The 72089-nt window shown below is 32.5% G+C and overlaps 1 protein-coding gene and 1 pseudogene across 1 annotated transcript; both read left to right on the top strand.

Moving 5' to 3' along the window:
* The first annotated feature begins 1388 nt into the window (after positions 1 to 1388).
* Positions 1389 to 2800, top strand: LOC129891788 (transcription factor MYB15-like). Its single transcript, XM_055967272.1, has 3 exons — positions 1389 to 1583; positions 1684 to 1813; positions 2152 to 2800. Exons 1-3 carry the CDS (start codon positions 1451 to 1453, stop codon positions 2639 to 2641), a joined length of 753 nt encoding a protein of 250 aa, XP_055823247.1. The 5' UTR covers positions 1389 to 1450; the 3' UTR covers positions 2642 to 2800.
* Positions 2801 to 59648: 56848 nt separating this feature from the next.
* Positions 59649 to 62253, top strand: LOC129891789 (transcription factor MYB14-like; annotated as a pseudogene).
* The last annotated feature ends 9836 nt before the right edge of the window (positions 62254 to 72089 follow it).

Raw genomic sequence — 72089 nt, 5'->3', positions numbered from 1 at the left:
ACATATCATGTAAAAAATTAAAATTAAAAAACTATCAAAGAATTTTTTTTTTTTTTTTAAATATACTGAAAAGAAAAATAAAATAAATAAATTGAAATGATTGAAGTATTAAATTGATACTATTTAATTAATGATGGAGTAATTTAGTAAATTTGTTTTTTTTTACTTGTTATAAGAGGAGAGTGATTTTTTTTTTAATAAAAAATACATTAAAACAAAAAACACAGTACATGTACGTATGGAGTGCTGTAGTGACGGTACAATTGGGATAACCAGTCAATTGATTGTTTTTTGTTTTTTTCCTTTTCTATTTACTTTTGGTTTGGTATTCTTTTCCGTATAATTTCACTTACACCACAAGTTTTTATGATTGGTCCATTTGATACGAACTCGAACGCGTAGAAAGGTGTTGTTCATTAATGCAGCCTAAAACGAGAAAAATAATAATATTTCCTTCCTTTTTTAGGTGACTATCATTTGACTTAACACAATTTTTAAGAAAAAAATTTAAAAAATTTATGATCTAAAATACTTTCTCCTTTTTATAATAAGTGAACTGTTGAGGCAATGTATACCTATTAAGAAGAAAAAAGTTAGGATATAAATTGAACATCACTTTTCACTTTTATCTTTTTAGTTATTCTCAAACTATTCTTGAAAATATAAATAATACAAAGTAAAATCGAAAATATGAACAATTAAATCTCTTAAAATTATCTCCTAAAATATGTAAATGAGGGGCAAAAATAGAAGAAATTTCCAACAACTCTCTTGAACTTTAAACAATTCACTTATTTTGAACTATAAAAAAAAAGCCCAATAATTCATTTATTTTGAAATGGGGTGTAATCCTTAGATATTTATTTGATTATAAATTATTTTCTTAAGGGTAAAATTGAAATTTTAAAGTTATCATAAAATGATATTCTTTTTTAAAAAAAGCATGCCACATAAAATAGGACAAAAAGCAGTTTCAGAAATTTTGATGAGATTCAAGCGAGACTTTCTTAATTCATGAGTAATATTTTTTGCATATTTTTTTTTTAAAATTATGAATTGTTGGACTTATGTTATTTTATGTGATTTTCAAATATGTAAATTTTATATTCAAATTCACAATCAAAATTAACTCTTTGACTTCCAAAATCCAAACCTTCTTTTGATTAGGAGTACGTTCGTAAAAAACATTCATTCTTAAAGATTAATATTTTAAGAAGTGTACTCAACTAAGAAAACCAATTTTTTTTTTCAAAGAGCGACTAGAAAAGGTGTAATTAGCCGAAAAAATAAAAATAAATGTTGACGAAGGCCCCATATTCCAACGTGTTTTACGTTTTGCTCCCTCTTTATAAATAGCCTCAAATATGATATATTTATCAGGTGGGAAGAGATCTAGTTTCTCCACTTTGTTATATAAATTACTCTTTCTACTTTGTTATATAATACAGAGATGGTGAGAACACCTTGCCACGATGAAAATGGTCGTAAGAAAGGTACTTGGACACCTGAAGAAGACAGGAAATTAGCAGAATATATTACTAAATATGGATCATGGAACTGGAGACAGCTTCCCAAATATGCTGGTGAGAATTTATGTTAATATACCTAATTAAGTTTTATAATACTCTTGGTATCATACTATTGTACAGTCGTTTTAACTATTGGTGTTGGTGAATTAATTAGGTCTAGCAAGGTGTGGAAAGAGCTGCAGGCTTCGATGGATGAATTACTTAAGGCCAAATGTTAAAAGAGGAAACTACACAAAAGAAGAAGACGAAATCATCTTGAACCTCCATTCTCAACTTGGAAATAAGTACGTTTCTTCTTCTTCCACATGTCCAAATTTACTAGCTAACACTTGATGTCAATGCTAGCAGAGCGAATTCATGATTTAAACTTAATGAATTCAATTTTTAAAATTTTCAGTTTTGAACTTTGGGTTCAGATCTACGTATTTAATACTAGGATTAAAAGTTTTTTATTGCAAAAAAGTTACATCCTTTTTTGCAGTAGAGAGAGTTAAATCAGACCTCCTCATCTATTAAATATACTTTCACGCACAATTCAGTTACTTTAATATGATTAAATTTTTTATTAATTGTCATTTTACCAAAGATAGCTAGTTTCATACTAATTTTGAATGGTTTACAGGTGGTCTGCAATTGCTGTTCACTTGCCAGGAAGATCAGACAATGAGATAAAGAATCATTGGCATACTTCACTTAAGAAGCGCGCTAATTATTCTACAAACTCAAGTGACAAATCAAGCAACAAATGCAACAATAAGATGAATAGAAGAAACAGTAATGTGGAAAATAAAAATGCAAGTGCTAGTATGAGTACTTTACATGAAAATATAGTACTTGAAAGTTCAGAATGGTCACCAAAAGAGTCATCAAGTGAAGAAGAACTCTCCTCTTATCAACTGGAATATAATGTTTTTCAAGAAGAATTAGCTTTGGAAGAAATTACAAGTGAAAGATTTTGGACAGAACCATTTGTAGTTGAAAGTTACAATAGTACTACTAGAATTGATTTTCTAGCTCCATCAGTTGATTATTATGGACTAGTGTGTCCACCTTCACCTTTTATAGGTCATGAATTTCTTTCATCCTTTGATCTAGATGATTATAATTTGTAAAAAAATAATAATGTTGATTTATCTCAAAGGAGATGATGACATAGAATGTAATGTGAGGCAATGCACACATATTAAGAAAAATATTTGTGAGGCAATGCACACATATTAAGAAAAATATTTGAGGACATAATTTGAACCATACTTTCCTCTATTGCCTTTTGTAAAATCATAAATATAACTTTACAAGTAGTGTGATTTATCTCCTAGAAAATATAAAACTTCAATAAATGAAATGACAAATATGAAAAAAGTTTTAAACATCTATCTCCAACTTTAAACAATTTAATTATTTTGAATAATGAAAAATCTTTCAAAAATTCAATTAATATGGAATAGAGGGAGTATATAACACCCTGTGTAAAATATTCCTTTATATATTCCACGCAAAACAACAAAAATGAATTTTATGAGTTTTTCTCATTTTCCAATGAGAACAAAAGTGCTTTCTAATTTCGCTGTCTATTTATCTTACAGCATCTTTCACCAAGTTTTTGGCAAGCTAAAAATAGCAAGAAAGAAAAAAGAAAGTAATATTGAATAGTAACGTAAGTTATTTTTTATAGATTAAATAATAGTTGTTCTCCGTAAGTATTTATGAAATCTTGACGAAGCTCAAATTATCTCTAATATTAACAAATTTTGTTTTCAGTAATCGAATTATATACACAATTTTATATTTTATTTTTTCTGAATTCTTTCTTTATTTGAATTAGATAAAGCCAAATATTTTTATTTAAAAAGTCATTATTTAATGGTCTTCAATTATTAATTTTTCAAAATAATAACAAATCGAACTAGTTCATTTAGCACTGTTCTAATTTTTTTCATGCATGTAATTTGGGCTCAATCATATATATATATATATATATATATATATATATATATATATATATATATATATATATATATATATATAATTGAAACACATTAAAAAATTAATTAAAATTTTAGGCGCATGCATCTGAATGCATAATCAAAAACAAATAAAGCAAATTCTTATGACTGTAATAATTACTTCACAAACGTGTGAGTAATTGCTGAGAAGGTCAGTCAACTTATAGGTTTGTGTCAAATCTGTGATATGATTAAGGAAGAAGTTACAAGACAAGTAGTTAATATAATTACTTGTAAGAACACGCACATAAATTTTAGTAACGTATATATACAGATAAATTACAAGTTATGTTGAGATTATTTATTTGCTATTATTTTTATTGATTATTTATTTATTTTGTTAAAAATAATATGTATTGCATAATTTATAAGAAAAAATTATTTGTTTTCTAAAAATATCATCCACCTTATTTATTAGGAAAAGAACTTGATAAACCTTAAAGATATTTCATCATTTTTGGGGTTTTATCCCGAAATAACCAATCATGATATTATTATTCTTCCACTCTTTGACAGGGATAATTAGGTATTAATTACTAATCCTGATATAACTTTTCTCAAGATTAGTAATCAAACAAGGAACAAAATACACTACTAGAAATAAGAAATTAGTGATGGACATAATTTTATAGCTAAACAATAAAAATTCTATGTTTTGAGGTACGGATTATAAGAAAATTCAATTAACTAAAAATTATTTAGCGATGGATTAGCCGAAGATTATCCACAAATTTCATAACTAATTTCATATTTCCTAGTAATATACAAATACTAAGTTTATAACTAGAAATTATATATACTTGTTCGGCATTCAGAACATGAAAATGCCATGAATATTTTTTTTCAAAATCTAGCATTAACAATATTATGATGATATATGAGAGTAATAGAGAAAAACTCATAATTAGTATAAAGGGAAAAATATGTTTATAATATAGTTCAAAAAATAGTCGTCTAATTTCTGAACTCTGTTAACGTAAGTTAGTCTAACAATAATGTAGGTAACGTGATAAGATCCGTGTTATTAATATGTCAATTTCATTTTATAACGTAAGCTTATACAGAATGTCAAGCGTCACACTTGTGACGCACGCACATTGTCATTTTATCACAGCACCGGCCACTGAACCTTCTATGAACACAAAATGTGAAAACTTTAATTTGGTATTCTCATATTTGATTGAACACTAGTAAAAAACACTATACATTCTATTATTGTGTTTTCCATTGACTCAATCAACCCACAAAAATCTCATCACACTTTTTGGCTGTTACCAAATATATTCTAGTCCAATTAATTGTTTGTGGATATTGGCGGAGGTCTTAAATTAAAGATACATATAGTATCAAAATATTTATTAATTTTATAATTATAAACGTATTATGTGAAAAGTTAGAATTAAATAATAATTAAAAGCGAAAAAAAATTATTTTTCTTGAAGCGGACGAGAAAGGAATGTAAAGCAGAAAAATTGTAATGAATGGAGTAATTTATTGTATTTTATTTTTAATCTCGTACGTAGAAAATTAAAATCTAGTAAGAAAATTGATTTTTAAAAAATATATAATGAGCCATAAAATCAGTGGACATTTTCCTTCGAACAACAAATGAAAGATATATTTGAAGTCATTTGCTGCAGAGATCGAATTTCAAAAATAAATACTTATTGTTTAGTTTCAAGGATAAGTGGCGTTAGAAAAAAATAATCAGAAACGGAGATGAAATAAATCGGTTTTGATAGTGTAATTATTGTCTTTAATGTTTGAAAATATAGGAGATCATGGAAATCGTAGAAGCTTGAGACGTCTATATAACATTGTACTTAAGGATATTTCACATACTACATGTGTATTTTTCAGAATTCAATAAACTTTTCTAATAAAGTATTAGAAGCACATAAACTAATAAAAAAATTAAATTAATTGAAAACTAACAAAATAAAATGAAGAAGAGCAAGATATTTGCTCTCTAGTCTTTTCCTCACTGTTCTTCCGCGCTTCTATCATTAGCACTTTTCCGGAGGGGGAGCCTGAGAAACGGCTGCCACATCCAAGGAAGGAAATAGGCGCGCAAATTATCCAATAATGACATGGAAAGATAGTAACAATAAATAATAATACCGAGCTCTATGAATCTGGTAGACAAGTTTATATAAAAAAGTGGAGATAATATCTCATCTTGTCTAAAAGAACTTAAAACAGGTAGTAAAAGGTCATAGAGATTAGAGACTATTGAAAGACAATTTGCCAATTAAGGAAAAATTTACTCTACCAAATTTAATTTTAAACGTTGTCTATCAGATTATTCTTTTTTTTAAAATCAAAATGATAGCACATGAATGCTGCCTTATTAAGGGTAAAAAATATGTAATTATTTGTTTTAACCAAATTAGAAAAATTCGAAAATATAATTCTTATTCTTTTTGAGATATTAATTAATAATGTAATATTTTACCAATATTTAAAAAAAAATAAAGTCCTTCAGTACATCGTTGTAAGAATTGCGACATAATTCTTCCAACATTTTACGAAGCTGATGAAATTTGATTTTCAGCAATCGAATTTCCTATGAAAATAAACTTTTGTGATTCTTAGAAAGAAGTAGAAGATAGAAATATGATTTTACCAAGAAAAATATCACTCAACTTATAAATATGCTTCAGCTTTGAGCATTAATTCATATAATATAGCAAAAGATCTCACGGTTTTATTATCATTTTACATGAATCTATCTTAGTAAATATTATATAGTATGTATACTGATAATATAAAAGATTATAATTTGATTAAAAATAATAGGTTATCGTATAAACTTGTGATGAAATTTATCTATTACTTGTTTAGTGTATGTGTTTTGCACGTATGTATCATGTATAAAATATATAGTGTTGCAATAAAAGTTACAATATATGTAACATTATATTTATTTAGATGAAAAAAATATGTGTTCATATTTCATTAAGGGACTTCGTGATTTTAATATGTATGTATTATACGTGTTGTGTACGTGCGTTGGATGAAAACTGAAAGTCATATATCAAAAGGCTAACAACACGATAATTTTAGAACTACATCAATATCACAATATCTATATTTGTTTTCATATAAGGAATTATTATACTTCAACAACAGAGGCGAAAACTTACTCTTTCAAGTCAAAGTCGCCTTGAGAGGGCTTGAGTTTACGTGGCATCTTCTGTCAACTGGTCAATTTAATCATGTGGAGGCCGCAATGGAAAAAATCAAGACCGTTCTGCAAAATTTTCCACAGCAAAGTCAGCATCTTAGCCCGAAGTATTTTCGAATATAGGGAGTTGGGGCAGATTGAAGGGGAGGGGCACACCAACTTGAAGTCTGATTTGAAAATCTCTCTCTATCTGCTAGCGATGAAGGGAAAAGAATCCCAATGTATGGTCCTAATTTAAACACGCCAGTAAAAATATGTCTAATAATATTTGCATCTAAACAGGTAACCACAAAATTAATCTAATCTGATATCCAGTCAGCCACGAACCAATACCAATAGCCATACTACCCTCGAAAAGTTTGTCAAGTTGGTTGATCAATTCCTACGATCTCATGTCAAAACTTACATCTTGAACAATTCATCCCTACATATGATGATCGAAAATTGATTTCTCATATCAATAGATCGATTGAATTGATGGTTAAACTTAATGTCAAAGTGCTGAAAATTTATGATTCTATTCTAATTCACTGTAACGATCCATTAGGTCGTTTTGAGTACGAGAACTTTTTATTTCATAAAAAACACATTCCGTAATTGTTTAATAGGTATTTTGCATTATTCGATAACTACGGTTATTTAGTTGAGGGGTAAATTTAGATAATTAATTTAATTGATGGTCTAAATAAATAATTTATTTAATATCCTATACCTTTTATTTTATATTTATTAAAATAAATTAATAGATTTTATTACTTTTAGTACATAACTATTTTATAAAAGAAAAGAAAGGAGAGAAGACGAGAACTTGCCTGCAAACGGTGACGAAAACGGCTTCAGGTAAACAAATTTCAACCGAGCTTTATTCCTTCTATATTCATATATTGATGGTTGCATTGATGGGTAGTTTTAATATTATAGTATTGAGTGGGGAAAAATGTAAGAGAATTTTTAAGAGGGCTACAAAATTGAATTTTTTTCCTCTTTTTCTTTTCTATTTTCTGGAAATTAATGACAATCATTGGCTAATGATGCAGTGTTTGAAAATTGATGAATTGAGCATTAGTCATTATGTTATATTTTGTATATGTATGGAACAAATTGTAGAGAGATTAGTGTCATGCATATAGTTCGCAGTAAGTTATTTACTGGACATGTTCTTGATTTTAGTTATAGAAATTTCTGCGGTATTGCATTAAAAATTCAAGGTTTTGACATATTAAAATAGGTAATTAAATATTGGGTGTATTGTATTATACAAATATCATTAGAGTTATGTTAATTGAATATTGTATACTTGATAGATTGGAAACGTTCCAAGGCGTTGAAGAAAAGAAAAGCATTGGTAAATTAGCTTGTTTGGCTCGATTCTTCAGTTAAGATAGGTTATGGTTTATTCTATGTCATAGATAGACCCTTAATAGCGATTGATAGTCATTGAGTAATGTGTGAAACTTATTATGCATTTAATTGTTGTGGTTTGGATGGTGTACATGTTGTTGTGATTTGTCTGTAATTCCAAGACTGTGAAATCCATAATCTTGAACTTGTTCTATCAAAAGTGATGCCTTGAATAAAGAAGGTTGATAAAATATTGTTAATGAAATGGAATGTGAGAATAAAGAATGATAAATTAATTATATTTGGATCGGGTTTCAGGAGCCGACATAGTATATTTGGATCGAGTGTCACATTCTGACAAGGTATATTTGAATCGGGTGTCACATTCCGACATGATATATTTGGATCGGATGTCACATTCCAGCACGATAATATTAAAAAAAATAAATTAAAATGACTTAATGTTACCAAATCTCCAATAACTCATTTTCCAAAAGAGCATGATGTGGAGGCCTCAGTCCTTATATGTGATCTTGATATTGTTGATTGATTATGTAATTGTTCATTGGTTGCCACCTGTTAAGTGTTATGGTTTATTTCCCGCTATTACTTTATGCATGTTAATTTCTATTTTGAGTCAGCCGATAATACCTACTCAGTACATGTTGTCCCGTACTGACCCCTACTTGTATTTTTCTTTGTTTTATTTTTTGAAGTGCAACTAGTATTCCATCGACTTCGAATCGACCTTAGCTCTAGCCAATGTCCAGCACACCAGGTTCCAGGGTGAGTTATTCCTTCTAGCTCGTGTTGGATTCTCTCGGGCATGGCATGATGTTCTTAATTTTCGGACACATTAAGTTATTTATTTATTTTGGTGTTTGATATTTTCAGACATAGTATTTTAGAATTAGATGTCATTGAAGTGATGACTTTCAGGTTTTGGAAAATCGTATCCAATAGACTTTAGTGGTTTAATTACTTCTTACCCTCATAAATTGAGCTTCTGCGTTATTGTCATATTTTATAAGTTGAGGTTTGTATCGTTGGTTCTCCCACTTAGGAGGTGTCACGACCCAAAATGGGCCATGAGTGGCACCCACCCTTAACCTCCTAGGTGGGAGTACCAACAATGTGAACCCCAACTTATAAAGTATAACAATAACGCAGAAGCTCAAACTTATTAAGTAAGAAATAACAATCCACAAGAGTTTACTACATAACGTTCCCCAAAATCTAAAAGTCTTCACATCAAGGACGTATAATTCTAAAATACTAAGTCTAGAATGTCAAACACTAAAATAAAATAAGTGACATAGTTCGTGTCTGAACACTAAGGACATCATGCCATGACTAAGAAAATCCATCACGAGCTAGAAGGATATATCACCCTGAAATCTTATGAATTGGAGACTGACTAGAGCTGAGGTTGAGTCGAAGTCGGTGGAACACTCGCTGCACTCCACAAAATAAAACAAGAAAAGATACAAGTAGGAGTTAGTACAAGACAATATGTACTGAGTATGTATCATCAGCCACTCAAAATAGAAATCAATATGCATAAAGTAATAGCGGGAAATCAACAATAACACTTAACAGGTGACAACCAATGAACAATTACATAACAAGTCAACAATATTAAGATCACACATGAGGACTCAAGCCTCTACATCACACTCTTTTGAAAAATGAGTTTTTAAAGATTGGATAGTATTAAGTCATTTTAATTTATCAAGTATACAATATTTGTAAGCAAACGAGTCCGTAGACGCCCATATTATATATGTTTAACCTAGACTCAACTCTATAATTAATTTTTCAAAACTCAAGTCTAGGATTATGCCTCAGTTTCTCCAATATCATAAATTTGATGGTATTCATATAATCTAATACACATAATATTTAATTACCTATCTCAATATGTCAAAATTTAAATTATAATATAATAACCAAATAAAATAAAGTAAAATAAATAAACCAACCTACTGTTAAATGTGCATGCATCACACCTCACCCATCCTTACCATTACCTATTGCAACTGTTTATACTTTATCCTTAACTACAACATTGCTAATCATTATCTTCATACCCATTACACACTCTATTTATCACTCTCTCATAATATCACCATATTATTTCCACTCTGTACTAACAATTTCCTCATACCACAAATTACTATTTGCACTTTCTAGTGATAACCAATCACTACACATGCAAATATACTCACAACAGTACTAACATTTCATTTAACCAACAATCCTATTTTTGTATATAATATTAAACACATAAAATAATGGAATCAATTTGGACAGTTGCATCTATACAATAAACAAAATACTCAACTCAACATTAAACCTTGGCCATTACCTCGGCGGCTGCTCTCATCTGTTGTGTAGGTATTTTCTGTCTTTCTTTTCTTTTCTTATTAATTAGGTATTTAAAAGTTATAACCCTACTAATTTATTTTAATAAATATGAAATAAGTGGTACACGATATTTAATATATTAACACTTTAATCCATTAATTAAATAAGTTATCTAAATTCACCCCTCAATTAAAATAATCATAGTTATCGAAAGTCCAAAATACCCATTATAAATTTACGGGATGAGTCTTTTAATGAAATAAAAGATTCTAGTACTCAAAATGACCTAATGAGTCGTTACAGAAAGTTTAGTGTAGGTGTCACTAATGACCCATTTTGGATCGTGACATTCACCCTATTGTAGTTTACCTAATGTTGTGTATGCTGCTAAATATCTGACAATAGTAATACTAAGCAAGTGCATGTTTGAATTTGACATTACCATCACTAACATAAGATTTAGTTTCTTTACATATCTTTGTTTATATGATGCCCATATCTCCGAAGGCCAATTGCAAAGAGTTATGTAGATGTCCGCTCATCAAGAATTTAAGCCTAGACAATTGACAAAGTATATGAGAATTGCTTGTTTAGTTGATTTTAAAGTTTTAAATGGTAGACACTAATTCTCCTAATATTAAAAATAGACATCTTATTTTTTCCATATATGTAGTAGTCCTTTTTTATTATTGTGTAAGAAAAATTTAATTCTAAAAAATAAAGATATAAAGTGTCGGTCATTTTTCCTTTCCTTTTATGTTAAGACAATTTTGGTAAAGAATCAAAACTTAAATTATTAAAAAAGATTTGTCAATTTTTAAACAATAAATGAAGGTGGCTGAATTAAGAAAAGACTCCTAAAAATGTGTGAAAAGATGTCCCGAATTTTAGAGAAATAATTAAATATTTATTTTTAAATATTTAGAAAATAATTAAGATAAGAATTCTGCACTTACAAGGAAAGATTAAAATCATATTTTTTTGGACCTATTCTGGCTATATATTTTTTTAACCCTTTTTTGAGGCCTATTTTTTTAAAAAAAAAAAACTATTTTTGTGGATTTGTTTTGCCTATCTTTGAATGTTTTTAAAACTTTTTTTTTTGGTATTAAGAAAATCATCTCCATTTAGTTTTTATTTGTAACATCCCCTAAAAACGTTGTATACGATATTTCAATTTTTGCCTAAACATGATACAACCTCTGTATTTTGGTCATAACTTTTCATAGGAATATCCAAATTGAGTGAATCAAATTTCTGAGTAACCACAAGATCATTACCTACAACTTTGATGAAGACCATATGTTAAGATTCAGAGGTTAAGTAGGTCAAATAAATTAATATTTGTAAGGTAGGATGCTGTGACGGAAATGAGTGTTTATAGAAGCAAAATCATATCTCACTGTAGGTTTATCCAAATTGGTTGATTCTTGAACGACATGAAACTAGACTTTCATATCTACAATTCTTATGAAGACACCAAATCCTAATAAGGAATTTATCTTATTCAAATGTAGCTCCCCAAAAGAGTATTCTGTCAAAGATAACTCATTTCACCTACCATAGAAAGATCTAGATACATTTGACATCACTCATGACATAAATTGTCCTCCATTTAACATCATCCATGACATCAATATATTCCACTAAATTTTCAGATTTTTATTTATAATTATTTTATTTATTGTTAGGTCCTCTTTCCCACCTATAAATACCCACCTTATTTCCTCATTTTATTCATCAAGCTTTCTCAAGCAAATCTTCTCTCTATACACTTCTTTACACATTCTTAAATATAGTTTTAGTTCTTAGTAGTGAAGAAATACTATTCCGATAATTCATATATTCCGGGTAGTACACAAAACGTTCCGGCAAGGAGAGAAGCTAGGACTCAAGAGTGGTCATTAAGTCTTCCGGTACCAACTAAAGCTTCGGTTTCCAAGTATGTAAGGCTTCAATGAGAGTATTCCTTCCACTCTCATGTCTAAATTATTTTGATTATATGATAAATTATAGTTATTTTCTTTAAGCTTTACTCTAAGTTATGTTGGTGTTTATCCATGAGTTATTCCATTCATATAGTCCAAAAACTCTTTCAATTAAGTCTCTTGATTTCAAGTAATATTTTCTTATAGTAATTCTTATTTTTACTTAATAGTATGAATTATGGTTAAATTAATGATTATTGATCTATTTTGATGCAACATAATTTCATATATATGAATTGATGGTTTACAAGTAATTCTTTTATTTATCTATTTAAAGGTTCTTGAAATTCATGGTGGGTTGTTTAAAGCATGATTTTTAAATAATGGATTTCAAAGTATTTACATATATTTATTTACATACATATTTGCAAGTTGAAGTGATTTGATCCCACCTAGTTTTACTATATTTTTAATAAAGTTTGACTTGAAAGCTTTGACTCCAAATAAATGTTTATGAAAGCAATATCTATGATCAAAAAGGAAGTCTTATGAAATGAAAGAATGATGAAATGATATGAATGATGGATTCTTTATGCAATAAGGACAATTCTTGCATATTTGAATTATCAAATGTTTTAATGAGCTATTCTACCAAATATGATGTTTGAATTCTCAAGTTATATGCTATGAATATTTTGAAGTATTAAACTATTCCGTGGGATTGACTTAGCACCGAATGAGGCATTGAGGTGGGATTCGGTAAGGGAATCCTAGTAGCAACCCCTTGTCTCATTAACTATGTGCCAACATAGGAGCCCTTGTAGGCTTAGGCTAATAGATCCATAAATAGCCCTCAAAGTTAAAGTTAAAGAAACGAATGAAGTTGACGGAGTTCTACCCGGCAAGTAGTCTCCCCGGCCAACGTAGGGGGTTATGTTGGATTCCATGTAATAGCTCGCATGGTCTTAAATGTCGGTGATGGTTAATTTTCCCACAAAATGAATGTTTTAAAGGGTATCCATATGATTTATTATGCATGTATTACATTATGTTCCATATTACATAAATGTTATAATATTTTCTCAATGTTCATGCATCCTTACATACTTAGTACATTCAAAGTACTAACGCATACTCTTTTGCCTACATGATATCACCATGTAGGGATCGGTGCTCCTCATCGTTCTCCTCCACGTGGCTAGTTGATATTCCATTGAAGACTACTTTTGGTGAGTTCCCATGTTCCGGGAACAATACTCCTTTATCTTTCTAGCTTATGATATGTTAAGATATTTTATTATGTCATTTCTTCTATTATGATTGAGGGTGAGCTAGGAACTTATCATAGCCCCGTTAAATCTAATAGTTAGAGGTATTGTTGGACATATGTAAGTTGAAGATTTATTATTATAACTTCTGCTTGTCTATTTATCATCATTACCTATGAAAGGCTAAAAGAATGCTAAGAGGCTTGTTTGAGGTACTTTCGGGTTCCTCATTCGCCATGTCACGTCTAGGCCCTAGGCTTGGGTCGTGACAAACTTGGTATCAGAGCCCGAGGTTTTGAATGATCCTTGGAGTCCAACATACCGCATCGAATAGGGTCTTGTTCATGGTTGTGAAGCGCGCCACAATTATGAATAAGAGACTATGAGGCGTTTAGGAAAATTTTCATTTCTTTCAAATTCATGTCGTGCCTTAGAGCATCCTAAGCTTTCCTTTAACTAACGACCCATTTTGTGTTCTTTAGATAATGACTCGTGGAAGACCACCTCGAAGAGCCAGGGTTGACGATGAGGACCAAACTCCTCCAGTTCCCAATACCCAACATCATGAGGATGGGGTAACCCATGCTGAGTTTCGCAGTGTTATTACATTGTTAGCTCAAGTCGTAGCCAACCAAGGGAATCTATGTGTTCTTTTTCTCCAAATATAAAATCCAGCCTCTAGGATTCGGGATTTCCAAAGGATGAATCCGCCCGAGTTCGATGGTTCTAAACTAGATGAGGACCCTATGGAGTTCATTAATGAGGTGTACCAAATTGTGGCTATCATGGGTGTTCCACCAAATGAGAAGGCCGAGCTAGTGGCCTATCAACTCAAAGGTGTGGCTCGAGTGTGGTATGAACAATGGGTTGTTGAAAGGTATGAAGAAATAGGGCCGATAGGATGGGAAGAGTTTAAAGGTGCTTTCCTAGATCGCTTCTTCCTATTGGAGCTAAGAGAGGCCAAAATCCAAGAGTTCATCAACTTCCGTCAAGGGAGTATGAGTGTGAGGGAGTATGCTCTCAAATTCACTAAGTTGTCTAACTATGCTCCCTTCATGGTCTCTGACCCAAGAGCTAGAATGAGCAAGTTTATTTCCGGTGTCTCAAGCTTGGTGTCCAAGGAGTGCAAAACGGCCATGTTGATCAAGGAGATGGATATCTCTCGGTTAATGACTTACGCAGAACAAATTGAAGAAGAGAAGCTTAGAGAGAGATCAAAGGGGTTCAAAAAGGCTAGAGTGGATGGTGGAGGGTTTAACCCTTAAAGGTCCGATTATGGTAACAATGGCAAAGGCCAAGGTGGACAACGATTTATGGGGCAAGGTTCCACCAATACTCCTCCTCCAAGGTTCAACAAGGACAAGAGTGGTAAACCAATGATTCCAAGAGAGAATGTTGCTACTCAAACTTTCCCCACTTGCAAGAAGTGTGGAAGGACTCACAAAGGGGAATGCTTAGCCGGCTCCAATGCATGCTTTAAGTGTGGCAAGCTGGGCCACCATGATAAGGATTGTAGAGATGGTGGTGGTAGTAGGACTCAAGGACAAATTTCTCATGGTCAATAAGTCCAAGGAGGTGTCCAACGCACCAACCGCTTTTACGCCTTGCATGGGAGATAAGAGGTTGAGGATGCACCCAATGTCATTACCGGTATGTTAAAGGTCTTTTCTTTTGATTTGTATGCACTATTAGATCCGGATGCAAATTTATCTTTTGTTACTCCATTCCTTGCTAATAGATTTGATGTTTTACCTAAAATGTTATTAGAGCCCTATTTGGTGTCTACCCCCGTTGGTGAGTCAATTATTGCTAGAAAGGTCTATAGGGGTTGCCTTGTGTCTATCTTGCATAAAGTTATTCCTTGTGATCTCATTGAGCTTGACATGATAGATTTCGATGTCATTCTTGGGATGGATTGGTTACATGCATCTTATGCTTCCATAGATTGTAGGAATCGTCGAGTCAAATTCCAATTTCCAAATGAGCCTCTTATTGAATGGCAGGGTCATGATTCGGTGGTGAAGGGTCAGTTTATTTCTTATCTTAAGGCCCGCAAAATGATTTCTAAGGGATGTATTTACCACATTGTGAGGGTTAGGGATGTCAACTCCAAAAGTCCTTCTCTTGAGTCAGTTCCTATAGTCAATGAATTCCCCGATGTCTTTCCCGATGACCTTCCTGGTGTCCCTCCCGAAAGAGAAGTTGATTTTGGTATCGATCTCCTCCCTGATACCCAACCTATCTCTATTCCTCCTTACCGTATGGCCCCAACAGAATTAAAAGAGTTGAAGGAACAATTAAAGGACTTGTTAGAGTAGGGGTTCATAAGACCAAGTATTTCTCCATGGGGTGCTCCCATTCTATTTGTAAGAAAGAAGGATGGGTCACTTCGAATGTGCATAGACTACCGGCAATTAAATAAGATGACCATTAAGAACAAATACCCACTCCCTAGAATAGATGACTTGTTTGATCAATTGCAAGGGGCAAGTCACTTCTCCAAGATCGACCTTCGGTCCGGCTATCACCAACTATGGGTAAGGGAGTGTGACATTCCCAAAATAGCCTTCCGAACAAGGTATGGTCACTATGAGTTTGTGGTGATGAGTTTTGGGTTGACGAATGTACCGGCGGTGTTTATGGACTTGATGAATAGGGTGTTCAAACCTTACCTGGATACCTTTGTAGTAGTCTTCATTGATGATATTTTAATTTACTCTCGGGGTGAGGAAGAACATAAAAATCACTTGAGAGTTGTGCTTCAAATATTGAGGGATAAGCAATTATTTGCAAAATTTAGTAAGTGTGAATTTTGGTTAAAGGAGGTAGCATTTCTTGGTCACGTAGTGTCCGGTGATGGAATCAAGGTTGATCCTAAGAAAATAGAGGCAGTCAAAAATTGGCCTAGACCATTATCTCCTTCAGACATTAGGAGCTTCTTAGGTCTAGCCGGATACTATAGAAGGTTCGTCAAAGGCTTTTCTTTCATCTCATCTGAGGGAGTTGGTGAAAGATGTTCACCGATTGGATAGATTAGAGGAGAAGTTGTGTGGTACTAATGATGGGGGTATGGTTGTTAAAAATAGGTCTGAATCCTTTTTGGTGGTGGATATTAAATCCAAGCAAGATCTTGACCCAAAGTTTATCGAGTTAAAGAAGTTGGTAAAGGAAAAGAAGATAGAGGTCTTTTCCCAAGGGGGAGATGGGGTACTATACTATCAAGGTCGGATATGTGTTCCAAATGTTGATGGCTTAAGTAGTTTGATTATGATGGAGGCTCATAATTCTACATACTTCATTCATCCCGGTTCAACAAAAATGTACCGAGACTTAAAGGAGTTGTATTGGTGGGGTGGCATGAAGAAGGACATAGCAAGGTTTGTGTTCGAATGTACGAATTGCCAACAAGTGAAGGCCGAACATTAAAGGTCGGGTGTCCTAGCCCAAGATATTGAAATCCCAACTTGGAAGTGGGAAGATGTGAATATGGATTTTGTAGTGGGTTTGCCTCATACCCGGAAGCGTCATGACTCAATTTGGGTAATTGTTGATAGAATAACTAAGTCAGCTCACTTTCTACCGATTAAAACTTCCTATAGTGCCGAAGACTATGCCAAGTTGTATATTCGGGAATTGGTGAGGTTGTATGGTGTGCCATTATCCATTATTTCAGATCGTGGTACCCAATTCACTTCTCACTTTTGGAGATCATTTCAAAAAGGCCTCGGTACTAAGGTAAAGTTGAGCACAACATTCCATCCTCAAACGGATGGGCAAGATGAAAGGACGATTCAAACACTAAAGGATATGTTAAGGGCTTGTGTGTTGGAGTTTAAAAGGAATTGGAATGATCATCTACTTCTCATCGAGTTTGCCTATAATAATAGTTACCACTCAAGTATTGAGATGGCACCGTTTGAGGCTTTGTATGGGAGACGATGTAGATCACCAGTTGGTTGGTTCGAAGTAGGCGAGATGACCTTTTTGGGCCCCAATTTGGTACTTGATGCTTTAGAGAAGGTACAGATCATTAGAGAAAGGTTGAAAACGGCTCAAAGTCGTCAAAAGTCCTATTCTGACACTAGAAGAAAGGATCTTGAGTTTAATGTGGATGATTGGGTGTATCTGAAGGTTTCACCTATGAAAGGTGTGGTTCGATTTGGCAAGAAAGGGAAATTGAGCCCTAGATATGCAGGGCCTTATAGAATCGCGAGACGTGTTGGTATTGTTGCATATGAGTTGGAATTACCATTGGAAATGGCCACGGTTCATCCGGTGTTTCACGTGTCTATGTTGAAAAAATGTGTGGGTGATCCTAGTTCCATTGTACCTATGAGAGTACTGAATATTGAAGAAAACTTGACCTATGAAGAAGTTCCTGTAGAAATTTTGGACCGGCAAGTTAAGAGATTGAGGAACAAAGAAGTTGCATCTGTTAAAGTCCTTTGGAGGAATCAACAAATAGAAACTGTAACATGGGAAGCGGAAGCGGATATGATTAAGAGATACCCTCATCTTTTCCCCTCTACCAAACCTAAGGTATTAAGTTGCCCTTGCTCAATTACTTGAAATCTTTACATCTCAACTTTTCTTGTCATATGCTTGCAAAATTATGAAATATGTTTTAAACGGTATTTTAAATTACACTGTTGCATTAATGATAGGTTGTTTGTTAACACTCTATTCTACTCAATCTAAGTCTTTTCTCATTCGAGGATGAATGTTCCTAAGGGGAAGATAATGTAACATCCCCTAAAAACGTTATATACAATGTTTCAATTTTCATCTAAATATGATATAGCCTTTGTATTTTGGGCATAACTTTTCATAGCAATATCCAAATTGAGTGATTCAAATTTCTGGGTAACCACAAAATCATTACCTACAACTTTTATCAAAACCATATTTTACGATTCGGAGGTTAAGTAGGTCAAATAAATTAATTTTTGTAAGGTAGGATGCTGTGACGGAAATGAGTGTTTATAGAAGAAAAATCATATCTCACTGTAGGTTTATCCAAATTGGTTGATTCTTGAACGATATGAAACTAGACTTCCATATCTACAATTCTTATGAAGACACCAAATCCTAATAAGGAATTTAGATTATTCAAACGCAGCTCCCAAAAAGAGTATTCTGTCAAATATAACTCATTTCTCCTACCATAGAAAGATCTAGATACATTTGACATCACTCATGACATAAATTGTCCTCCATTTAATATCATCCATGACATCAATATATTCCACTAAATTTTCAGATTTTTTTTATAATTATTTTATTTATTGTTAGGTCTTCTTTTCCACCTATAAATACCCACCTTATTTCCTCATTTTATTCATCAAGCTTTCTCAAGCAAATCTTCTCTCTATACACTTCTTTACACATTTTCAAATATAGTTTTAGTTCTTAGTAGTGAAGAAATACTATTCCGGTGATTCATATACTCCGGGTAGTACACAAAACGTTCCGGCGAGGAGAGAAGCTAGGACTCAAAAGTGTTCATTAAGTCTTTTGGTACCAACTAAAGCTTCAGTTTCCAGGTATGTAAGGTTTCAATTAGAGTATTTCTTCCACTCTCATGTCTAAATTATTTTGATTATATGATAAATTATAGTTATTTCTTTAAGTTTTACTCTAAGTTATGTGGTGTTTATCCATGGGTTCTTCCACCCATGTAGTCCAAAAACTCTTTCAATTAAATATCTTAATTTCAAGTAATATTTTCGTATGTTAATTCTTAATATTACTTAATTGTATGAATCATGGTTAAACTAATGATTATTACTCTATTTTGATGCAACATAATTTTATATGTATGAATTGATGGTTTACAAGTAATTCTTTTATTTATCTATTCGTTGTTATTAGATTAGATTATATATATATATAGTAATAAGTGGATAGTTATTAATGACATATGTTGGATGATTTTGAAAGTTATAATTGGTTCCGCCAACATGTCAGTTTCATAATTTGGTTTTAAGTGTTCGCTAGAATTTTCATATTATATTGATATTATTGTTTATGTTTTTGATATATTGAGATATGTAATTAAATAATAAGTGTATTATATTATATAGATACCATTAAAGTTATGTTATTTGGAGGAATTGAGACTTAACCCTTGCTTAATATTTAGGAATATGAGACTTGAGATATTAGTTGGTATCAAAATTTAGGAATTGATTATAGATTTGGATGACTTATTAAGTCTAGTGTCACGGACTTAGACTTCGACTAAGACCTCCGTGCGACACTTGACAACTTACTCACAAATCTTTCACAATCTTGTAAGCTCAAGTAAGCCTTTAAAACTAGATCGCTAAGGGAACGCTAGATTATAAGAAGACAAGAGAGCTTTTATGAAGAAGGCTTTTGTATTGCTTTGGGAGAATGCTTGTTTGCTTGATGGTCTTCTACAAATGAATGCCCCCTCTATTTATACTACTCCTAAGGGGCCTAAGTGTAAATAAAATTTACTATATAAGTCCTTCTATATTTACAAAGAAGTCCCTACTCTAGAACTCTCCACACACTTTAGAGAATTCCAAGTCTTTCAAGACTTCTCTACAAGCTTCTACAAGAATCTAGAGTCTTCCACTAACCTCTCCAAGACTCTAGGTTTTTCTACCTTCTTCAAGAATTCTCTTGGACATTCTAGAGTCTTCTATTAACCTCTCCAAGACTCTAGATCTTTTTCCCATCTTCATGATCAAGTGGCGGGTCATGACACTCTCCCCCACCTGATATGGCGACGACCTCGGCGTACTGTTGCTACAAAAGCCTCCAGACTTAGTCTTGAAACTACCACAAGTCTTCATGCCATTCTTATGTGGCCTCTTCCAGAAATTGTCCCTTCTAGTGGACGAGGAAAATGACATTGGCATGTTGTCCCTATTCCTGCTTGGTTCAGTCAACACTGGCCTCCATTCTTTCTGGCACTTTAGAGGCAAGTATCTTGGCAACTTCTTCGGCATCACGCCCTTATTCATGCAAGGTGGCAATGCCTCTCTAGCACCATTGTCTTCACTCAAACTCGCAATGGTGTCTATAAACGTCGGTACTCCCTCCTCTAGGCCCTTCTCAAGCTGCATGGCTGAAAGTTGGGTTGGTCCTTCCATCTTCGGCACCTTGACTAGGGGCACCATACATGATCCCTCTTGCTCCATAACCACGAGTTGTTGGAGGTAGGGGTCGATCACCGTATGGCATCGCTGGAAGAACTCCTGCCCAAGGACGATATCAAAGATATCTAAGGGAGCGACGGTAAAGTTGGTCTTACCTCGCCACTTGCCCAATGTGATATCTACTCTTTGAGCGACTCCGTATACTGGACTGTAACTTAGCCCCAACTTCATAGCTGCTGACTTGGTCATTATATTGGCCTCTGCACCAGTGTCAACCATTGCACGAGCGGGTCATCCATTGATCATGATGTCTACATATTGTGCGCCGTACTCCTTCGGCTTTCTTGATTGCTTTGCGATAGCTCCACATAGTCCAATCAGGCCCAATTGTGTTGTGTTTGAACCTTGCTCTTGCCCTTGTGCATCTTTCCCCTTCCATTCCCGTAGGATGGCACCAAGGTTCTTCAATTCAGGATACCTTGCATAGCCATGCGGCCATCCGCATATGTAGCATCCATTCCACTTCGCATTCTGTGCCTTTCTGTCAGCATCGCCTTGTCGTCCATCCTTCTTACCATCAGACTTATAGTAGTCGTAGTTTTTGGGATGAGGTTGTTTCTCTTCATAATCTCCCCCACCTTGGTCATGACTACCTCTCGTCTCGTCTCCTCTTTCTCGGTCATGCTTGTCATGCCTGAAGTCTGTCAAATCTTCGACTTGTGTGATGGCTTCATCGATGGTGCTAACTTGGCGATGCTCCAACTCCATCTTGGCCCAACTCTGCAGCCCATCCATGAAGTGGAAGAGCATATCTTCATCTGTAAGGTTGGGGATTTGAAGCGTAAGGGTAGTGAACTCCTTCACATAGGCACGTATGCTACCCGTATGCTTCAGCTCCCGAAACTTGCGTTTGGCCTTGTAGATGACATTATTGGGGAAGAAGGCCTTCTTGAACTCATCCCGGAACTGCTCCCAGGTGTTGATGGTGCATAGACCCTTCCCGATCTCTAACTCCTTGCGCTTCCACCATAACATGGCCATCTCCGAGAGGTATAGTACGGTTGTGTTGATCCTCGTCTCATCGCTCTTCACTTTGTTACACTTGAAGTAATTCTCCAAGTGCTAAAGGAAGTTCTCCACCTCTTGTGCATCACGGGCACCTTTGAACATTGGTGGCTTGGGAGCCTCAATCTTGGCCTCCCGGTCCGTACTGGATGTCATGCATCTCCCAGCATCTATGTCTTGTTTGAGTGCTGCCATCTCGGCCTTCATGGTCTCTATCGTGCTTAGCGCGTCCATGAGCCGACACTCCAAGGAAGTGATCACCTCTTTCATCTCGTACTCGGCAGCCTTGTGCACCTCCAACTCTTTCCGGATGTTGTCGTTCTCCTCAAGGGTGAACTCCTCTAGAAACTTGAACTTGTCGTCGACCTTGTTCAAGCGCTTGCCTAATATCTCCACTGTTTGTCGGGCAGCATCCACCCTGGAAATCCACTCCATGCCGGGCGTGACGTCCACGGGCTCCTCGCCTCGCTCATCGTCACTCACCTCAGTGGCCGAGGGTGAGTAGGATGTTAGGGCCTCGCTTGGTGTAGGCTCAAGCGGCACCTCCTCATTTCTCTTAGAGTTTTTCTTTCCCTTGCGGTGCTTCCTTCCAACATCTTGCTTGACGTTGGTGGCAGTAGTGGCGTTGATGTCTCCCTCACTTGCCATATCCCTTAGTCGAACCTTGCTCTGATACCATGTTGTCACAGACTTAGACTTCGACTAAGACCTCCGTGCGACACTTGACAACTTACTCACGAATCTTTCACGATCTTGTAAGCTCAAGTAAGCCTTTAAAACTAGATCGCTAAAGGAACACTAGATTATAAGAAGACAAGAGAGCTTTTATGAAGAAGGCTTTTGTATTGCTTTGGGAGAATGCTTGTTTGCTTGATGGTCTTCTACAAATGAATGCCCCCTCTATTTATACTACTCCTAAGGGGCCTAAGTGTAAATAAAATTTACTATATAAGTCCTTTCATATTTACAAAGAAGTCCCTACTCTAGAACTCTCCACACACTCTAGAGAATTCCAAGTTTTTCAAGACTTCTCTACAAGCTTCTACAAGAATCTAGAGTCTTCCACTAACCTCTCCAAGACTCTAGGTTCTTCTACCTTCTTCAAGAATTCTCTTGGACATTCTAGAGTCTTCTATTAACCTCTCCAAGACTCTAGATCTTTTCCCCATCTTCATGATCAAGTGGCGGGTCATGACACTAGGCTAGATATATAGTAATATGGGTGTTTATAGACTCGTGTACTTATGAATATTATATATTTGATAGATTGGAAATATTTTGAGGCATCGAAGAAAGGAAAGACACTGGTGAATTAGCCTGCTTGACTTGGGTTCTTCAGTTGAGGTAGGTTATTATTTTATTCTATATCATAGATAGACTCTTGATAGTGATTTATAGCCATTGAGTAATGTGTGAAGTTTACTATGCATTTAATTGTTGTGGTTTGGATGGTTGATATGTGGTTGTGATTGGTTTGAAATTCCAAGACCGTGAAATCTATAATCTTGAAATTGCCCTATCAAAAATGGTGCGTTGAATAAAAAAGGCTTGATAAAATATTGCTAATAAAGTTGAATGTAATAATAAATAATGATAAATTAATTATATTTGGATCGGATGTTATGTTCCGACACGGTATATTTGGATTGGGTGTCACATTCTGACACAATATTATTGGATCGGGTGTCACATTCTGACACGGTATTATTGGATCGGGTGTCACATTCCGGCACGGTAATATTAAAGGAGAACAACTTAAAATGATTTAATGCTACCCAATCCCCAATAACTCATTTCCCAAAAGAGCGTGATGTGGAGGTTTGAGTCCTCATGTGTGATCCTGATATTGTTGACTTGTTATGTAATTGTTCACTGCGTTGTCACTTGATCTTGATCTTGTTGATTGTCACCTGTTAAGTGTTATGGTTGATTTTCCGCTATTACTTTATTCATATTGATTTCTATTTTGAGTCGGCCGATGATACCTACTCAGTACATGTTGTCCTGTACTGACCCCTACTTGTATTTTTCTTTGTTTTATTTTGTGGAGTGTAGCGAGTGTTCCATCGACTTCGACTCGACCTCAGATCTAGCCAGTGTCCAGCACATCAGGTTCCAGGGTGAGCTATTCATTCTAGCTCGTGTTGGATTTTCTCGGACATGGCACGATGTCCTTAGTTTTCGAACACATTATGTTATTTATTTATTTTGGTTTATGATATTTTCAGACTTAGTATTTTAGAATTAGATGTTCTTGAGTGATGACTTTCAGGTTTTGGGAAAACGCATTTAATTGAGCTTCCGCGTTATTGTCATATTTATTAATTGGGGTTTGTATCGTTGGTTCACACCTAGAAGGTTTAGTGTGGGTGTCACTCATGGCCCATTCTTGGATCGTGACATGAACCCTACAAATACCATCAACAATCGAAACTCATTACCATAAGATACCAATTAAAAATATGATTTTAACTTGAAATCAGTAGTCCTTCTAAAAATCAATTACAATGTGGAGTCCGTTAACAAACATAAAATTATAGAATACCAAAGTCAACTAACTATAAGCGCTTAGTTTTTCTTAATCAGAATATGAAATCTTCTCTTATTTGAACAAAAGTATTGTTTCAAATTCTCTACTATTTCAATTGTTGTCACAATAATTTTCTAAAATATCAAATCTCATACTATTTCACTTGGATACGAACACTTTAATCTATAAAAACATTTCATTAGCATATTGCATTCTCATGATTGCTTGAAACACTAAACGAACTCCCCCCCCCCCCCCCGTTTTTCATTGTACGATTACATATGCCTCACATATATGCAAATTACATATTAAAAATTTATACTTAATAATATAATATACAAATAATAATTTATTCTTTTTGCACACATTTATTAGTAATTAACGTGATGCACACGTGCAGAGCACGTACACTAAACTAGTACTATATTAAAAAGCACGAAGACCCTTAAAATGTTGATTGAGCTTTTTACTCTTCATTAAAAGATTTCAGAAAAAATCGCCTTTTCACTATTTTCCTTTAATTAATATACCATTGTTTTAATGATATTAAATATTGACTATAATAAATATAATAAAAAATTAAATAAAGATATTTTATCATGGTCAAATTCTTATATGAAGGATCATTTTACAACTAAAATAGACTTGATTCAAAAAAAATAATCTCAATTTTTTCTTTTTTCTTTTTGGATCTATGGTATTAGCTTTTTGGAAGATGATTTTTTTTTTTTATTATTATTATTAATAATAATAATTTATTATAAATAGTTGTGTTATATTATTATGCTTATATATAATTATAAATCCAAAAAGGAATAGATGACATTTAAAATATATTTAATATTGCAGTCGAGTTTGATGAGAATCAAAAAACATGGAGGAGAGTTTTTGAGAATCATATTTCACCTCTAAGAAATGGAGAATTATTAATACAAATTGATGCAGTGAGTATCAATTTTTAAGTTCATGTGGTGCTACTGACAGAAAGTAACAAAAGTCTGAGGCTTATTTTCCTCTCTCTTTTTCTGTGTAGGTGATTAATAGAATTTTAATTTAGTTTGTTTAAGTGTACTTAAAAAGAAGCATAACCAAATACGGTTAGTGATTGGTTATGGTTCAACTTTATTAATTCATGAATATGCATTACTAATTTATTCATGGTATTATTGTATTTTTTCATAAATCAATCAAATATCAATTATTATTTGCTATCTGTTATAGTGACGCACATGTATAACACTTGTACATTTAATTAATTTTTATCTTATTTATATTATATTAAAAGCATAAAAATTCTTAAAAATATTGATTAAACCTTTTCGTCCTTAGTTAAAAGGCTATGCAATAGACAAACGGCAATTTACTATTTTCACCAAATAATTATTTAATTATTAATGTAATATTGACTATAATATTAACTCAAGACTTTTAAACCTAAAAAATTAAAAAGTTCTAAAATATATGCAGACAAGTATTAGCCGAATTATTGTGGACTTCTAAAATATATAGGAAGGAGGTCAAGTTTCAACTTATTTCTTTCAATATTGCCTAAAGTTTTCAAAAGAAAAATTGTCACGTATTTTACATTTTTTAGGAAAAAAATAATTCCCTAAAATTCCCAAAAAGATAATCCACAACCGTCCTAAAATATGTAATTTTTTTTAAATACATGTTTTTTTAATCAAAAATCAGTTTTATCAAACTAGACTAGATGTGTCTATTAATTTTTAAATAGATTTTGTTTAGCTTTGAATCACTTTAAAATTAGAGTTTCTTTAACTAATTAATTGATGATATTTTGTTTAGCTTTGAATCACTTTAAAATTATGATTTCTTCAACTAATTAGTTAATGATAGTTGTCTCTCTTTTTAAGTTTAAATTATTCTTCCAAAACTACCATATGTAAGGAAAAAAGTTAGAGGTATAAAATTTTTTTTATCAATTGAAATCTTAATAGTATCTATGATTCAAAGAGATAAATTTTATTGTGATTTGAGATAATTTTTTTTTAAAAAAAAGATTTTAGTATATTTTTGAAGTTTCTAATAAATAAATTATCATGTCTTCTTGAAGGACAATTGCTAATTGAGATGTTTTTGTGAAATCTTGAGATATCTTATGAATGAAGAGACAAATTTACTTGTGATTTGATGCAAGTTTTCTAAAGTTTTAGTATGGTTTTTATGTTTACAATTTGATAGTATCTATGATTAAAGAGATTTTTTTTTGTGATTTGAGGTAAGTATTCTATAATTTTAGTATGTATGTTCTTGAAGTTTACATTAATTTATTATCATCTATTTTTACTACACAATTGCTAATTTCAGATTTTTTTTTGTGAAATAATGATAGCACCTATGATTAAAAAGATAAATTTCCTTCTAATTTGAGGTAAGTTTTCTAAGATTTTAATTTTTTTATGTTCAATTATTATTATTATAACTTTTATAGCTATTTTCATGTAGTCATCTTTCTTTATCGTAATCAATTATGTTATTGTTAATTTGTTATAAGTAATTATTTTTAAGCTTTGTACTTAATAATATAACTTACAAATAACAATTTAAGTTTTCTACATATATATTTATTACTCATGATCGATACACACGTGCGACGCGTTTACACTAAACTAGAACTATATTAAAAGCATGAAAACTTTTAAAATGTTGATTGAACTTTTTGTCCTTTATTAAAGAATTTACTTTAGACAAAATAGTATTTTCATCATTTTTCTTCAATTATTATATATTATTTTAACAATATTAAATACTAATTATAATAACATAATAAAATTAAATGAAAAAGATTTTCTTAGGAGAATCATTTTTCAACTAAAATAGATTTGATCCAAAAAAAGAATAGTCAAAAAAATTCCAAAATAATATTAAAAAAAAGTTTTAAAAACATCCCAAAAATAGGGTGAAAAAAGCATCTGAACAACCCACTGCTAAGAATTCTTATTGCCATATAAGTCATCTAGAATAATAATTTTACTTCTATGCACCTTCTGAATAATTTTTTCTATTAAATATATGTGCCATCCGAAACTAATTTTCTTTGCCTTTTCTTCTTTTAATTTGTCTTTTTAATGTTTTCTTAATTCTCTTCTAAATGCTTATTGTGTTTTTTTTAAAACGGTTTTTGTAGTGTTTCATCTTTCAATAGAATTCATTATGCAACTTTATGAATTATCTTTGATTTGAATTCAATATATTATAATCATAAATCTTGATTATGTTTTTTTTTTCAAAATTGTTGTAGTTTTCTTTTTCTCTTTAGCAGATTACACAGAGACGAAGAATTGAAGGCATTAATATAAATACCAAAGAGGACATAATTGGTAAGTTATAATTGCCATGAATAAATTTGGCCGAAGTTTAATTTTCCTTTATTTTTTTATTGTATTATTTTTTTAAATATATTAACGCATAAAGTTATAATTACAAAGATCTTCAAAAATTTGTTATGCCACGAAAATCAGAGTTCAATTGATAATATAAATATGAGTTGATTTTGATAGCAATTACTTTTCTCGCATCAATATTTTCGCTACATTAATGACAATTTTACAACCTTGATAATTAAAAAAATAGTTGTAGTAGTTGTCAATTGATCAAATAATAATATATATTTAATTAGAAAAGTTTTGTGTCGACGCTTTGCTATTTTGATCCCCCCCCCCCCCACACACACACACGTTGCATAGATTTTAATGTCTACTTTATATTAATATTTTTTTCTTATTATATACATTTTTTTTTATTAATTATTGTGATGCACACGGGCAAAACACGTACTCTAAATTAGTTAAAAGAAAATGGTGGACGATTTTATCTAAACAAAAGTCTTTTAATGAAAGACAAAAAATTCAAACAATATTATTAAGGACTTCATGCTTTTAATATAGTATAGAATTAGACTATATACTTATCAATTTCATTTTATAATGTAAGAATATGAACACTGTTAATCTATGGAAAAAGAAAACTCTTTGCATAAAACCTTCTTGTTACTTATTGTATTGTATTGTATTATATTATATTGTTAGTTTAAATATTATGTTGTATCATATCATTTAAATCCATCATTAAATAACGATAAAATGTTTTATTTTGTGTAATGATCGATTTGGTGTGATTATGTTGTTACCTTGATATTTTCTTCTTTTTTTGTCTTTACTTATTATTTAATAATCTTATAATTTTATTATTTATTCTACCTTTTTATAGAAGCACTCCCTTGTACTCTGTTTTTCTGATGTGTGACATTATGTAATGATGGAAATCATATATAATATAATCTATCCAAATGTTATAGTCAGTGACGGAGTTAGAATTTTCACTAAGGAGTTCACAATTTTAAAAAGTAGACACACAAACTAGCTTAAAGAATTTCGATATTTACTATATATACATAAAAAAATATTTTAATCATGTATAAATTAGATAACTTTCCACTGAATGAGATTCAAATGAACCCCTAAATACAAGGTGACATCGCCTCTAATTATATTCATTAAAACTTAACATCATAATATATATATATATATATATATATATATATTATGAAATAATACGTTGACAACCATCCAAAATGAAAGGTAAATGATCACTGATTAATTGATTTTGTGTGAGGTAAGTTATTTAATTTTCTTATACCACCGGCCATTGAATCTTCTACGAAGACGCTTTCCACTAAAGACAAAATGTGAACGATAGAAAAGACGCTTTCCACTTTAATTGTGTTTGCCATTGACTTCACACTTCAACTATGTGACAGGATGATATTGTTGTTCCATGAATCTTATCTTACCATTTTTGGCTTTATTCACGTAAAGGCTCTCAATCAAGAAATATTTTTTTTTATATTCAGAATTCAACTTTAATCACAGCACCATATTTTTTAATAGTCATCCTAGTCCAATTAGTAGTTTGTGGATATTATATTGGTGAACACATTCTATTTAAAGAAATGATTTTAGTATAATCATTTACGAATTAGAGCGTGCTTGGATTGAATTATTTTTAGTGTTTTAAAATTAAAATAATTTTTAAATATTTTTTTAATATTTGAATAATTAAAAAAATATTTATAAATATTTGATTTTAAGTTAAAAAAATAAAAATAAATTAATAATCAAAAGTCAATCCAAATACACTGTTTATCATAGTGATTTTGACTTTTATATATAATACCGAACTTTCTAGTACTATATTTGCAAGAGATTATATATTCAAGTCTCGAACATAATAATCTATCATCAAATAAGGACAAGAAAATGACGAGAAAAAGCTTTCGAATTTGGTTACTCCTTATTTTAAAGAATTCACGAGGAAGATCCATCATTGCCCTCGTCATCTTCTTCTTTGTTATTGTAAAACTCCCTTCATCTCAACCACAATAGATTTAATTAATTGTTTTTAAATTGAGAGGGACAAATAAGGCATCATCATATATATGAGGGGTAAGGGACTAAGGTTTTCTATGTTATGAAAGTGGACGTCCCTTTCTTCATTTGTTTTTCTTCCTTCTTTTATTCTTCCCTCCGCTTCAATTTGTCCCCTCCTTCAACTTGTTAACTTCATCATTTGCAATTGTTCAGAATAAATGGTATTCTCTAATCTGCTCCTTATTTTTTTTCTTACTCTTACTCTCTCCTTCTTATTTTGCTAAATTAGTTTATTTTATAACATGCACGTTATCAGCACGAGCCTCCATCACTTTGAGATATATATTTAAGAAGATAACAAAAAAGGGTAAGAATTTTTTTTTCTTAAAATGTCTAATATTTCTAAACTTGAATTTGTTGTTCTTGACATATCTCAAAAAGGCTACTCATCATGGGCATTAGATGTCGAAATACATCTAGAATCGATGGGTCTGGCAGACACCATCGAAAAGGACAATACGACATCTAGTCAAGACCGTGCCAGAACCATGATATTTGTCTGCCACCATCTTGACGAGGGGCTAAAATTACAATATCCCACATTAAAAGACCCCTTAAACTGTGAAAGAATCTTAAAAAAAGATATGACCACCTGAAGTTGGTCGTCCTTCCACAGGTACGTCATGATTGGCTAAATCTGAGATTTATGGATTTTAAAAATATAACTGAATATAATTTTGTCTTGTTTAGAATTATAGCTCAGTTAAATTTATGCGGAGAAGAAATCACTAAGCAAGATAAACTTGAAAAAAATTACTCCACATTTTCACCCGCGAATATACTCATGCAGCAGCAATATCGCAAAAAGGAGTTTAAAAAATATTCTGAATTACTTTCTCACCTTCTGATTACTGAATGTCACAACGAACTGCTAATGAAAAATCATGATAGTCGGTCCTTTGGTTTTTTGCCACTTTCTCAAGTGAATCAGACAAATTATAACCAATAAGAATGAGTTCATGGCCCTAGTCGTGATCGTGGTCGAAGAATAAATTATAATCATGATGCTCGACTGATATTCCTGAAGAAATCAATGAACCTGAGACTCAAGTGAATGAAGAAATTTTAATAAATTCTACTGGTGATGAGATAAATTTAGATCGATCAAAAATTACGGTGGATAATATTTTTGCATATAATGTTGCACTTAACTTCATACAAAATAGTGAAAATCTTGAGCCTAAATCCATCGAAGAATGTCGACGTAGATGTGATTGACCAGAATGACAAAATGCAATTCAATCAGAATTAGACTCACTTGCTAAACGTGAGGTTTTTGGACTTGTAGTCCAAACCCCTGAATTTGTAAAACCAATTGGCTATAAATGAATTTTTGTGTGAAAACGAAATGAGATAAAATGAAATTGTAAGATACAAGGCACGCCCTAAAATGAAATTGTAAGATACAAGGCACGCCCTTTTGCACAAGGATTCTCTCAAAGACCCAGAGTCAATTATGAAGAAATATATTCACCTGTTATGGATGGAATAACTTTTCGATATCTCATCAGTTTAGCTGTACATAAAAATCTTGAATTACATCTAATGGATACAGTTACAGCTTACCTTTATGCTTCACATGATAATGAAATTTACATGAAAAATCCAAAAGGATTAAAATTGCCTGAAGCATGTAATAAGTCTCAGGAGATGTACTCAATGAAATTGCAAAGATCATTATATGGTCTAAAACAATCAGACGTATGTGGTATAATCGCCTGAGTGAGTACTTAATAAATGTAGGCTATATAACTGATATCATTTGTCCATGTGTTTTTATTAAAAAAAATAGAATTAGAGTTTGATATACTCGTCATTTATATTGGTGACATAAATCTCATTGGAACTCCTAAAGAGGTCCAAAAGGTGATTTTCATCTAAAGAAAGAATTTGAGATGAAAGACCTTGGAAAGACAAAAAATTTGTCTAGGTATACAAATTGAATATTTAGCAGACGAAATTTTTGTCCACCAATCTGCCTACACTGAAAAAATCTTTAAATGATTTTACATGGACAAAGCACATTCATTAAGTACTCTAATGGTTGTTCAATCACTTGAAGTGGAAAAAGATCCATTTCAACCTCCAGGAGAGGATGAAGAACCTCTTGGTTCTAAAGTACCATATCTCAATGTTATTGGTGCACTTATGTACCTTGCTAACACAACCAAGCATGATCTAACATTTTCTGTTAATTTGCCAGCAAGGTATAGTTCATCCCCAATGTGAAGGCATTGGAACGGTATCAAACATATTTTGCGATACCTAAAAGGTACTATTGATATTGGTTTATTTTATACTAACAAAGATTATGTAGACCTTATTAGTTATGTAGATGTAACTTATTTATCAGACCCACATAAAGCTTGATCTCATACATGCTATCTATTTACACACGGAGGAACTGCTATATCATGGAGATATACAAAGCAGTCGATTGTTGCTACTTCTTCAAATCATGCTGAAATAATAACAATTCATGAAACAAGTAGAGAATGTGTGTGGTTGAGATCGATGATACAGTTCATTAAAGAAAGTTGCGGCTTGAAAAATGATGTTAAAGCACCCACAATTATATTCGAAGACAATGCTGCGTGCATAGCTCAATTGAAAGGTGACTTTATAAAAGGAGATAGAACGAAACATATTTCACCAAAATTATTCTTCATACACGATCTCCAGAAGAATGGTGATATTGATGTACAACAAGTTCGTTCTAGTGATAATCTTGCATATTTATTCACAAAGGTATTACCAACATCAACTTTTGAGAAGCTAAGATATAAGGTTGGAATGCGTCGTCTCCAAAATATCAAATGAAGCTTTCATCAGGGGGAGTAAAATACGCGCTGCACTCTTTTTTCCTTAACCAAGATTTTATCCCATTGGGTTTTTTATGTTAAGGTTTTTAATGAGGCAGCACTCAAGGCATATTAGCAGATGTGTGTACTCTTTTTACTTCACCGAGCTTTCTCCCACTGGTTTTTTCTAGTAAGATTTTAACGAGGCACAACATCTATGGAAGTTCAGAATAATTATATATATTTGTTCTTTCATTAGAATTTTTATTTTTTTTCGTGGACATCGAAGGGGGAGTGTTATGAAAGTGGATGTCCCTTTCTTTATTTGTTTTTCTTCCTTCTTTTACTTCTCTCTCCACTTCAATTTGTCCCCTTCTCTAACTTGTTAACTTCATCATTTGCAGTGGCTATAAATAGTCACCGCTCAGAATAAATGGTAGTCTCTCATCTGCTTTTTATTTTTTCTTACTCTCTCCTTCTTATTTTGCTAAGTTAGTTTATTTTATAACATTCTAAATGTTGTTACAAACTTTTTTTTGGTTCCAAAAGTTGTTATAAGCTTTTCAAAAATTTAATAGTTTTTCCTATTCTTATACAAATATCAAAATTATTCTTTTTTGTGGAACCGTTATTTGGATGAAACAATTTGAAAGAAATAGAACAAATGGGAGTAAATGTTTTGATTTTTCTTTATTTATGTCGCAATCTAACCCATCGGATCGTGCAGGCACCTACTCTAACACCTAGATAGGAGAAGCCTTAAAAAAATACATGTGGAAGCTTGACAAAAAGCCCAAAAGAGTAGTGAAAATACCGTAAATAAAATTTTAACTCCAAGTTTGATTACAAGAAAAATACTTTAACACTCCCAAGGATACTAGTCTAAACAGGTACAAGAACTTCTAAAGATATAGAGTATAAACAAAAATATGATACAGAGATTAACTCTCTCTTATATAGGTTCAGCGGAATTCACTCCAAGATCGAACCTAGCATCATAAACACAAGAATTTCTCTCCATTATCTTATCATAAACGAACACACACACCACAAGGATTTATTCATCATCCACATTAAACCAATAACCTCATGATAAATAGGAGTACAATTTAGAAAAAACTAAAGCATTGAGTTTCAATAAACTCAATCCAGTAGTTCAAACAATTATCGCAGGTAGAAATACAATCTAGCAACAACTAAAGTATTGAGTCCCCATAAACTTAATCCACTAGTCAAAATAATTATGATCACAAGTACAACAAACTCAAACCCCCAGTCTCAAGTCTTGACTTAATAAACACATGACATCGCCTTAAGGCATTTAACATAATTACAAGATTAACTCAAGCAATGCATAAACCAAAATTCAGCATCACATTATTTTAAACCAGTTATGAAACATGTTAATGAGATCTTTCATAATAACAAATTCCACTATTATGCAATAATATACCTTTTCTCACACGGTTCCCAACCAATCCAGACTGTCTCGAAATCAAAGTTTCTTTACAGTCATAATTCATTCATTTTCCTTACCATCTTTACCAACGATAAGCCCACGCACAATTAAGAGTTGAATTTCCTCAAATAATTTCAGCAAATCAAGCAAGTATACTTCACACACTATAGGTACTTCCGACAATATTATACACATAATCACATCATATCAGGAAAGTACACTTCACACCTTGGCAGTTATTTAGGTAATATTTTGTACATATCATAATTCAAGGCTACATCTCACAAACAAGTCAATTTATTTGATTAGTTCGCTTCATAAGTGACATTCAACTGATCATCTATGCACTTACATAGCCTGTAAGGCCAAATAACAATTGAAACCTTCTCGGTTCTAATTCTTCTTGCTTGTGTCCCTTCAGCTGCGATAATGGTATCAAGTTTACTTCGTTGATATATCAATTAGAACCTGGAGATACCAATTGGATTTAACCCATACCACAAGAGACAAACCGCATGAAAGGAGAGAAGAAATGAAATTACTTCCTAAAAAGCTTCATATCTTTCTAAAGATTAGATATGGACATCAACACACCAATCCATAGGAGTCTATTCCATAGTTGCTCTTGTACTGGGAGACCAGCAACCTAGGCACCGATACCAAATTGTCACGACCCAATCCACCGGGTCGTGCGGACATCTACTCTAACACCTAGATAGGAGAACTCTTACAAAAATACATGTAGACGTTTGATAAAAATCCAAAAAGAGTAGTGAAAATAGCGTAAATAAAATTTTGACTTCAAGTTTGATTACAAGAAAAATACTTTAAACCCCCAATGATACTAGTCAAAACAGGTAGAAGAGCTTCTAAAGATATAGAGTATAGACAAAAATATGACACAGCTTCCACCATAAGGAATGAAGAGTAGAAGCTATTAGAGACTTATCTTCGTCTTCACCTATGAAACATCACTGACCTTGCAACCAGACTATGCCAAGTGGGATAGCAAGAGTAGTATCAGTACAAATAATATGTACTAGTAAGCATCATCGGTCAACCCGATACCCACCACATAATATAAAGAAATCAACAAGAAGAAAATATTCTCTTAAGGAAAAACACCGCCAAATCTTTATGCACAACTCTTACCATTCTCGATAACCTCATTAAATTCATTCAAGCATAACTCTCATATCTTCTAGTTGGTCCGCTGCCAACTCTAGTACAAATCAAGGCCTAGCCCTTCTATCACATAGAGAAGTTTCCAACTATAGGCCAGTACTAACTCCATCAAACTTATATATTATATTTAGTTTCACACCATTACATGGACTTAGGATAATTAACATCTCACTTAGAAGAGAAAAAATATTTGGTGAACTAAGGCCCTTTCCATAACCATAATGGCCCGCCACAACAAGACCTATCTCACTCTGGCGGCCTCGCCACAATGAAATATCTCCCTCCAGGATGGCCTGCCCGGAGATAGAAACTCCGAATAATCTCCCAATCCCCTTTTTAACTCATGTGCCCACAGGACATCTACAATACCTGACTTTAAGTCATTAATCTCCCTTAACAGAGACATTGACTGCTTCCCACTTGTTTACCCACAACCTCATACCTCTATGAAGATACATCTACCACTCATAACATAATCCGAACAAGCATAAACATGAACACATTATCATTTTACCATTTCAAGAGCAATAAATAGTTTCACAAGGTAAATCTAGGTTACAACAGTCAATATGACAACGCTTGGACTTTTGGTCCTTTCATATCAATTATTAAACAAGATGGCATGCTAAAATATAATTGGGTCAGTTTCTTTATTATCATCCACATAGTCAAGATCAATTTACAAATGATAACTACACAATTGTTCTCTCATGGAACTCATACCCAAGCTATATATATATATCGGTACATGATAATCGATCCAATATATGTATCTAAATGTGACACCCGATCATATATATGTATCGAAATATGATACTCGATCCAATATACATTTCAGAATGTGACCCCCGATCCAATATATATGTCGAAATGTGACACCCAATCCAATATCACAATCACAACCACAATCACAGTCCACAATGAATAATTCACATACTTATACAATTAAGTAATAGGTTCATTGCTTGTAGTTGTTCACAATTAGTCATTTCATTATTTTCGTTCTATCTTTCCCTTAATCTACAATACTTCATCAAGCCTTCTTTATTTAAGACATCGTTTTTAGTAGAGCAAGTTCAAGAATAGTAATTTCACGGTCTTGAACTTGTAGACCGATCATAACCACATATTAATCACTCAACCACAACCATTAAAACTATGCTAGACATCACAATATTACTCGAATACTATTAGGAGTCTCTCTATAATATAGACTAAACCATAACCTACAACCACATGTAATCAAATAGGTTCATGACAAGAGATTATCAAATAAATTATTCACATTCATCCTTTATTTCATAATGCACATTACTCAGATATTTCACATAGAACTATTCATATGAACTCACATATGTAAATATATGTATATGTCTCCCATATTGATATGGACCCCCCTCGATTATCACAAGCCTTAGGATCTCACTCTAACCCGACAATTTTCTTCACCTTAATTTTGACAAATACCATCAATCATATCAACAAGCAGTACTACAGTTATCAACCAAGAATTAAACTATCATCACTAGTCACACGATAATCATACCCACATGGTACATTCCTACCCTAAACAACAAATACAATACATTCAGCCATTCAAACTCCGTGCCCAAAGGCCTTGGCATGAAATCTTCTGTCAACTACAATATAGAATGCGTGGGAACAGATTTACAACTAATCAATTAGAGAAACATATCCTACCTAAGGCCGAGCTACTATAAAGAGACATTATGGCTTTAATATTAGCTTCTAGACAACGAGATGGTGAATGTGGGCCTGAATTCCGCTGATTGGAACCTTTCTTGTGCTGAAATCTCCTTCTCCCTCCTTTCCTAAGCCTAGAGCAGCCTTCGAAGGGTTTCTGAATTCCGCTGATTGGAACCTTTCCTGTGCTGAAATCTCCTTCTCCCTCCTTTCCTAAGCCTAGAGCAGCCTTCGGAGGGTTTCTAGAGTAACCCTCGCCTCTTTTTGGCACTATAGGGACAAGAGGAGAAAATAAGAATTTGTGAAATTAAATTCTGCCCCGACCATCCTGGTCTGGCGGCTATGTCTGCTCTGACGGGATGGTGCGGGTCCAAAAGGAAAAATTTTACGATTTTCCATGTCTCTTAGTAATGACGGTTCGAATCGTTACAATTTACTGTAACGACCCATTAGGTCGTTTTGAGAACTAGAACTTTTTATTTCATAAAGGACTCACCCCGTAAATTTTTAATGGGTACTTTGGACTAATTGATAACTAAGGTTATTTAATTGAGGGGTAACTTTAGATAATTGATTTAATTGGTGGGCTAAAGTGATAATTTATTAAATACCCTATATCACTTTATTTATTAAACTAAGTTAGTAGGGTTAATATAATGCAAGTATTTTCTACAAATAAAGTGCGGCCAAACTGCACACCGAAGAGGAAAAAGAACCAAAGTCTCCAGGTAAGATTCTTTATGTTTGTGATATGTATAGAGTGATAACTATCATTATTATATAATTTGAATGGTGAAAGAAAAGGGGATAGAAGATTTTATTAGTATTATATTAACAATTGGAAAAAAAAGAGGAAATTTGTTCAATTTGCAGTAAAGACGATGGACTTTGGAGCAAGGAAAAATTTAGTTTAATGGTAGATTAATAATAAATTTTTATTAGGTAATGATTAGCATATTATAGAATAATGATTAGAAGGGTAGGATGGAGGGTTAATGGTCTACTCTCTCTCGAATTTAAGTTACTGCCTTTGTAACTTGAAATATAGATTTGAATACTTTTCTTCTTCTTATGCATACAGTATATAAAATAATAATAGTAATAATAAAGTGTTGGCAAAGGATTAGTAGGGTGGATTTGGATTGGAAAGGAATAAGAAAATAAAATTATTTCTTTGGAGTTCTTGGTTGCTGCTGCAACGTGAGTGTATTTCTTTGAAATTATTGATTGTTGCGGGGATAGAATAGTGACTAATTAGGAGCAACACTCATACAAAAATGATTGGCTTATCATTATAAATATTGTGTTAAAGTTTTGTTTGATTCTTATCGAGATTCTTGCAACCATTAACTATTAAATATATTATATTATACGAATATGATTAGGTGTTATTTGGATGAATTAAGACTTAATCGTAGGCTTGAGTTTTAGGAAATCGATTATAGAGATGGGTGAGTTGTGGGGTCTAGGTTAAACATATAAATAATATTGGTGTATACAGACTAGTTTACTTATAAATATTATATATTTGATAGATTGGAAACGGTCCGAGGCATTGAAGAAAGGAAGGACATTGGTGGATTAGCTTACTTTACTTCGGTTCTTCGATTGAGGTAGGTTATGGTTTTTATTCTGCATCATAGATAGACTCTTAATAGTGATTGATATTCATGGAGTAATATGTGTGAAGTTTACTACGCATTTAATTGTTGTGGTTTGGATGGTTGATATGTTATTGTGATTGGTCTAAAATCCCGAGGCCATGAAATCCATAATCTTGAACTTGCCTTATCAAAAATGGTGCCTTGAATAAAGAAGGCTTGATGAAATATTGTTAATGAAGGGGAATATAATCATAAGAAATGATAAATTAATTACATTTGGATCGGGTGTCACGTTCCGACACGGTATATTTGGATCGGGTGTCACGTTCTGACACGGTATATTTGGATCGGGTGTCACGTTCCGACACGATAATATTAAAGGGAAATAAATTAAAATTACTTAATGCTACCCAATCTCCAAAAACTCATATTTCAAAGAGTGTGGTGTGGAGGCTTGAGTCCTCATGTGTGATCCTGATATTGTTGACCGGTTATGTAATTGTTCGTTGGTTGCCACCTGTTAAGTGTTGTTGTTGATTTCCCATTATTATTTTATGTATATTGATTTCTATTTTGAGTCGACCGATGATACCTACTCAGTACATGTTGTCCTGTACTGACCCCTACTTGTATCTTTTCTTGTTTTATTTTGTGGAGTGCAGCGAGTGTTCCACAGACTTCGACTCGACCTCAGCTCTAGTCAGTCTCAAGATCATCGGATTTCAGGGTGAGCTATCCTTCTAGCTCATGATGGATTCTCTTAGTCATGACATGATGTCCTTAGTGTTCGGACATGAACTATGTCACTTATTTTATTTTAGTGTTTGACATTCTGGACTTAGTATTTTAGAATTATATGTCCTTGATGTGATGACTTTCAGATTTTGGAGGAAAATGTATTCATTTGAGTTTCCACGTTATTGTTATTAGTTGGGGTTTGTATCGTTGGTTCTCCCACCCAGGAGGTTAAGTGTGGGTGTCACTCATGGCCCATTTGGGATCGTGACATTTACCATCATGTTTTAGACATGAATCTCCGTTGATTTTTTTATTTTCGAGTCTCAATTCTTATTTCACTTGAAATATATTTTCGACTTATTAATCAATTTCTAAGTTCTCTCTTTCAAGTATCAAAATTACCTTCTTCCTTTTTTATGAAATTGTACTAAACGTGTGAACTTTCTTCCACGGTTAAAATTTGTTGGACGAACTACTCTGAAAGAAAATGAAGGAATGAGTCTTTTTTTCTTTCACCCAAAAAGAAATTAGACTAAAATAAAAATAATTTGCATATAACAGAATAATCATGTGAAAAGTACCGTATTAATATGGAAGACATTGGTTTCATTATGCGCAATATGTCAATGTATATAGTAGGTTAATATTATAAGCGACCCGTTTTAACTAGTTTGCATTTATAATCTATATCACTTTGACTTTGTAATTTGGACTTGTTCCTAATAAATATCTATACTATTTAAAATTTGTATCTATTTAACATATTTTGCTCATATGAAATGGTGCGACACACCATACAAAATTTGCGTGAAAAATCTTTTTTTTTTTTTTAAAAAAAACACCTTAATTATAACTACAAGTAAATTACCAATAATTCTTAACACCCTCCCACATTGAAATTGAAAAATGTAATTAATCCTCCACTATTCTTAATTTCAATTATAAGGAGGATTCCAAATCTAAGTCAACTCAGCCTATTTTGATTGTCTAATTAAATTCATTTAAAAATTAATTCATCAAAAATTTTATTGACAAAATATTTTTTTATTTGAGATTCTAAATATAGACATAATAAGAAAAAAAATATTAAATACTTAAACAAATTATAAGAAAAAAATAAAGAAATTAAAAATTTACTATGAGTTGAATGAGTTAGGTCATAAAATATTATTTAGCTCAATTTAACCTCGCCTATTCTAACTAAATAACTAAAATATTTACTTACACATCTCATTTTACTCTATCCAATTTCAGACCAATTCGCTCGTTTGATGCCCCAATTCTTACGTACCACCTTTACAGAATAAGAAGAATAAAGGTAATTAAGGGTGATTATTAACCCTAGCTAATTCTTGAATATCTAAATGTTATGTATTACTTACAAAAGAAATGTTGAAAGAAGAAAATCAAATTATATCTAGTGGTAGTGGAAAACGAATCATATGGAATTGATTTGCATTCTAAAGTAAGGTCTAATTTCTATATTGTCTAAAAGTTTCTTTTAAGTATACATAGCTTTTGCAATTTTATAATACTAATATTTTCCCTCTTATCCCTTTTTTTTATGCTCTTGTACTTTTACATGAAAAGTGGACATTATTTAAACATATATTTCTTTAAGGAGGCACTTGGAGTTATGTCTCAAAGTATCTTTATGTTTTGTTGTTGCTAATCTTCCAAATTAAAGGGAACGACCAAGAAAGTTAATTCTTTACCCTCTTTCTGTCTTAAAGGATTTTCAAACAATTCTAAAGAATAAATTTTTTTAGTCCTCAAGTAGGGTAGTGTGTGTCTATTCTTCCAATTATATAACTTTAAAGGTCTACTTGTACATATTCAAAATTGGAGGGTATCAAATTAAAATATACATTTATGTATTATTGCCCAAAAAACACACACTAGCTTTTCAAGTTTTAAAAAATCTCTCACAAAACTTCAATATTTTTCAAGTAAAATGTATATCATTCAAATTGAAAGTATCTTTTTAAAACTTACATTCAAATATTTCAAATTTTCAAATATAACTCAATTTATGTCCAATCGTCTAAAAGAGAGAAGATCCTGTGATGTGAATAAAATCTTGTAGTTATCATTAGAGCAACCTTAATCTCAGGTTTGAAGTAAAACATGAAGATTTTGGGTTCAAACTTCATTTATTTCTTGTTTCAGAATCACATTCTTTGTCTATAATTGTGTATCAAGCTTATTAACCACATAAGTATCGCTAATCAACCTTATTAAGCAAACGGTTTTTCTTATTGGAATTTTGATCAATTGGGTCAGTTTTAATTTATATTAAAACAAAATAACAATGAAAAAAGAATACTTATAACCCCCCCCCCCCCCCCCCCCCCGAAAAGGAAAATTTTTACCCTTAAATGCCTCATTATTTTCATATTCCATTTTAATTTTAAAATTCACACCCTGAAGTCATACTGACGTTAGCGCCTACCCTATTTGATACCGATAGGATATTAATTTTACCGACGGAGTATCACAAAGAATATATTTTCTAATAATTTAGAGTTTAATAAATAAGATTGTGACTTTAATAATTTTTTCGTAATTGTTTTATTTTTATTCCTTAAAAAAAGAGTCCAATCCTATATAGTACCGATAGGGTATCAATATACCAACAAAGTATTACATAGACTTAAGCTCTGTCCTATAATACCAACATGATATTAATATACTGATGGAATATCACAGAGGAGTAATTCATAGCAGTGATGGTGACATCATGATGATGTCATGCACGAAAAAAAGGAGAAAGTGGGATAAGATGGTAAATAATTTTGGTCATGGGTCCATTAAAAATAAATAACTTAGATTTGGTCCAATTTGATTAAATAGTTTCACAATTGAATCTATTTTGTGTAGTTTTCCCAAAAACAATCAACGTCTGGCTGGCATAAAGGACCAGGCCAAGATCCAAAATGAAAACAACAAATAATATCTAAAATTTGAAATAAGAAATAACCATCTTGATCTTGTTTGTTCTTCCTCTTCTACTTTGAGATGTAGGGATTTTTCCCACTTTCTCGATTGATTCTTCATGTATCTCCTTTCGACCTGCTTGCTCTAGGAGTCACTTGTAGGCGATGTTCTCCGATTTTTCAATGAGCTTTTCATGTCTTTTAGCTACATTCCATTTTTTTGCTGGAAAATGATCTTAGGATGGGCTCTTTTAGTTGTTGTTGCTTTTGTGATTTTATAAAAATTAGGCCTGTTTTTGTCACAACCTCAATCCACTGTTACTGACACCCACAATACTTATTTCAGTGGAAGAATCATTTCTACAACCCAATTTATCAAATTTTGGGAGATAATAGTTAAAGACTTGCGGAAGCAGGAATAAACCAAAAATAATGTTGAGTTCCCATAAACTCAGCCAACCATGTTAATAACAACGAAGGACGGAAGTAAACACATCCTAGAAAACTGAAAGCCATCGTACCAAAACTCTAACTAACAAGTTTAGAACAGGAGTACAACTCCAAATAGAAACTAGTAAATAAATAGAACATTGTCTGAACATCTGAGTCCAAAAAGAAGGACTGAGATTAATGAAAAAGTCCATGAAAGCACGAGAGAATAGCTCACCCTTGGACTTTGAACAACCTGCTAATCTTCCAAGCAAGGTCTCTCTATAACCGGTTGAATATGCCCTGTATTCAACAAAAGGCAGAGCAAGAGTAGTATCAGTACACAAAAAAATGGTGTACTGATAGGATCACGCAGTTAGCCAGTAAGTGGATCATAGACAAGTAAATTTCAACACAATAGGCAAATACATATACATAATAAGTCAACCACATCTCAATATCATACCTCAATGTCTTCCACATGCTACAAATTCACACAAGGGTCCTCCCAAGGGACCTACAAATAATCAATTTTGTGTCAGAATGTGACACCTGATCCAAGTATGTGTCAGAACGTGAAATTCAATTCAAATACGTATCGTAATGTGACACCCGATTCAAATTACGTTTCGAAACGTGACACTCGATCCCAAGATAGCACAATTACAAGAATATTCAATGTTTACAACATTTATACCACCAAGAACAGGCTCATCATAATAACAGGCTAGCAAATGATTATTTCACACATAATCTAGCATGTTTCTCTATTCATATACATATATGCATATAGTGAAGCAATTTAACAAGTATATGAAATACATACAAAAAACAAGACCATCACCTACCTCAAATTCAAGCTTTCATAATCTTACAATGCAAGAACCTTTCCTTTTCGGGTTCTTTCTTCTCGTTCTTGATCTAGAAAACATTAAATACATATCAAGGATCAATACAGTGGCCTAACTATCAGGAAATATAACACAATTTCACTCTCTAGGCCAAATCCATGATCCTAACCTTACCATAGGGTTATTTTCCACCATAGGTTTTCAATTCAAACACATCCCTAATGATTATCACCCACTTCTAGTCTCCAAGCCCCCATTTCACAACACACCCCTTTTCAAAGACGTATTAAAATATACCCCTCACGTAAACTTCGATTTAGGGAGTTTTACTCGTCCGAATGCGATTTCGCGAAGCCGTAAATGCTCCGTATCGCCTTGGCTATCAGCCTGTCTAATCAAATTATAAATTTGACCTTCCATAGTTCACATGATCACCCCATACTTCACCTGACTCAGAATTCGTCCAAGTCTGGCCTAGCCTCAAATTTTTCGAAGTTACTATCCGGATTTTTCTAGCTCGAAATCCTTTCCCATTGGCCTATCCCTAACGAAGACAAGGCCGTTACAATTTTGTACATTTCTCCCTTTTCATATTTCTTAAATCCTTGCATGGTATGTATAGTGTTCTATTCTTCTGTTTTTTACTTTGATATAGGGAATCAATATTTTGTCTGAATTAATTATTCTCTTTTCCATTGATGGTATTGATTGAAAATCTTGAGAGTGTATTGTATCCTCTTACTTGAAAGATAGTTTTGTAAAAAAAAATCCGCTCACTTATTTCCTTCTTTGAACACGTGTAATTTCAATTTGTAGTTATTGCCTCATCTGTTTGATTTGCTTTACTTCTTGTATGATTTCTCATGGTGGTTTCCAAACATTTGTGAGTATGTTCCTTAAAATTGAGTATGTCTATATATTAGCATTAAGAATTCCTTGGCTAAGACAATATCTCATAGCTTTATGAATTGTTGTTGTCTCTGCCACTAGACTTAAAGCTTCTCCTATCTGTCCTGCCTGTGCGTAGATTAGTTCTCCAATGTCATTCCTTAAACAAAGAGGAGCTTAGTCTTGGGTTTCCTTGGCTTGCTTTATCTGTGTTGATTTTGTTTGTAACTATGACTGATTTCTTCCACTTAACCAAACAATGCTACAGTCTAGGGTTGTAATTGCTCTAGAATTGTATCATTGTTGTCTAGTTTGTTGGTGCTGAAGTTAACCAGGGGTAATTGACTTTAATCATCCGATTAATTATTAATTGGACCTGAGAAACCATCCTTCCATAGGTAGTATTTGTTGGGTGTTTGTCCTGAATTTTCTAGCATAATTGGGTTTTTTTTTTCGTAAAAAAAAATACAAAATCTCCATATTTGGCTAGTCCTTTTCTTATAGGAAAAGATTTATGACTCTATAAATAGAAGTTTCTTCCTTTTAACTTGGTAACATTCACAATGTAGTCCTACATGCTTTGAGAATTTTGTGTAGGGGAAGAATTTGTGAGACACAAGTGTTACGTTAATACTTGTGTGAACCTCTTTGTATTCCAAGCGAATTGTGTGAGGTTATTTTTATCGATATTTTGTGCTCTTATATTTATAGTGGATTGCTCATCTCCTCTTGTGAATATAAGTCGGTTGAGCGAATCACGTTAAATGTTTGTGTCTCTTTTGATATATTTCTCGTTTATCTTCTTACTAATGATCTTTCGAGGTTTGCTTTGCTAAATTCCGCATGAAGCCTGATTATTTCGGTCATAACAATATTTCCTTCATGTTTTCTTGAATTTCTTCTCTTCATAATTCCCGTATAATAATGGATGGTAAGGCTCTATATATGTGTTTGAATTTTTGGAGATTGAGAAGATATCCACCACTTCAAAGATTACTTTCCTTTTTTCAACGACTAATAATGTAATACTCCCTCTTCCCAATTTATGTATTGTTGACACTCCTTCCATTTTATACTATTCCGAAAAAAGACACATTTTAATATTTAATAATAGTTTTATTTTTATTTTTTAAATTTTCACTTAATAAAATTGTTTATTTTCATACTAAAAAATATTTAATATCAACTGTCGACGCTACCATACATTGCATACTTTTAGGCTTTAGCCAAGGATTAGGTTTAGCAAACAGAAGCCTAAAAAATTGGCACCCTATAGCAAAAAACAGATTTTGACAGTATACTTTAATTGGAAGGTAATTTTTTTTCTTCTTATTTCATGCTTTATGACATGAATCCATTAATAACACTCGATTCATCAGCAACACCCTAAAGTTGATACGATTTTTCATTTAGGCACCTCAAGTAAGCCTCGTATATTTTGAACACCTAAGGTAATGTCGGACTGTGTCATTTTGACACTTTTTGCTGACTTGGCAACTTATGTGATTTCCACTCCAAATAGGCGGGTGACGAGCCTAAAAAATCATATTTTTTATTTTCTTTTTATTTCCTCCCTCTTCTTCCTCTTCACCTTTCTTCTTCTTTATTCTTTTTCTCTATCTTCTCTATTTAATATTCTACCATTAACGAATCTTTCACAATTAGTATCTTGTTCATCGGAAAAAATGAAGACCATCACCATTCTCTAAGAATATATGACATTTTCTTTTTGTATAAAATCAAAAATAAATTTTAAATTCATGAAACTTCATTTCTCTTCAAGATTTTATCCCAACATGTTACTATATCAAGCAATTATAGATCTGAAATATTAATCAAAGTTGGCAAAAATAAAAGAAAGAAGAACAAAAAGTTCATAAGAGAAGAAATAAGATCTGGATTTCAAGAAATTTTTGACTAACTCCATTTTTTTCGTCAACGATTATACAAATTTGTTAATCTAATACTCTGTTTAGTTCATTTGCAAAAATAAAATGCTACCGTTTTAGTCCATTAATTTCAAATTTTACCCATTCATTTTGTATTATTTTTTTCATTGCAATTATTTTGATTAACAACTATTAGCATTTTGGTGTATAATGTATTGTGTAGCTTCTTGAATTATATTTATGAACCTTATATGAATTAAAAAAATTTTAAAAAGGTAAAAATGTGGAGTAGATGATGGTCACTGGTGATGGAGTTTAAATGGCTATGGCTGGGAAATTCTTGGGAAAGAAGGGGTTGGGCAGGTTGGTGGCGTGGGGGTTTAGAAAATAGCTTCTTCTTTTTTTATATGAAAAATTGTCTTTCTTTTACTTTTTTTTATAATTTTTTTTAATTATTATTTTATACACAAATGCCACATATCATCTTTTAATTAGTCGTCATGTCACATCATCAGCGAGTGTAATACACACATTTAGTAATTTTAGTTGATTGTCAAAAAAGTGTCAAAATGACATAACACAGCCTAACATGAGGTGTTTAAAATAAACAAAATATAGTTAAGATATCTAAGTAAAAGTTGGTGCCAACTTTAAAGGGACATCGATGGATTTAACCCTCCTAATATAACTACGACATGTTTCTTTTGTTTTCCCCTAAAAGAAAAGATCGAAGAAACAAAGTTACAAAAATGCACACTCCTTTTTATAGTTGGTGGCTTGGAGGGTATGGCCTAATTTTAATACTTTTATTTTCTTGTGAGATGAAGCTTCACGGTTCTAAAAATCCTATATACGTTCTGTCCAATGGAATACTCGTGTATATAGGATTTTTGGCTCTGAAAATGTAGTACATTGAGACGTAATGTGAAACAGTTTGTATATACATAATATGATACACAGAGAAATGTCATACATTATATTAAATTGTCCATTTAAATTCTATTGTCAATACTCGTGTGATACATTAAATTGTACATTCCATTATATTACCAGTACTCGTGTGATACATTGAGAAGTGTTTGATATATATTGTGTGATATACATTATGTGTTATACATAAGTATTTGTATACAACATGTGATATACGTAGAATGTGAACTTATATTTGTATACGAAAAGCTCCCACTCCATGTCGATCTATTTCTATTATTTTCATCTTATAGTTGTTACTATCACTGTCCCATAAATGAACATCTTACTAGAAATAATTATCTCATATTACTTGATCATATACTAAATCAAGATAAAATTAACTATTTTTTTTTATTTTACCCTTACAATTAATATGACTTTTTGAATGTGAACAGTTTCCAATACTAGTGTAACACCCCCTAAACGTTGTATGTCGTGTTTCAATTCTCGATGAAAATAATACTGCTTCTGTATTTTGGGCATAACTTTTCATAGAATAGTCCTAATTAGTTGATTCAAATTTCTGAATAACCCCGACGGCATTACCTACAACTTTCTTGACCATATCTTAAGATTCGGAGGATACGTATGTTAAATAAATTAATTTTTGCAAGACATGATGTTGTGATAAAATGGAGTATTTGTAGAAGAAAAATCATATCTCATGGTAGAATGTTCCAAATCGGTTGATTCTTGAATGACATGAAAGTATACTTCTAGATCTACAATTTATATGAGACACCAAATCCTAATTAGGAATTATCTTGCTCAAACACAGTTCCGAAAAATGGTATTTCGTTAAAAGAAGGTTCATCTCATAAACCATGGAAAGATCTAGATCCATTTGACGTCACACATCAAATCAATAGTCCTCCATCTGACATCATGCATGGGATCACAATCCTCCATTGAATTTTCAAGATCATCCTTTGTAATTATATTTATTTATTGTTAGGTCTCTTCTCCACACCTATAAATACCAACTTTATTTCCTCATTTTAATCATCAAACTTTCTCAAACAACTCTTCTCTCTACACACTTCTTTACTCATTCTCAAATATAGTTTTAGTTTTTAGTAGTATAGAAATACTATTTCAGTAATTCTTATACTCCAGGCAGTATACAAAACGTTCCGACGAGAAGAAAAGGCTAGGGGTTCAAGAGTGGTCATTGAGTTCTTCAATTCGGAGTAAAGCTTTGAACTCTAGGTATGTGAGTCTATTCATCGCATTGGATTGAGTTCGTCCATGCGCCCAATATTTAATTTATCGTAATTGAGTTATAGTTGAATTTTACCCAAATCTTGAATTCTAAACGAATTAATTAATTTTTCTTCTATTGAGTTAGATATATTTATGCGTTGAGATTATTATTATTTTTATCTCTCATATTATTGGAATTATTGTTCATGGCTACTTTCCCATGAACCCTAATTGATTTGATGTTCATGAGTATTTTTACACGTATTTTGAGTAAAGATGTTGGCTTTTAATATTTATTGACAAAAAAAAGTGATTTGAATTAATACTATATATGTATTTTATTGAGTTTTGAAAGTGCAAAATAATTGAGTTTAAATAAAAATGAGTAAATGATGTTTTGAGCAAGATGTTTTGATGAGATGTAAATAGTGTTTTGAAGTGTAATGATTGATGAAGAGGTAATAAGATGAGTTTGATATTTTTTCAATAAGATTAGATGATGACGTTAATATGAGTACATATTTTGGGAGTAGTATTGAGCACCGAGAACTACGTAGCCAGCGTAGGGTGGAGGTTATACCTCTTAAGTACCAAAAAGAGGATTTTGATGATTGGATCCAAGATGGTGATGTCCTTTACCCTGGCAAGGTATTGGTGGATGTGGCAACGACATCGCTTCATTGTATCATAACTAGCTCGTAAGTGATGGTTGTCGGTTAGAGAAACTCCCAACTAAGTAAGCATTGCTTATTATTATTATTATTAAACTTGCATTACATATTGATGTTGAGTTCTGAGTCGAGTCTTTCGGAGAGGAGTTTCTTGATATTTGTCCTTACTTTTCTGCCATTTTACATACTCGTACAATTCATGTACTGATGTCATTCGACCTGTATCATTTTATGATACAGCTACAGGTGTTAGAGATCCTCAACAGGCGCATCGTTGAAGATCATTACTTTCCAGCTATTTGGTGAGTCCTTCTTGTATTCGGAGGAACTCTTTATCCTTTTATTATTGTTGAGTATTATGTTTCTCTTGAGGTAGTCATGGACATGTCATTCACACCATTTGATAGTGTTAAGGGCTTCATAGACAGAGTTTGATGATGTAATTGGAGTAGTTCTCCTTTGAAACTACTTCTTCTAAGAATTATTTTTTTCATTTGATGTTGATGATGACGAATTTGGGGGTTATATCGAAGATTTGAGGTCCTAAGTTGGAAATGATTGAGTTTTTGAGGTCAGAGTTACTTTGGTCAACATTCGAAGTTCAGATACTCGTAATTGAATTCTGATGACTCAGTTGGATTCGGGGGATGATTTTAGACATATAAAGAATTCTTGTGTATTTTTCGAAAGCTTTGAAGGTGTTTTGGTCTTTTTGAGGCTTAGAGTTAGTTTGGTTGGGACTTATTGGATTCGGGGTCAAGGAGACCTCAAATTCAAATTCATATTCCAACGATTTCATTGATTCCAAACCTTCAAATTTAGTAGGATTGCATATATGATATGTGCATACGAAATTCTAAATGAGTCCCAAAACTCATATTAGCGAATTTTTGAGATTTTGTGATTAGCTGTGTTCTTGGTGTTGTAGACCTTGTGATCGCGGGGGGTTGGCCGCAGTAGCGACACTCACTTTATTGAGGACCCCCTTCACCAAAGTGAGCCTAGTTTTTAGGCGGGGGTCGCGAAAGCGACTAAGTGGTTGCGATAGCGATGGTCGCTAAAGAGATCGTGTTCCACTAAAGTGACATCAAAGAGGGGTTAGTCGGGGTTTAACCCCATTTTCTCCATTTTTGAGTTTGAAGAAGTATCATTAAGGTGATTTTGAAGGGAATTTTGCTGGGAATCGATTGGGTAAGTATTTTTGCACCTAGTTCATCATTTCCCATAAATTCAAGATGATTTTAACATCAAAAATCATGATTTCAATTCCAAGATTAATGGGTTTTCTCAAGAACATGAACTTTGACGAAATTTGAGATTTTGAGTGTATTTTAACTCCATTTTTAAAATGGTTTTCTCTAATGGATTATAATGCTTTGAGGATAATTTTAATTCAATTTTTTTTGAATTTGAACCCCATTTTCAAAATAGGATTTTGAGCCATTTTGATGCTTTTGCTCGGATTTCTTAATTTGGTGTCGTTAGTTTCATAATTTGATTGCGAATCACTATTTGAATAGATTATGGTGTGTCAGACTCTATTTGAAAAGAGAAAGCTCAAGTTAGTGATTGAACGAGTATTAATTAAGACAAATAAACTTCTAAACCCCCGTAAATCTTGTAGATTACTTGAACTTTCTTTTGTATATGTGTTGGGGTAAAATGGTAAACAGATTTAGAATGATAAACATATGAATTGTGCCTAATAAAAGATTGGGGTAATAAAAGGACTATGTGTGCTATGATGTTGAACGTAAATGTAAATTCCTTGACTTGAACTTGACATGAACTTGATGAAATGCTATAATGACATAAATGTGATGATAAAGCTGATAAATTTGTCATTTGCTCATTGTTGATTATGAGAATTGACTTGGATATACTTTCTTATTGATTAATCCTAACTGCTAGAAAATGGGAATAAAATGGAGACTTAATGACTTACAATGATGTAAATGATGTAATTGTTGATGTTGATATACTATTGAAAGTGTGAAATGGAGACTTGATGACTTATATTGAAGTGGATGATGTACTTGTTAATATTGATATACTATTGATACTATGATCGTGAATGTGTTATTCCTCTCATTGCATTCTTTTTATTGTATTCCTCTCATTGTGTTCCTCTCACTGAGTATTTGTACTTGTTTGCTTTCAGCAAGATTGTGCTTATGTTGTGATGATAAATTGTGAGGATGAGAGGAAATAAGAATCGAGTCGCTCGTTTGTGGCGGAATTGTCTATTGAGAGAAACTAGGAATCGGGCCAAATGTTCGTGGCAGAATTATCTATTGAGAGGATATAGGGATCAGACCACACGTCCGTGGAAAAATTATCTATGAGAGATATGGGATCAGGCCACACGTCTTTGGCAGATACATGTTCTTTGTGCGGTTACAATGGGTTTCGATATATTATACAATGGATGTTGTTCATTAGGACAGATATGCATCATTCTACGTGATATCATATTACATTACATTGCATCTTATCTGTCATCATGAAGTTATGTATAGGCGCCTTTGTGTTTCTGTGATTGATCTATTTGGATCTGATATGACTTATTCAGTGATATTGTTGAGCTATTATGGATCTTTGTGCTATATGAACTGTGTAGAATAGATTGAGTTGATTTCTGTATAGGTTGTCATTGAGGAGGTTCGGTTGGGAGGAATTGAGTTCTAGTATCTATTAGATTTACTTGGCATTAGTAGTTGGCATGCGGAGTACCATGTTGTTTGGTACTCACTCCTTGCTATCTACACTTGTTTAGGTCCCGAGCCCGAACAATGACTTTTTTTTCATTCCTTCATCCGAGGCCAATGTGAGGATACTAGAGAGGTAGTTGTTCAATGCCGGCAATCTCCTTATTTTTTATCATACTTTGTTCTATTCGAGTAATAAAGATATTGAAACTTGTATTTATTTCTATTTCTGTTATATTAGAGGCTTGTATATGTGACAATCAATCCTTTGGAGGTATTATGCTTTTGCATATTTACCTATCTATTTAAACTGTTTTTGCATTATTTTTTTGTAATTATTGAGTTTTAGGCTGACTTGTCCGGTGGAAAAGGATAAGTGCCATCACACCCGAATTTGGATTTTGACAACTAGCTATTTCTATCTTTTATGTATATTTTATCTAACTTAATTTTGTGTGCATTAATATGAATAAACGGAAAAATAGTAAATTTGACTAATCTATTAATAATTTTTCAATCACCCTATAAAATAAAAAATGTCCATCTAATATGAGACGGAGGGAGTATTTATAGTCCAAAACCAACGTTTAAATTTAATTTTCAAGTAAATGTTAGTAATGAAAATTTATTTGGACAAGATAATTAATTCAAGGAGAAGAAGAAAAATGTTTAATCGACATTAACGACATTTACCGAATTATGTTTATTGTAAATTCATATTCTTTTGGGATATTAATAATTATTTTTCTAAGAGAATTTATCTCAGCCTCATAGGTAAAGAGTGATACAGTGAGTTCAAGCCCTTCAACTATTAAAATGCAAAGAAAAAGGGCAAAATGGTAATTTCACACTAAAAAGTAATTTCTCAAGAACTGGGGCATTACATTGAGCGTGGTTGAAGATATATTCAAGCGGTTTCAAATCAATTTCCAACAATTTTGATGATAATAAAAAATTTTGTCAAGTTACATATGGAGAAGAAGTTTTAAACCATATTTTCAATATTCCTGTTGTTGCATTTTTAAAAGTAAAAATAAAATATTTTAAGTGGACTATAATGCACAACAGGTTGCAATGATTTATGTGAAAGAGATAGTAAGGCTGCACGGGGTGCCCCTCTCTATTATTTCAAACCGGGGTACACAATTTACTTCTAAATTTTGGGGGAAGTTGTATGAAGAGTTGTACACTCAATTCACCTTTAACACATCTTTCCGTCCATAGACAAATGGGCAGTCAGAAAGGACTATCCAAGTGCTGAAAGATATGTTGAGAGCATATGTGATCGGCTTTGGGGGACATTGAGATAAGTTCTTGCCTTTGTATGAGTTCTCCTACAACAATAGCTACCACTCCAACATTGAGATGACACCATTCGAAGCCCTTTATGGGAGAGGGTGCCGGTCTCCTATAGGATGGTTTAAAGCTGGAGAAATGGAGCCATTGTAGACTTAGTGAGGGATGCTCAGATTAAGGTAAGGAGCATCCAATCTAAGCTTCTAGCATCTCAAAGTCATCAAAAAGAGTATGTTGATCGTAAGGTGAAGGACATGATATTCGAAGTTGGTGAAAATGTGCTTCTAAAAGTGTTACCCATTAAAGGGGTAATGAGGTTTGGTAAGAACTAAGAAGGGTAAACTTAGTCTCCGCTATATTGGGTCTTTTGAAATTCGTCTTTTGAAATTCTTAATTGTGTAGGGTCAGTGGCGTACAGATTGGCCTTGCCACTAGCTAGTTTGGGGTACACCCGGTGTTCCATGTGTCAATGCTGAAAAAGTATGAGAAAGAGCTAGTTGCAATCATTGATTGTGAAGTCCTAAAATTGACAACTAAAGAGATCAATATGGTTTAAGTGCAGTGGAAACATCGTTCGGTGGAGGAGGTGACGTGGGAGACTGAATATGACATGCGAGACAAGTATCCTTAATTGTTCATTGAAACATGTACTACTCTATCTCTACCTTAGCCCTATTTTCCCTAGTTGGTCACTCGGGGATGAGTTAAGGGTAAATTGGTATCTATTTTACCGACATATCCCCGTCATTATGGATAGGTCAATGGCGAAGGATTTTGGGTCAGAAAACTTTGGCTAGTAACTTCGGAAATATTTAGCCTAGGTCAGACTTGAACGAATTCTGAGTCAAGTGAGGTCTAGGATGACTTTGTGAATGGTGGGGGATTGAATCTCTAATTTGATTGGGCAAGCTAATAACCAACATGATGTAGAGAGTTTACGGTTTTGCAAAATTTTGTTTAGATGAGTAAACCTCCTAAAATTGGACTTAGCGTGAAGGGTATAATTTAATACGTCTTTAGAAGGGAGTGTGTTGTGAAATGGGGTCTTGGAGCTCAAACTCCAAGCTCACTATTTTCGTATGTCCCACTAGAGCGGGGACGCCAGAGCGGGATGGGTCCCTCCAGAGCGGGACAGGCATGAATTTAGAAAAGAAAAACCCCATAAACGATTTCATTCTGCAAAAACCATTCCTAAAACGACATGAGGTGATCTAGGGCGATTTTCATTAATTTTTCATGGATTTTCATGCTTAAGGTAAGGATTTTACTCTCTAAACTCATCCTTCGATTCCTAATACTCATAAACTAGGATGGGTGATCATTGTGGAGGGTTTGGCCTATGGGTAAGGGTGGAAAATAGTCCTTGGATGGGATTAGGATCATGAGTTTTGCCTAGGATGAGAATTGTGTTATTTTTCATGATAGTTATGCCATTTTGTTGATCCTTTATACATATTTATTGTTTTTAGACCAAGAACAAGCGGAATAAACCTTGAAAAGGAATGCTCTTGCATTTTAAGGTTGTTGAAACTTGAATACGAGGTAGGTAATGATTTTATTTTTCATATGTGTTTCATGTAGTTAAATTGCTTCATGGTATGCATATGTGTATATGAATAGGGAACGTGCTAGATTTTATGTGAAATTATCACTTGATGACCTGTTGTATGATGAACTTGTTCTTGGTAACATGATGTTGAATAATGAATGTAATTGTGGCCGTTTTGTATGTTGAGATCGGGTGTCACATTCGGGCACATAAATTGAATTGGGTGTCACGTTCCAACATATATTTGGATCGGGTATCACATTCCGACACAAACCTTGGATCGGGTGTCACGTTCCGACACAAGTTGATTGTTTGTAGGTCCTATGAGAGGACCTTTATGTGAAGTTATGTGATTTGAGGTGGTTGAACCGTGACCTTGCTGAATATTGTTTGAGATGACACTGGTTAAGTTATTATGTATATATATATGCTTGTTATGTTGAGTCTACCCGTCCATTATCTTCTTACTGACTAACCGCGAGATCCTATCAGTACACCGTTGAATTTTTGTACTAATACTACACTTGCTCTATCTAAAAGATAGGGCATATTCAACCGGCTACAGAGAGATCTCGCCTAAAGGAGTAGTTTTGTTCGAGTTCAAGGCTGAGTTATTCTTTCAAGCTGTCGTGGACTCTATTTTTATTTCTAGTCCTTTTTCCAGGAGTTAGAAGTTCAGACAATGGTTTATTCATTACTGATTTTCTATTAGAAGTTGCACTCTCGTTCTAGACTTGTTTAGTTTTAGAGTTTTGGTATGACGACTTTTAGTTCCTTGGATGTTTTTCCGCCTGTTAAGTTAATGACTAGATTGTTTCTGGAGTTTATGGGAACTCATTTGTTCTTATTGATTTAAACCTGCTTCCGCATCTTTAAAGTTATTTACATCTTGCGATTATTGTTAGTTGGGCAGTAAAAATGGTTCTCCTACTGAAAGGTTAGAATGAGTGCTAGTCACGGCGGATCAAAATCTTAAAAATGGTGGATGATGATTGATCGATAATTCTAACAACAGTATTCTTTTTTTTTCTCACAATAAAAGTTGTGTTCTATATATATTCTGTTTTATTTCTCTTACTAAGTTATTAGATGTTTTATTTCTCGCTATTATCACATAGTTAGTTCTGAAGTACACTATCTAATACTACTCCCTTTGTCTTATATTATTAGATGAATATTTTTTATTTTACACAGTAATTAAAAATTTATTAATAAATTGATTGACTTTACTATTTTGACTTTTATTCATATCGATGCATATAATAATAAGTTAGTTGAAAAATATATAAATGATATAAATTATTAGTATTGAGAATTGTTCACATTTAAGAGTGTATATTACTTGTAGAGATAAAATAAAACAAATTTAATTAATGTTATCTTAATTTAATAAGTAATTAAATAATATAGCATAATTATTTTTGATAAGATAGTCATTTAATATGAAACGGAGGAAGTATGTCATATCTTATGCACTTATGAGTAGTGAAAAACAGAGAGAGCATTATTCTTCATTTTTCTTATTTCTCGTGTTGGGTTTTTCTCCTATTGAATCTTTTTAGTTTCTGTCCTTCTAATTTTATACTAAAATTAAGAGCTTATTGAATTTTGGCAGATACATCTTAGTGGTGAAAATCCTTTTAAGAACAATGTCGCAGGCACATCTTAAGCTATGAAAATTTTCATGATTTCTAATTTTTCCAACACAATCTACATAGGCTCTATATATTGTCTTCAAATTTTATTTTTTGAAATTACACTGAATATATTATCGTTAACATTGAGTGGATAGTGATTAGTATCTTAATGGTGCGCATTTGTCGCGGGTCCGCCATAGCTTAGAATTCGATGGTGATATTCCTGGTGCAAAATGTGGATAGGCATCAACACCACCGATTCACTGGTCCACTATTAGATTTTATTTGTACGTTTGCCTTCAAGTTGTCCCCAAACATTTAACATTATACGAAAAAATTAATTTTGTGTCTCTCTCAATTGATGCTATAGTGACACCAACATTTTTTAGACTAACAAGTAAAATTTTATAATCTTTAAAATTTTTTGAAATAAAATTTACATATTTTTAAAAAATATATAAATAGGTATCAAGAGTCACAATAATTAACAATTCAAAATATTTAAAATATATATAAAAAAATGGGGTAAAAAAACTACTTCTACTCTTTAAGTAGTAATTGCATCATATAAAATAAAACATAAATAATATAATTTAGAAAAGTCATTTTCTCAAGTTCTTAGAGAAAATATTTTGCATTCTTCGTCGTATAAAATGATTCCCAACCACTAACAACAAGGCCTAAAAACTCCGGTGCAGAAGTGGAGTTTTCAACTGGAAAAAAATAATTGGATTTTAGATATGAGAGTTGATGAGGATGTGACGGAAAATCTTAGTTTTTTTTATAATCTCCTTCTTCATCCTCAATTTTATTTTAAAGAAAATAGAGGTGACAAAATCAAACTTAACTCGTCCGACTCGTTAAGTTTTGGCGCATTATTAACTCACTCATTTATTAGTTCAACCCATTAAAAATTTAGTTGATTGTAGTCTAAATTGACCCTTGAGAAATTTTGTCAAAATATTTTTAAAAAGACATTTTTAAAAATTTGATATGTTATATATAGGTGATAATCAAAAAAGATAATTTTATTATGTACAAAATATTATTAAAAAACAAACAAAGCAATTGAAACTTAGTAAGAATTAAATGGATTGAGTTATGATCCGTATTTTAACTTATTTCAGCCCAAATACTTAACTTTTGGGCATATTAATAACTCGTTCATTTATTAATGAGATAAGTGTCCAAAACACATCTAAACTAACCCATTTTTTTGAGTTTCATACCTAAACTATTGGAAGTGTGAGTTTCTTACCTAAACTATCACTTATTAGTTTTAGTAACACACCTCTATCTTTTATTCCACTCTCATCATGGTGTGTAATACACTCTCTATTTTTTTTTAAAAACACCTTGCCACATGAATAAAAATATTACACCTCGACAAAATTTAAATAAACTATTAATATTAGTTAAAACTTAAAGACTAAAGTATTTCTAACACCAAAAAAAGAAATTATTTTTAAGAAAAATAAAATTTAAAATATTTTGCTCACGTACTCCACAACCTCTTCCCCCCTCCCCCCCCCAACCACAATCCCTATCCTTTTATTTTTTAAAATTTTTAATTTTTTTTTTTATAAAATATTTTAAAAAAATTCATACTTCACCCCTTCCCCACTCCTTCCTAAAAATGTTATTATTTTTATTTTTTAAAAAATAAATAAATTATACCAACCCATCTAACCTTCCGCTCTTAATTTATAGTTTTGTTTATATATTTTTCTCTTTTTGTGTTAGATATGTAAATATATTTTTAGGAAAATATTTTTTCCTACTTGCGTATCGAATATAACAGAACTAAAAAATTATTTTAAGAAAAGTCTTTTCTAAAATCTTTCCTAACCTTCCGCTCTTAATTCATATTTATATTTTTATTTTTATATTTTTCTCATTTTGTGTTAGATATATAAATATATTTTTAGAAAAATATTTTTTCCTACTTACGTATCGAATATAACAGAACTAAAAATTTATTTTAAGAAAAGTCTTTCCTAAAATCATATGTATATATCTAATACAAAATGAGAAAAAAATTGAAAGCAAAGGGTTAGGTAGGGCGGGGTAGAATATTTCTTAAAAATATCTAAATTAACATTTGAAGGGGAGGGGCGGGGGAGATGAAGTAAGAATTTTTTAAAAAAACTTTTATAAAAGAAATTTAATAAATAAAAATAAAAATAAAAAATTGGGGTGGATTGGGGGGGGAGGGGGTATGGACAGAGAAAGTGGTGGAGTGAGGTAAGAAAAATATTTTATATTTTATAATTTTTTTTGGGCGAGAGAGAGTAGTACTTTAATATTTAATTTTAACTAATTCTAATAATTTATTTAATTTTTGTTAATATGGAATGTTTTATCCATATGAAGGGTGATGTGATAATTTTTTTTAAATGAAAAAGAGAGTGTAGTACACACATCATGATGAGAGTTGAACAAAATAGAGATGCGTGTTTCTCAAACTAATAAGTGATAGTTTAGGTATGAAACTAAAATAAAATAAAAATTTAATTATGTTTTTGATATTTATCTTTTTATTAATTCAATTAAATTCAACCCGCCCAATCCGCCCATTCGATCCCTTAAAAAATTTAAAGTAAGAGAGTTGAGTATGTGAGTTTTACCAATTGTCACTGTCTCAGTACCCGCTGCATGGTCCAGTAATACATTAATATCCTCTTTGTTAGTCGTGTTGGCAACAAATTTCGGAGAAATTAAAAATAAGAGAATAATCATAATTATTTTTTTTGAAAAAAAAAGGCTTCAATAAAAAGTGTTATAGTGTTTATTCATGTAGCAACTATGTTACTGTTGAGTATACTATGACATATTTAAACATTCTAATATATTTTATAAACTTATTTTTTCTTAAAAGGGACTTTTTTTTTTAATTTTATAATAAACTGTGAAATATTATCATACCAACTAATATCCCTGTTATCTTCTAGGTCTCTGAAAATTTTTGTAGGTCCTTGATGGAGTCTAGATGTGGTATATTTTGGCTCCATAGTCCATAGTCCATACACAGCTGCCATTATATCGTATATTTTTTGAATTCGTACCAATGCTTGTTTTCACCAAAAAAATAAAAATAATATACTATGAAACGCAGGGAGTATATAGTTTGGTGAACAGTCAATTGAATGTATTTTGTCTTTTCTCTTTTGGTTCGTAATTAGTCGTACCACAATTTTTAATATGATAAGAAATGCTAAGGTTCAATGGAATTTTATTTATAAGAAGGTCCCACGTGTTTCACGTTTTGCACCTTTCTATAAATAGGCACAAACTTAAGAATTTTGTGATATATTCAGGTTGGAAGAACTAAGCTATAGTTTCTCCACTTAGTGAATTGTATTCATAATAGTAACTTAAAGAGAATTTATTAAGAGATGGTGAGAACACCTTGCTATGACAAAAATGGTCGTAAGAAGGGTACTAGGACAGCTGAAGAAGACAGGAAGTTAGCAGCTTATATTACGAAATATGGATCATGGAACTGGAGACAGCTTCCTAAATATGCTGGTGAGAATGTCCGCACACCTCATAATTAATATATAATGTTTTACATAGGCGAAATTAGTATTTGAAGCTTGCGAATTTGAAAATTTTAGTCTGTTAAGGATATTGAATTTTGAATTAGTAATTTGTAATATTCAATGAACTTATTTTGTATAATGATAATATATAATTTTGACCAAAGCTATAGATTTGTCCAAATTCGATCTTAACCGGAGGGCTAACTTCACCGTTTGTGTTTGGATTTATATGTGTAATTAATGATATCCGGATCAAAGGTGGAACTAGCTCATAACTTACGGTTCATCCGAATTAACAACTTTGCGGCTCGAGCTCTATATATGTGTTAAAAAGATGTGCTAGATGAGTACAAATAACAAATTTCGAATCAAGTAAATCAAATGTGCTATGATAGAGAATTTGGAACTCAAACTCATTAAGTTCAATATCTTGATTCCTCCCCTATTATACTGTGTAGAGTTCCAACTGATCGATTATTGTTGCTTGTGAAGGTCTAGCAAGGTGTGGAAAAAGCTGCAGACTTCGATGGATGAATCACTTAAAGGCCGAATGTTAAAAGAGGAAACTACACAAAAGAAGAGGACGAAATCATCTTGAAACTCCATGCTCAACTTGGAAATAAGTACGTAATCTTCTTCCACATGCCCAATTTTACGAGCTAACACTTATCAAAAGTCAAATAGAGTCGAGACCAATTTAGAATTTAAAATTTATGAGCTTAACTTTTAAAATTTTCAGTATTAAACTTAATGTGTCAGATAGGGTGTACATATAGTTCGATTTGATATTTTTTTCAGTTATCAAATCAAATCAATTATGTCGATTGTTTAAAATTATAAGCCAAATCAACAAGAGTCAATTTTTCAATCTAACCTCTTTTGGTTTTTTTAAAGCAAATATGCTAAGCAGGTGCCTAGGGCTAACTTTTTATTAATAAATAAAAAATGACCTCAAAGAGAAAAATACAGGCAAGGGGGGCTAGCCCTTAATCCTAATGAGGAACCAAACCTCTACTATTTAACCAGCAATTTCGATTTGATTTGGTTTTTATATGGATTTTTCTCAGATAAAGACTCTGTAACACAAAATATGTAACTAATGCTTCGAAATATATCTTTTGTCCTAGTAAGATATACAATAATTACATGGCACTTCCGGAAGATATAAAACAAAATATATGGAATAAATCATGTTATTATGGTAAAATATACATTGTCAAAGGAAAATGACATATGATCAGATTCGGCTTGGTTAAAGATATATGTAGTGAACAATAAAGATAATGAAAATCCATAAAACAAGTACTATTAATAAGAAATAATTAAAATGAACATGGTTTGATTTGAGCTTTATTTGAGTTACTAGATTTATGAGCTATAACTCTATAAAGACATATTGTACCATGAAAAATGTAAGTTCAAGCTTTCAATAATATGTTAAACGATATGAATGAACAACGTTTGACAAAAACTTACAAATTACATTATAATAAATATTTATAAAATTTGTATAAATATAATGTAACTTTTATTAATTTCGTTTTGATATTTTTTTCTTTTTTTTGGCTCAAAACCAAACTCAACCAATTGAGATCGTTTTTTTAATATTAGCCCAAGTCAAATCAAATCACTAATTGCCCTTTTTATCAGGTTAAATTCGATTTATTAGTTTAATTCGGTTTGTCGGTTAAATATACCTCCTCAAATTTTTTTAATATATTCACACAGAGTTCAGTTATATACTCTAATACGATAAAAGATAATTTTGTCATTTTACTATTACTAACAGATATGATTCAATTTCTTTGACGTGACAAAAATAATTTCATAGTACTATCACTCTAATATTACTTTCGTAGCTAGTAAAAAGTTCAGTAATCACAAGGTGAAATTATGATTGCAGATGGTCCGCGATTGCTGCTCACTTGCCAGAAAAATCAGACAATGAGATAAAGAATCATTGGCACAAAACACTTAAGAAGCATGCTACTAAATATAATAATGCGACTAACTTAAGTGATGAATCAAGTAAGAAATGTATTTATAATAATACTGAAAGCAATACTAAAAGAAAGATCAGCAGTGTCAAAAATAAAAATGCAAGTCCTAATAATAATAATATGCATGAAAATATAGTATTAGGAAGTTCAGAATGGTCATCAAGTGAGGAATTCTCTACTGTTGATTATCAACACGACGTTTTTCAAGAAGAAAGTTTGGTGGAAATGATAAGTAGTGGAAGCTTTTGGACAGAACCATTTCAAGTGGATAGTTTCAATTGTAGAATTAATTTTGTAGATTCGTCAATCAATTGTGGACTTGTGTGTCCACCTTCTCCTTTTATAGGTCATGAATTTCTTTCCTCCTTTGATATAAAACATTATAATTAGTAAAAACTAGTGATGGTGGGGGTGTGGTGTGTGTATGGGGGCATGAGGAGATCATACTCGTAATTTTATCTGATAAAGTATATTTAATCTTTAATTAATTTGAAATGTAATATTTGATCCTTTGCTTGTAAATTTTACAATTTTATCAGAATTATTAATTGTTCCACCATTAGTTATATGTGTATTATATTAAATTTGTATTGTTATTTCATATTTAATTTAAGTGTAATATAGTTCTAAACATAGTTAAAATATAATATATTACTACATATAAAGATAAAAGAATACACATTTTTAATTAATTAAAAATTATATATGGTGAGTCACATATGAAAAGAATCGAAATAAGAATTTACAAAATAGGTAAGGATCAAAAATGCTATTACCCATCAATATGGTATGTGGTGCAGTGATGGAGCTGCTTCAATTTTAGAGGTCTTGGATTTGAATCATGGGTATGAAAAAGATCTTGTTGGGAGCGTCACCTTCAAATAAACTTTGTAATACGCAATTCAAATTTAATCAGAATTTCAACGTGGCCTCTGAGCACTCTGGATGAAAAAAAAAGGCTATTACCCCAAAAGTCCAATATGTTACATTCTGTGTTATATAAATTATTCATCCGTGTTACCTCACATGATTCCATGCATATAGAACAAAAAAAATGAACTTTTATGTTCTTTCATTTTCCTAATGAGAACAACAACTCTTTATATCACTGTCTTCTTCCGCTATCATTATTCCAGTGAATCTTGTTGCCACATGTAAAGTGTTAGATATTAATATTGCTGAACACATTTGTGTTTCTGTATTCTACACTCGAATTGAATAATTTTTTATTTTTTTTAGGCTAGATCCCTGCCACGTAAATTAAAAGAACATAGTAAAAATATATGTACGTGGGTATATGAATTTGACGTCAAAAGAATAGGTTATGGTCCTAATAGAGATATTCATGTAGGCTTTTATAACTTCTAACAGATACTAGATCTCATTAGATTTTATCCTAACCGCGATTTGCTTCAATATCAACATATATCATCAAAGATCAATTTATGAGGTTTTTTGTTCCTAATCCTAAGGTTATTAAGGATATTCCTTTTATTCATTTGGATTAAACCTCTCATATGCTTTGGGAGGTGTAACGACTTGTCCTCGTCATTACAGATAAGGCAATAGGGAAGGAATCAAGGTTAGAAAATTCCAGGTAGTGGCTTGAAAAATTTTGAGCCTAGGCCAGACTTGGACAAATTCTGAGTCAGGTGAGGTCTAGGGTGATCAGGACATGGGTGGGAGATTGAACCTGTAGTTTGATTGATTTAGTTGATACCCAAGACGATAGGATCTTGTACGGTTTTACGGAATCGTATTCAGGCGAGTAAAACTCTCAAAATCGAACTTGGCGTGAAGGATATATGTTAAGACGTCATGGGATGAAGGTATGTTGTGATATGTGAGACTTGGAGACTCTTTACGAGTTCTCTGTCTCTGTATATCCCGCCAAGGCGTGGCCGTCTAAGCGGGATGGTCTCACTGTGGCGGGACAATCGTGAATAAAGACGAAAAATATTCCAAAATGATTTTTAGTCATCCCACTTCATTCTTAAAAGACCAGAAGAGACCTAGGGAGAAGTCTTGTAGGTTTCCACCATATTTTATGCTAAAGGTAAGTAAATCACTCCCTGAATTCATATTTTGATTCCTAGAATCTAGAAATTATAGTTGATAATCATTGGAGTAGGGCTTTGGCCTGAAAGTAATGGTGGAAAATAGCCCTAGATAGGGGTTAGGATCATGGGCTTGTCTTAAGAGGGGAATTATGTTATAATTCATATGTATTAGGTCATTGTATTGATCCTTTGTATAAATGTGACTGTTTTTAAATCAAGAACAAGAGGAACGAACCCGAAAAGGAAAAGCCCCAGCACTTTAGAGTTAAAGCGTGGTTTCGAGGTAGATTATGATTTATCTTCCGTATGTGATACATATACTTGTTAAATTACTCCGTTGTGTGCATATGTGTATATAAATAGGGAAGAATGAAATGAACTTTGTGAAATGACTACTTACTGGCCATGACTTGTAATGAACCTGTTCTTGGTAGATATGATAGTTAGACTATTCATTGTAATTGTATTTGATTTGCATGCTTGAATTGGGTGTCACATTCCAACACATAATTGGATAGGGTGTCACGTTCCGACACATAAATTGAATCAAGTGTCATGTTCTGACACAACTTTGGATTAGGTGTCACATTCTAACACAAAATTGAGTATCGATAGGTCCTATAAGAGGAATTATATGTGAAATTGTATGGTTAATTGGGATTGTTAAATTATAATCATGTTAAGCTATGGTAATGAGAGGATAATGATTAAGTCTATTCTGTGTATATATATATATATGTGTGTGTGTGTTTATCATGTTGTAATTACTTGTTTCATGTATTACTTATTGGCTAGCTGTGTGATCCTACCAGTACACCGTTGTCTTCGTGTATTGATACTGCACTTGCTCTGTCGTTATTGAGTACAGAGAATATTCAGATGGCTGCTGAGAGACCTCGAATAGAAGACCATTAGTTGCCAGAGTTCAAAGATCAGCCAATTCTTTCAGGCTATCACGGGCTCTTCTAATCTCAGTCCTTCTTTCAGGACATAAACTTCAGACTTGCTTGTATTATAACTTTATGGGAGTAGTATACCCTTTCCTAGACTTATTTTTTTGTTAGAATTTTGGTACATTGACTTTCAGTTCCTAGATATTAATTTTTGCATGTTGGGTTGTTTGACTAGACTATTCTAAGTTTATGGGAACTCAGTCTTATTTCGTTAATTAAACCTGCTTTCTCAACCTTAACTTGCTTATCTCTTACGATTATTATTAATTTGGGCTGTAATAGTGGTTCTTAGATTGAAGGGTTAGATTGGTGCCAATTTGACAGTTCATGGTCGTAAAAAGTTGATATCAAAGCCTTAGGTTCATTGATCTTATTGTATCAAAATGGGTCTAGTAGAGCCTTACGGAATAATACAAAGATGTCTGTACTTTTCTTCGAGGGGCTATCAGACTTTAGGAAAAGTTTCTCTATCTTCTTTCCTCCATGTAGATGGTTAACACACGATATAATGGTGTTATACCCATAGATCCTATTGAACCAGATAAGGAGTCAGTTGTAAGAGAATGCGATTTAGGAAGGGGCAGGAGAAGAAGACGTGGCAGAGGCTGGGAAAAATAGTATCCGCCAGGGGTGAGGCTCTAGTTGAGTAAGTATTAAGAGAAAAGGCCCCTCCCGTACTTCAAAATGAGTTAGATGAGAACATATAAGTTTGGGAAGAAGAAGACGCTGAATAGGTGGAGGACTCCCGAAATGGGACTACTGGTCTTCCCTTTCTGGACCCAATATTAGGGCAGCAGATTATGGCCTTCTTGAGTGGGTTGGCTGGTACTGGCGCCATTCCCACCATGCCTGCAGTACCATCCTAATTGCTCTCCTGTTATTGCTGCAAATCTTTAAGTAGACAAGGTCTCCAAACCTCTTATGGGCATAGTGATGAACGACACTAAGCATGACATTCTCACCAAGTTTCTGAAGCTTAAGCCTCCAGTCTTACATGATTATAAGAATGCCTATGAGTTCATCCTTGATTGTTATGAAAGATTGCATAAGTTGAGGATAGTACATCAGTATGGAGTGGAGTTTGTAACATTCCAGCTGTAGGGTGAGGCCAAAAAGCAGTGGAGGACTTATGTGGAATGTCGCTCGCCAGTGTTGACCCCAGTTACCTAAGTCCAATTTCAGCACGGAGTGGAGTTTGTAACATGCAGATGTATAGTGAGGCTAAGAAGCGGTGGAGGACTTATATAGAATATCGCTCGCCAGTGTTGACCCTAGTTACTTGGGTCCAATTTCATGCCTTGTTTCTAGAAAAATATGTGCCTCGTATCTTGAAGGATCAAAAGAAGAACGATTTTATGGCATTGGAGTAGGGTAATATAATAGTGATTGTCTTGAGGCCAAATTTCATGTATTGTCTAGATAGGCCACTAAACTGGTAATCACAAAGGAGGAGAGAATCTAGTTATTTGTAAAGGAGTTGAACCTCGAGTTGCAAATTTTATCTACTCATATGACTTTATCAGGCAAAATTTTTAATGAAGTCACAAACTTTGTGAAGAAAGTAGAAGGTGTGCGATGGGATGGGCAAGCCAATGCATTGGCTAAAAAGCCCCAAAACACAAATAACTTCCATGGATCCTATTCTAGAGGGTCAGGCAGGACGACAATTATAGTCCAACAAATTCAATCAGTGATGCTCGCTTCTACGAATAGTTTTTCAAATACTACATAGCAGCATCCATCCCAGGAATGCCAAAAAGCTCATTTTGTTCCAGGTAGGATGTCGTCCTTTGAGCGTGACTGTTTCAACTGTGGAGAGCCAGGGCACATCAGGAGGGAATGTCCCTACCCTTACGGGACAAATTCAACACCGTAGCAGGTCTAGGCAGTGGTACCCGCGGGCGAAGGCAGAAATGGTAGAGGACATTCATAAGGTGGGCAATGAGGAAATTTGAGAGGCCATGGAGGCCGAGTTAATGTAATAAGGGTTGAGGAGCAATGCATCTAGGCAAGGAGCTGGCCCGTCAGGATGATAAGGCTCCGTTTTATGTCTTTTCGAGAAAGATCGAGGTTAAGGCGTCTAATGCAGTGATTGTAGGTACTATTCTTGTTTGTGACCGAATGACTACTATTTTATTTGATTCGGGTTCTACTTATTCATATGTGTCTGTGTGATATGTCTTAGCTTTTTATATGATTTATGATGTGCTTGATGCCCCCATCTATGATTCTACCCCTGTTGGAGAGTCTGTTATAGTCACCCGTGTTTATCATGCTTGTCATGTTATGTTTATGGGGTTCCAAACTTGAACTGACTTAGTGATTCTAGACATGACTGATTTTGAAGTTATCTTAAGCATAAATTGGTTGTCCCCCTCTTATGTTGTGCTTAACTATAATGTTAAGAATGTGACTCTAGATATTCCAGAGATGGAAAAGTTAGAGTAGTAATGGGTGTACAAGCCTAAGCCAACTAAGGTCATATAATTTCTCCAGGCTAATAAAATAGTGGGGTAGGATTATTTGGCTTATTTGGCCCATATTCAAAATGTTAATGTGGAGCCTCCCTCCATTGAGTCTATTTCAGTAGTGTGTGAATTCGCAGAAGTGGTTTCTATAGACTTATCTGGTATGCCTCATGATAGAGACATAGATTTTTGTATCGACTTGTAGACAGGCACTCGCCCAATCTTTATTCCTCCTTACCGCATGGTTCCAGTAGAGTTAAGAGACCTTAAAGCTCAAATTCAAGAACTTTTGATAAGGGATTTATACATCCTAGTGCTTCAACATGGGCCTTTTCGATCTTGTTTGTAAAGAAAAAAGATCTTAGCATAAGAATATGCATAGACTTATTGGCAACTGAATAGGGTCACCATTCAAAATAAATACATGTTACCTCGCATTGATGACCTTTTTGATCAGTTACAAGTTGCATCGGTCTTTTCAAAAATTGATCTCAGATCTGAGTACCATTAGTTGAAGATTATACTTGAGTATGTGCCCAAGACATCCTTTAGAACCAGATATGGGCATTATGAATTTTTGGTGATATTATTTGGGCTAACCAATTCGCCCGCAACCTTCATGAATTTAATGAATGTGTTATTCAAGCCATTCCTAGATTCATTCGTGATCGTGCTTATAGAAAATATTTTACTACATTCGAAGAGTAAGGAAGAATATGCAGACCATCTTTGTATCATTCTGGGTGTCCTGGGGAAGCAGAAACTATATGCAAAATTCTCTAAATGTTAATTCTGGTTGTATTCAATTGCCTTCTTAGGGTAGATTATTTCGAAAGAAAAGTAATGGTAGACCCACAAAAGATCGAAGTGATTAAGAACTAGGATCGGGCCTAGCTCTGTGACTGAAGTTAGGAGTTTTATAGGACTTGCTAGTTGTCATGCCCTATTTTTAACCGGGGTTAGATAAAGCACAACATATGGACTCTGAAAAAAGATTGGTTATTGTATAGAGTCGCCACCTAATTTATTAAGGAAAATAAGGAAAACCTATTTGATGCATAACCTGTATGACTCACATTTCATTCTGCGAAAAACCAGTTTAGATTTTAGGTAAGGGTTTACATTATTCCAAAGGGAAGGTGTTAGGCATCCTTCTAAATTCACAAAATGTGGTACCCAGCTAGACTTAATTCATCAAAAAGGGAGGAGCTAAAATTATTATTTGCAAGTATAACAAACATATATATAAAAATATATACACTAAAATTATATAAGAATATATGTATAAAAAAAGTATGTACTAAGTAAGTAAAGTATATTATCCCCAATTATGTGTAGAAAAATATAAGGAAGGTATATGTATATATAAAAAAAATAGTTTTTATGCAATATTAAAAGAATAACCTTTTATTCATATGAACAAAGAACTCTTTTATCATATGAATAGAAAAATATTTTTGAATATCATTTGCAGAAAATATCTCTGAATACATGTACAGACATTTGGTAAAATATTAATAATGAATAAATTATTGTCAAAATAATTTTAAAATATTTGTGTATATATACTATAAAAAATAGAATTCTATTTTATAGTAAGCTCAGAGGCGTAACTGTAATAAGTGTTACATTCCTATTAGAACGTCATGGTGATTCGTAAAAAAAATTAATTCAATTGTTCAAAAGAGATTTTAAAAGAAAATAGTTTAATTTAAGGAGTCACCATAATTTTAGGATAATTAGAAACCAATCAATTATTTAAAAAGTGTCTACAAATTCAATGGATCCTAAGTAAGGGGTTCAAGTTATTTCAAAGAGAAGATATCAGCATCCTTTGAAATCCACAACTACAGGTCCCACCTAAACTCAGTTTTTAAATTGAGGAGATGAAAATATTGCGCAAATATGTAATGAAATATACATAAAGAATAAATTAAAACAATAATATAAGGAACAGTCTAATGCTTGCCTAACGTCAATAATATACACAATAATAAATTAAATATATTATTCGAACTTAATTCGAATAGCTTTCTCAGGAAGCAATTCTGAGTACCTGTAAAAGACTTAATAGAAGTGTTAGTAAGGAATAAATATGATGATGATAATAATAATAATAATAATAATAACTAAAAATAAAATCCGTCTTATAAACATGGAAAGCCTTGGAAATCGACGGTAATTTCTTCATCGACCATTTCAACTTGTAACATATAATTTATAATATAAACTTAAATTAAAATTTCCGTCTTTTAAAAAGAAGAGGCTTCGAAAACCGACGGAGAGATTTTTTCATTGGCCATACAATATAAAGTGATTAACGCAGTAACTATAGTAAAGCGGTAAAGGCTTAAAACAATCTAAGACATTTGTAATAGAGTCAAAAATAGAGAAAATTGCTGAGAAGCTTGAACAAGTCACTAAAAATATTAGTCCACAAATAATAATAAGAAACAATACATAACCATAATAATAAAATAAATCACAAAGAAAGCCACGTACTGTTAATCAACAAATGAATATAATAATTAATAATAAGAATAATCAACAACAATAGAATAGAGCAGTACATGATAATAATAATAAAATAAATCAACACAAAGAAAGTAACGTACACCAACCACTTGAAAATTCAACATCACATCAAGTTGAATTCAAAAAAGTAGTAATAATGATAGCACATTCTCACAAATAACGATACAAATTTAAAAAATGGGTAAAAGTGAAGCTACCCGGTGTTTGACAGAGATGAAGTAATCCCTCTAGATCTGATCAAAAAAATGAGATGGAGTGCTGAGAGCTTCCAGTTCCTAGTTTAACGGAGACAAAGGTAACAAGAATATTTCAATGAGCTTAAGCTACTGGTGGTTCTCATGAGCTGTTGTATGTTTTTTTTTAATTATTTTATTATTATTAGTTTTATTTTGCTCTGGTTCATCGGAGCTTGAAGCTCCTCGCCGGAGATGGAGGTAAAAAGAGTAAATCAAAAAGGGAAAGGAAAGTCGGTACATGGTGAGTCTCTTGAAGGAGAAATGATGAGCAGCTGGATTATTTAGTGTTGGTGACGAAGTTGGATTTATGAATGAAAATGGAGGAAATCTAATTTTATTAGAAATCGAAGTCAGAGCAGATGACGGAAATAAAGAAATGATCATAAACTTGCTACTTTTAACTTTAATTCCCACAAATGAAGTTGAAATCACCAAGAACAGAATGTACCTCCTCCTCCCTTGATGAAATACCTAGGATAGTTTATATAAAGTAGTAAAAGTGCCTTTTTTGCTTTGATTTTAGCCTTCCGTGATAATATGCGTAGATTGAGGAATTGTGGGGTATGTGAAATTATTGACTTTTGATGTCAGGTGCATTTCATTGATGTAGAAGAAAGTTTTAAAAATGGTGTGGGGCTACTATCTTTGAAAAGATGAGGGGCCCCCTTTTATAAAACTATGGGCTCAAAATTATGGATTCAAAATTATGAGTTAATTAAATATCCGAGTAATTTAGTATATGTCTGTGTTTAAAAATATGAACAAATATAACAAATGGAATGTAAAAATACAAATTAATGAATTGTTATAAAAAATAGCTATAATTGAAATTAAAAAAGATAAACTGATAAAATCCTAAAAAAAAATTATTTTATTTCTTGTGTTGATTTACGTGTTGAACATGAGTGAGAAATCATTCTCAAAATGACTTAACTAGTCATTAAAAAATAATATATGTATAGATATGTAACACACAAAAAATGTAATCGATATTTTGGAAGATATATTGTGTTGTAAAACAAAAAGAAATTATAACGTTATGTTGTGTACGTTCGAAGATGACTGTAAAATAGTGTGACTATTAAAATTTATAATAATAATAAATTGATAAGAATCTTATTATTTACGAAATTAAGAATGGTTATCCATAAATTATTAAAAGAAAAAAAACAAAATCATGAAAATGCTAAAATAAGGATAAATTATTAATAAAAAAAATTAAAATTAAAAAAAATATGTAAAATATTATATTTTGTGTTATTTAACAATCAAGATGTCTTAAGACGTTAATTTGAATACAGAGAGCCAAAATTGGGTGTCAACACTAGTTATTATCGTCGGTTCGTGAGGATCTTTGCTTTTATCGCTACCCATTTAACAAGGCTGACTTAGAAGGATGTACTATTCAAGGGGATCGAAAAATGTGAAGATAGCTTTCAAAAGATCAAGACTCTTCCAACTACGGAACCTATCTTGACCCTACTAATTGAAGGTAAAGAATTCATTATTTATTATGATCTTTTATATTCAGGTTTTTTTTTTTTTATGGGAACAGACCTTACACGAGGCTCCCACCTCTCGTGCGCGGCCAGGGGTTGAGCCGCTCACCCCAAGCTATATTATACATAAAAAAACAGAAAAATACACGGAGGGGGACATAGACCTAACCTCCAATCCTATGGTGGTTCATAAGCCGACCATCCTACTAAGGGCAGCCAACTCATCCCCGATACAAGCACATGAAAAGAAAACCTAGAAACTATGCACCTAAAGAAAATGACTCCTCTCGATACAAAGAAACTAGGAAAGCATAAATAAGGCAGACTCTCCCTTTACATAAAATAAAGGAAAAATCTAAATAAAAATGGGGATGAATCCTCATAAATGCTATATATACAACAAAATTAGCATAGACGATGAACATCAAATAACATGGCTAAGATATAACATGGAAAATCACAAACACTGCAATTG

Source organism: Solanum dulcamara, chromosome 6, assembly GCF_947179165.1.
Source record: "Solanum dulcamara chromosome 6, daSolDulc1.2, whole genome shotgun sequence".
NCBI classification, from domain to species: Eukaryota; Viridiplantae; Streptophyta; class Magnoliopsida; order Solanales; family Solanaceae; genus Solanum; species Solanum dulcamara.
The sequence above is the reverse complement of the archived record's forward strand: the minus strand, read 5'-3'. Positions and strand labels throughout refer to the sequence as shown.

Bases quoted from the DNA above. Each gene is read 5' to 3' on its own strand.
- LOC129891788 (XM_055967272.1), top strand. From the start codon at position 1,451: ATGGTGAGAACACCTTGCCACGATGAAAATGGTCGTAAGAAAGGTACT. The intron at 1,584-1,683 runs GTGAGAATTTAT...TGAATTAATTAG, and splicing joins ACAGCTTCCCAAATATGCTG to GTCTAGCAAGGTGTGGAAAG. The intron at 1,814-2,151 runs GTACGTTTCTTC...AATGGTTTACAG, and splicing joins CATTCTCAACTTGGAAATAA to GTGGTCTGCAATTGCTGTTC.